Genomic DNA, 72,089 nt, shown 5'->3' with positions numbered 1-72,089 from the left:
TCCTCATGCACCAAAGTCTTCCCTCCACCACCGGTAGAAATTTCCTCTTCCACTCAGAATTCAGTTATGCACTGGGCTATGCTGTTGCTACACTTCCTTGTCCAGACAGTATTAGTGGAAGATATGGTGAGGGTTTTGAGCTTAAATGCCTGTAAAGCTAATTTCAGGAATCGGGATCAAGGTCACAGAGATGCAGGTTACTGTGGCCACGCTCTTCCACATCAGCTTGAAATGTGCTGCTGGACAGATTGTAAGAGAGGGTTCTGTGATAATTTAAATTTGGAAGTCTTATTCATCAATATTTTCAGTGATTTCATAGAATCATAGAATGGTTTGAGTTGGAAGGAACCTCAAAGATCATGTAGCTCCCTGCTGCAGGCAAGAACACCTTCCACAAGACCAGGTTGCTCAGGGCCCCATCCAATCTGACCTTGAACACTTCTAGGGATGAGGCATCCACAACTTCTCTGGGCAACTTGTTCCAGTGCCTCACTACACTCATAGTGAAGAATTTCTTCCTTATATCTAATCTAAATCAACTCTATTTTGGTTGAAAGCTGGGCTAATGCCACCTATTGTAAGTAGACTGTACCATCTCTCTGCAGTCCCAGGAAAAGTACCTGGCTCTCAAATGATAAAAGCACTTAAGACTTGCTTTGACCCATAGTATCCTACTCACTCTGTTAGTGGTGTGAATCCTTTCTTGGGGTATTAGGTAGGTTCATCTGTTAAAAAGATAGACCTCTTCCACTTGGCCAAGTCCAGCCTTCTTAGTCCCCCCAAACTCCCTTTGAAGGTAATCAATGGAGTTTAGGGAGGCTGACCCTATGGCAGACATCTACGACAGGCAGATGACTTGCGAGTGTTAAGAGCCTGGTTTTCCTTTGCTAAGTCTTTTAAGGCAGCCTATGCTGACAGGTTCTGTGTGAGGCTCTGTGCTGTAGTCATGCAGCCATCGTGCTGAGAGCCACAGGTCTCACACCTTCCTGGCAGGTAGGATCCTGATGTAGGAGCCTAAAACCAAGACATGGCAATATTCAGGTTCCTTTTTGTGGAGTGGTGGGGTCTGTTTACAAGTCCTGTAAATCATCAGATTTAAGATCTGTTGAGCAGTCTTCAGTTCCTATAGACAGATGTGATAGTTGTGTGTGAAATACATGCTGTGATTACAAGCGCTGCACGTTTCTGTAAACTTGACTTCATACAGATAAGACATCAGTGTTTCAAGTGGTTAATAAGAAGATACTTGTGATTACACTAAAGAGTAGGTGCCAATTTAAAAATGAACCAATTAATAGCAGATTTTAAAAATAAATATACCGCACTTAGTGAGAAAGGTAATGCTAAGAACAAAAATGAACACAATCTACTGTAACTGTGTAAGAATGGCTTTGAAAGATTCAGTGATGTTTGTTTAGTAGGCTGGAAAGAACCTGAGATAGTTACAGCAACTTTAAATATAGACTAGAGCCTTAAGTTTGAGTATGTGAGGCACGAAGAGGGAGCTTTGGCATGGGTGATATGAAAGCTGAGAACATCCATATCTGTCAGAAAAAGAAGAAAAACTGCCAAAGAGAAAAATATTCAACATGGCATCTAAACCTCTGGATTAGCATTTAAAGTAGAACCACTTTATAATTCTCTTTTTCTTCTTTCTGCTTTCCTAATCTGCACTAAACCACTTGGGTAAATAAACCATCCTTTTAAAGATACAGCCTTTAAGGTCTCTGTGCTTTTTGTTCATAAACAGTAGGAGTATATGGGGTTTTTTTGGAGGGTGAGGAGAGGGGGCAGAAGTTTCAACCATGGGCAACTCTAATCTATGGCTTGTGTAAAACAGATGTTCAGACACTGGTTGGATTGGCACTTAACATCCAGGCACATTCCACTGCTAAGGGGTGTTTATTGCACCCCCTGTTCAGTGCTAAGCCTTTTTGTTTTTTCACAAGTCTCTCTGTGTGTGTATACACATATGTAATATATAGAAACATTCTGTCAAATGACATCAGAAGTAAATGTAACATAATTTGGCTCTTCTAAAGAAGCTATGGGCTAGCTCTGTCAATCAAAGAGTGTTTCTTAGCTAGATGCTCTCAGTTCTAGCAAATGAGCTGCTTTCAAATTGCTGATTGGTTGAGGAAAGTTACTTTCTCTGCTTTAGAGAATATTTTAATTTGCAATATCATTTTTGTAGTGTTGCAAGTATGTAGGATGTTGTTCAGAGAGCTCAACTATGAACAAGTTGCCTGATCTAGAATTGTTCATGGAATGAGCCACCACAGCTGCAGGAACAGATCCTTGTGTTGAGTGGGCACCTTGACAGTATGAGCAAGAGGGAGCCATAAACTCAACCCAGTTTGTAGTCCCAATCTAGCATTCCCATAGACTGAATGCCAGACATTTGAGGATATATATGCAAAGATTGTTACATTTGCTGTGTTTCTATATGCTTTCCCCACATTTCCCCCCATATACCAGTCTGTATGTTGGGTTAGATGAACCTTTGTTCTGGTTCACCAATGAATTCCCGCAATCCTATATGCTCATCCATGGTCTCCTGTAGGATCCACAACAAAAATTGAGAGAAACATCTGTGTCTGTAGAGACAAGTCAGGGCATTTGTTGTGTGTGCTGATTAATGACATTTAATTAATTGTTTCCCTGTTTTTAAAAGGAAAGTTTTCTAGTTGTCATGAAGGACATTCAAAAAGGAGATGAGCTAGGATGGAGTAGGAAGGGGCTCCTGTCAGTATAGTAATGCAAATACAGGCATGGGGACCAGAGCTGAGGGGTTCTAAGTAAGAACATAAATTTTTTGAGTTTTCTGTTGCCAGAGAGTAAAACTAACCCCAAAATTTCCACAGCCCAAGGGGAATATTTGGGCACTGATGTGCAACGTTTCATAATTAGGTTCAATGGCATTCAAATGCTTTACCCTTTTCCTAGTGGATATTTATATGATTTAAGGTGAAGTAGATTAGCCATTGCATGAGAAATCCAGAGATTTCTGCTTCAGAACATGTTAGGGGAGGAAATAGACTAGAGCAAGTTCATGGCAGTCATACATCTTGCTTCTCTCTGGCTGACAGGGAGCATTTTGAATCTGGATTTCCCAAATACCCTATAAGTGTGGGAGGTGATTGCCCAAATTTTCCTTGAGGGGATGGCCCAGCAGAGCATGCATTGTGATAGGGCCCTGTAAACCTACTTAGGTGTATAACTCCTGAATGAGGGGTGGGTTAAGCCTTTGCTGTTTATTTTAGCACAGGACTCCCATGCAGCACGTTGGCTTTTTTGAACGTGCTGTCTGGTTGTGTAGGAGGGCAGGGGCAAGGCAGTCAAACCAATGGAAGGGAAGGTTTCTACTGTTCTGGTCCCTTCCCACCTCCACTGTTTGTGTGGGAAGGCTATTTATGGAGATCATCCAGCAAAACCCAAGCAACACTCCCCTCCACCCCCCTGGTTACCCACAGCTATTTGTTTTGTTGTGTTTTCCATTGGATAGGTTTCCAGCCAGCTGGCCTCCCTCACCGGGGCATCTCACCATGATGTGAGTGCCAGCAGCAGTGCAAAGGGAAAAACCTGGGAGCTGATGGAGGGGGATTGTGAAACAGTCTTGGATACTCTGAGCTACAGTATGTCCCAGCATGCCTGAATATAAATATACAAAAGGCATCAGAATCAATAAATAATCTGCATGCTATATATCACGTGGTGCTTGGCAGTGAGAATAAGGCCAGAATTGTGGATAGCCTTACACACTTGAACCTGATCAGGATTCTCACACTTATCTGGCAGCACTGTGTTGCAGAAGTGACCCCTCTGACTTCAGTGGAAATACCTGTATTTTCCAAGTAAGGGGAAACCCATGGCAGTGCAGGGGTGTGCTTCCTCTTCAGTACAGCTCGGTCTGCTGAGACTCTGGTTCAGCTGTATCGACTTAAAGGAAAGAATTAGCCATTTCTTTTTGTTCGTGTTTATGTCAAGTCCTAGCAGTGCCTTGAGCAAAGATAAGGGGATGTGGCATTTACAGCTCTCCAGGCCAGAGAGCAGTGTGCTTTCCGGGGTGAAATGCTGCAGGGTGGCAAAAATACTTGTCTGTATGCTCAAGCAGGTGGAGCATTCATACCAGCACTGAAAATTGATGAGGGAAGAGCATGCAAGAAGTCAGCAGCTTTTTAAAGTAATGGTTTGTGCTTTTCAGACCTCCTAGTCCCAAACTTTTCTACGTAGCAAATGATTCTGGATTTCTGTAATTTGTAATTTGTAATTTCTTTTAAATGCATATAAACTTTAGAAGCTATGTAAACTATAGGCACATGGAACAGCAACAGCTGTATTATACTTAAGAAGGTAAATATGTAGACAGATCTCCATATCTGGGAAATATCATAAGATTTCTGCACACAGAACTCTTCAAGTGGCTCTTTCTTTCCTTTTACCCACACTGGGGAAGACACCAACAGGCCAAAGGAACACAAGTAGTGACAGAGCAAGGGGCAAAGGCTTCCAATTGAAGAGAGATGGTTTAGAGTTAGGAAGAAATTCTTTACTGTGAGGGTAGTGAGGAACTAGATGATTTTTAAGGTCTCTTTCAACACAAACCATTCTATGATTGTATAAAATTCTCTGTCAAATCCAATTAACTCCCAAGGGCTGCACACAAGCCTTGCTCTTAGCACAGCACCACAACAGAGGAACAAAAATGAGCAAATCAGCCCACAGAGCCCACTGCATAAACAGCCTTGACCAAATTTGCAGCCCAACATAGTCCTTTAAAAATATTTGGGGGGGGAGGTGATGTCAGCACCTGGCTTGCCAACACACTTGTTGGTCTCCACCCTCAGCCTACTTTAGCTCCCACACAAGAACAGAGCATCCACACCGAGTGGGAGATAGGCAGAAGCTTGGAGGGAAATAATATCTGCACTGACCCAAAGTCCAGAGGCAGAAACACTGGGCTGCATTTACCTACTCAAGGTAAAAGGAATGGCTTACTTATTAGGTCAGATTTTCTCTTATGCAAGGACACAGGAGGCTGATAAAACAACTTGAAAATGTAGGAATTTGTTAACTGCATGCACTGAGCTTTTAATATTTAATCTGCAAACTAAAGCAGTTTCAATTTAAACTCTCTGTCTTCATGCTGGGATGGTCCCAGGGCTTCTCATTTGCACCATAGATGTTACAGCCTAATCTGGTTTTGTAGCTGAAATTCTTTGTCTAGAGTTTATGCCTCATTTGTTTAAAGGTTTTTATTTTATTTACATGGCATACAGATGGGATTAGTGCATGATATTCATGATAAAGCATTCTCATTTCTCTGCATGAACTCCAAAAACATATAAAATTCAAAAATTACTGTCATAAAGTAAATAAAAGCAATAACCAACAGAAAAGTTTTTGAGTACAACATGAATGGGATTTTTGAAGTATGATATTTTTAGCATCCTGAAATTGCAGAAAAGGCAGAAGGTTCCTTGGAAAATACTATTTCATCTGTAGGATTAAGTCACAAAATATGTGACTTCTGACTTCAGAAACGAAAATGTCTTACCTTAGGTTCTCCTTGTACTTTTAGTGGTAATATAAATAATTCAGATTTGTTAGTCCTTCTCCATAAAGGAATAGTTTGCACTCAGTTTCTTTAAAAAAAAAAAAGAAAATCTGCAGACGAATATAGGACTTTTAAAACTCTTAATAGTAATATATTTACAATTTATATCTGTTGAAAGTATTAAATGTGGCTTGGACATTATTTATTTGTAAATGTTTGCACAAAGTAGCACTAATTTCCACACTAGCACTGTAGTTTGGGGTGACACTTGGAATGCTTCTTGTCAAGTGCTGTAAATCAAAGAAGGTGATAAGCTGCCAAAGATGGCTTTTACTTCTTAGCACCCCAGTGCTTACTGACATCCTGGCATCCTGGCCACTGAAACATTTATTTAAACCAACATAAATAGCTTTGCTGCCACCTTCATGCATCTGTTCTTCACATATTTTTCTCTTTTCTTAAAAGAGCCCATGCCCTGAAGGTTGAGCTCAAGGACACATCCAGGCAAGTCGCTGAAGTTTTTCCTTTGCTCTGCCTGCTGATCTCTGCTCTCTCCTCATTACTCCCTAAAAATGGAGCGATCCACACGAGAAATTTGCCTCAACTTCATGATTGTCCTGATTACTGTAATCCTCATGTGGCTCCTTGTGAAGTCTTACCAGGACTGAAAGACAATCAGAAACTTTGGGAGATGATTTAAGTGTGTGTCTCCAGAGAAAAGTAACAGCCACAGCATGCTGCGGTGATTAGCTTTCAGCCAATTGAGGATGTCGTGAACCTTTTTTTTACTCTCTCCTGTCTGTTGCCTGTGTTAATGTTTGTAACGGGTCTGTGATTATGTAGTCATTTTATTGTGTAGTGATCCAGCTGTAAAATGTAAAATGTAAGATGCTTAGGCACTGTTCAACATGTCTCTCTCCTCCAGTAGTTACTGTGAGTGCTGTATCCCCTGCCCGCCATGCAGGCTTATTTGACACCAGTGTCAGGTTCTCGAGGGTGTAAAACTGCAGTATGTAGTGAAAGCGCCTGTATTTACCAGTGTAAGAGGCATAAACTCGCTTAGCAGAAAGGAATGTGAAACCTCTGCTTTCACTTGCACATTTTGTTTAAATAAAGTCCATGTAAACCCATTCTTTGGAGCACTCCTTTTCCCTCTCCCAGCCTGACTGCTGTTAACTGGGAGAATTGATAACTGTGGTACAGTGTGATATGCAAGTGTGGTGGTTTTCTTGTTCCTCCCACTTGCATTTTAATTTGCATTTTTAAAAAAATGCAGTAGAATGGACCTGTTTGGGAACTTTTCTGTCCAGAGTGACCTACACAGTTGGTGCCTGTGGTCACAGACTTCAGAGAGAACCTCTGTCCCACTGGGGCATTGTCAATAATTGTGTTTTCTGAAGCTGGATTTCGGACAGGGATTCCCACAGTCCTATTTTTGGCCAAGCCATACTTGGAGCAGTGCCTGGAGGGATGGGCCTGGGCCAGCTGCAGGCATAGATGCCCTGTGGCACGCAATCCTGCAGGAGCCTTGCCCAGGGCAGCATTCCCTCGGGTCCAGCGTGGCACAGCAGGTGCTGTGGCACAGCCATGCCCAGCCCCAGCAGGCTGAGGCGTGACTGTGTCTGGGTTGCTGCGATAGTGTTGTCGCCCGCTAAAAAATCTTGAGCCAGCTTGAAGGGCCCACAATCCCTGGGATGTGAAATCAGTAGTCAAACTCTTCCTAGGCATTCCCCACCTGCTATTTTAATGGCTTCAGAGAACCAGTATCCTCTACAAAATATAGCTTGCTGTAGGAGGGCAGTTAGATGTGTGCCATGTTGCTGATACAGATCTCCTTGTCCTCCGAGAACCTGTAAGGAGCAGGTAACGTTGCAAGACTGTGATGAGTTACTCAGGGCTGATCTGTGGGATGGTTAGGCATTGACAGTGGAGACACAGGCCAGGCTTTAAGGAAAGACCAAAAATATTGTTGTAGCAGCACTTATTAAGGGTGTGTGTTGCTTAAAGGTTGCTAATAAATGTCCCGTTGCCCTGTGCCATTTGTACCGTCCATCCGGGTTTGCAGTCACCCCACTGCAGCTTGTGCTACTCATCTTCCCAGTCAAGAAATCCCCACTCCAATGCAATGATAAAAAATTACCTCCTGTTTACTCTTGGCTGCAAAAGAGCAAACTTGCCTCCAGCATTTCTAGGGATGGTAAATTTTCTGAAAAAAATAAAAAATAAAAGAAAGCCAAGACATTGAAATGAACTTTTGCCATCAATGGATGCAGCCTTTCTCTGCAGCCCAGATGCTGCTATATTATCACTATTTCACATGGTCAGTTTGTGTTCATAAGCTTGACTGAGACATGCAAGCAATGGCTGGAGAAGGACATGGAAAATCTATTTTTAAATACTGTGAATACTTGATAATTCAGTATGAAAAGTTCTCATCTTTCACGCTGCAACTCCCAGAAGAGAGCAATATCATGAGTAAATCAACATGTTTGGGCTCATGTTGGGCTAGCAATGGAAAAACTAGAGGTGTGGGCTTCACTGTCTGAAGTAGAAGTGGTTCATCAACAATTCAGGGTGATCCCAGCAACTTTCAGAGAGGAAGAATCATAGAATGGTTTGGGTTGGAAGGGGTCTTCGAGATCATCTAGCTCCAGCCCCCCTGCTGTGGGTAGGGACACCTTCCACTAGACCAGGTTGCTCAGAGCCCCACCCAACCTGGCCTTAAATGCTTCCAGGGACAGGGCAACAACTTCTCTGGGCAACTTGTTCCAATTCCTCACCATCCACACAATAAAGAATTTCTTCCTAACATCTAATCTAAACCTACGCTCTTTCAGTTGTAAGCCATTGCACCTTGTTCTGTCACTACATGCCCTTGTAAAAAGTTCTTCTTCACCTCACTTGCAGATCCATTTAGGTTCTGGAAGGCTGCTAGAAGGGGTTCCTAGAGCCTTCCCTTCTCCAGGCTGAAGAGTCACAACTGTCTCAGCCTGACTTCACAGGAGAGCTGCTTCAGCCCTCTGATCATCTTTGTAGCCTCCTCTGGACTCACTCCAATAGGTCTGTGTCCTTCTTATGTTGATGGCCCCAGAGCTGGACACAGCACTCCAAGTGAGGTCTCACCAGAGCAGAGTAAAGGGGCAGAATCCCCGCCCTTGACCAGATGACCATGCTGCTTTTGATGTAGCCCAGGATGCAACTGGCTTTCTGGGCTGCAAGTGCACACTGCTGGGCTATGTTGAGTGCTCATTACCCAATGCCCCAAGTCATTCTCCTCAGGGCTGCTGTCAATCCATTCTCCACACAGCCTGTGTTTGTGCTTGAGAGAGATGCTGAGACAATGTTCTGGAGAGTTTGTGTCATCCACAGCTTTTAGCCACCAGTCTTTTTGAGAGTAGACATACATCTAACTTTGACAATACGATTAAGATAAATCACCTCCAAGCAAGTTCTTGAATACCAGCCTAAGTGGTTCTCTTTTCAGGCATTTCTAGTTTTTAAGCAGACTTTGAATGAGATAAATTATTTGCCTAAGTCATTTACCTAAAACTGAGGAAAAAGGCAATTCAACTTTTAGTGCCAGATGCCATGAAGAGTCAGCATCATGTAGGTGCACAGACACATTAATGCCAAAGAACTTCAGCCAAATACAGACATATAAATACAATATTTTCTAGCTTGAGGGACCTTAATGCAGATGTTTGGTTTGACCCTTAACTCTCAGACTCTCTCTATTTTCTTCCTGCTCACCAAAGAAGCCCTGGAGGAGAGGTGGCTCTCTGGTGATGTATATCATCAGCATTTTACAGCCCTTTGCAGTGTAAGGGAGATTGAGAACCCCAAGGGACTTCTGCGCTATCAATGATTTATCTTTAGCTTATCTGTCAAATTATTTTTGGAAAAATTTTTATTAAAACAATACTTCTGTGTAAATAGCTGCTCTAACTCCTCCAGCCTCCCTGGGCAAAGTGTTCCAGTGCTTGACCACCTTCACAGAAAAAAAGGGTTTTTCTTATGTTTAAATGTGTTTCCTGCATTTCAGTTTGTGCCCATTTCCTTTCGTCTTGTCAGTGGGCACCACTGAGAAGATTCTGACTCAGTCTTCTTCATCCTCTCCCATCAGATATTTACATACACTGATAAGATCTCTTCGAATCTTCTCTTCTTCAGGTAGAAGAGTCCAAGCTCCCTCAGCCTTTTCTCATATGTCAGGTGCTTCATTATCTTCATGGCCCTTTGCTGGAGTCTCTCTGTGTCTCTCTTGTACTGCAAAGTCCAACACTGGACCCAGCACTCCAGACGTGTTTCACCAGTGCTGAGCAGAGAAGAAGGATCACCTCCCCTGGTCTGCAGGCAGTGCTCTGCCTGATGCAGCCAGGGGGGCTGTTTGGCCTATTTTTGGCTCATGGTCAGCTTGGTGTCCATGATGAACCTCATGTCCCCTGCAGAGCTGCTTTCCAGCTGTTTGACCCCACATACATATGTGTTTATCAACATTTGACCTTCTGGAAGTTTTGCACATAGTGCACACAGGGCATGAATGCAGCACAGTACCTGCTCATGGAGAGGATTGCCAAGGTGACACTGTACTAACTCCATTTCCTCTGCCATCCCACCTACTTTGTTGAAGGCACTCTGTGTAGCAGGAACTGCCCACGACGAGCAAAAGAGTGGTTGTTCATGACTTTGACCTGACCTGAACAAGTTAATTTTCATTCTGACAGGTAAGTATAGATGAATTAGCCACACCCAGAAATAGAAGTTCATCAGGGGTCTTTCCAAGCATTTTACTGGGCTTTAGATAAGACCGTAGCTACCTAATTTTAGATGTTCAGATTTCAGAAGTTTGGCTATAGGCCTGGTGATTTTGAATTGCTAAACCCTTAACACCTCACTCCACAGAAACTAGACACATAGGGTGTTCAATATGCTTTTGGGAAAAATCAGACCACTAGTTTATGTACCTGGATACCAACCTAAAAAAATTTTAGGCACCAAGATCTGAAACTTTGGTTAACCACTAGAAAGTTATTTTCTGGGGTTTCCGAAAACGTTTTTATTCATCAAGTGTGTTTTCAGTTGAAACCAGTTTCCGTATTTTTTTTCCAAGAAAAGTGTTTTTATCAAGGAAAACTAAAATTTGTCAAAGGCAAATGTCATGCCCAAAAGTCAACTGTGTCCAGTCTGCTTTTGAATGATGTGTCATGGCTGCTGTAGGCTGTGTGATTTGTGCCCTCTTTCTCCTTTGTAGTCCAGGCTCCAGGACAGGCAGCTCTCTATCCCATGTGACCTAACCAACCGCTCTCATGATGTGTTACCTCCAAGTCACAAGGTAGGAAACTGTCATGCAATGAGAGAGAGGCAAGTATGGAGAAAAAAGTGATTGACATCAAAAAACTGCATGTGCTACATTTCTGAATGGATTGATTACAAATATTTTCATGCTGACATTTTTTAGTCTGCAAAGATTCACTCAAAACTCAGTTTTCTGTGGAAAAAAAAGTGCACACTGTGTAAGCTCTGTGTTCAGCAGATGTGAACATGTAATGTGAAATGTATAAACTTCGTGTATGTGTTCAGCAGATGACATACAAAAAGAAGGAGGAAAGACAAAACCCAAGGTTCTCAGTCTTATGAAAACAGCATTTCTATGTATGCATAGAATATTTCTCTGGATCCAAAAAAAAGGTGAAGCATAAATAACTTCCTTACTACGTAGCAAGTCCAGCACAGTTCTATTTATACAACTGCATTTGGAAGTGTGCCAGAGGCGATAGATGCCCTTGCAATTTAAGAAGAACTTGGCACAATCATTATCTATATTTTGCTGGTGCAGTGAGCTAGAAGGGATCAAGAAGTCTGACAGGTGCTGACACCCTGAGTTGCCATTGCTGGGGCTCCTAAATCACTCTTCACATACACAGCTGAGCTGCTTTGCCCCCTGTGCGTATGGCTTACTCACAGACTAGCATCTCACAGGTCTGAGCTGGAAAAGCCTTTGGCACATTTCCCAGTGTCGAATACAGCTGGTGCACAAGCCAATCAACTCTGACCTCTTAGCTTAACAGTTCAGCTGTCAGCTTCTGAAGAGAGATGACAGCATTTTCAAGCAGGCTCCATTATGCGTATCAGTCAATGCTAATCTCTACTCACACTGGGCTGATCTGTGAGGGAGTGTAAAAAAGCATAAATTCATATACAGAATGAATGGAGATGGTCAGCTTGTGCTGGTTGTGTGTTGTATTGCACTTGTGCTTGCCAGTTCTCCTCTGTAGTGGGTGGATGAGGGAAATAATTTGATTTTGGCAGCAGTTGTCAGATAAATGCGGACCCATGCTTCCTTATACTACAGCTTGTATGGCAGGGTCCAGAAAGGTGTGCCTGGATGTGCCTTAATCTTTTGGCTTTGCATATATACCTCTTGGTGTACCCAGAAGAACAGCCAGAGCTGTCTATTTTCCAAATGACTGTTTTCCTTGTGTTTCACCTCTCTCCTCTTTGGAAGCAGCAGTGGCTTTTATCTCTCAGCCTCATGGCCAGAGATGTGCACAGTCTACCACAATAATGTCGTGCCCTGTTCATATCTGCTCTGCACTGCCATCCCTGCTGTGTGTACGAAGGCCTGAAATGAGCATGGCTCAGGGGACTTGAAGATCAAATTGATGGGGCCAGGATATTCACAGTGACTCAGGTACCTAATTTCTTAGAGGGACTTAATCCCTTATGGAGATGTGCCTTGGGAGAAGGGCTCCTAGAGAAGATCCTACCTTGTGCTCATAGAAATCTTTCTGCATGCACTTGGCATATCTTTGGGCTTGCACATGACTGTGACAGCCTGGCCTAGATGAATCCTCCAAAACATCTAGTGGGAGTGACCTAATTCCTTAATCAAAACTATGGGACACGCTGAGCAATAAATAATCCAAAATGGATTTTGCATGTACCTCTTTTCCCTGCAGTATTCAACCCTTTTGCTGTTCAGCTTCTTGTCCACAGACATCTGTTGGCATAACTGAAAGCAGGGACATAATTTTTTAATACCTGCATCACACTGGTGACTGCCAGTTTCAGTAGGATTAACCTGAACTTTGCTACCATGTTAGGAAGGACCTGCTTCTGAATGCTGCAAGTCATCTCCCCAATGGACTTCAGTGGAGCTGGGCCTGGTTATGCCAGACAAGGATCTGCCTCTTTGTGTTTCTCCAGTTCTGATCTTCCCTCCACAAAGTTCTCTTTCAGCATCACCTGGAAGAGGATATGCCAGAAGTAGCTTTAGATTTTTCACTTAAACCCAGTTTTGAATAGAAGAATTTCACTATAAGCAATCTTACATCTTATATGTATTAAGCCGTATTAACCAACACTATAATAAACCTAAGATTTGAAAACATTGAGCCTCACACTTTAAATCTATGCCTGTATTTGAAACTATACTTTTGAATTGCCAAGTTCTAAGAATTGCTGGGCTTGGAACAAAATAATTAATAACAATTCACTGAATCACATATACTTCTTTTGCAACAAATTTATTTTTACAACCCCAGTAGAATTTTAAATCTAGTTCTTTTTTTTTTTTTAATGGTTTAAATCTAAGTGAAGTCAGAAGCTAATAAGTATTGAAAACACTAAGCCTTGGTTGTTTTGGGTTTTTTCTTCAGCCTAGGATATTTCCCTACTCAACGATACCTCTGCATTTTCACTTGTTTATCAAGAAAACAGTTAAACTGAAACTATTGCATGAGACACAATCAATTCCATTCATAATGAGGCTAAATAAAGTCTCCTGTGAGATTAATAAGTGGGAACTTATCCCTGTTGCACCAGAGTCACACTCCCTTTGCAGTCTGGGTTGTGAGTTTTGGCTCTTTTCTCTGCTGAGGCTGTACTCAGCTGAGCACTGAAATTACTGAAAACTCCCAACTCTCTTTCAGGCTTGGGGAAAGCTTGCCTGCATAAACAACCAGTCCCCAAAACTATAGTGCTCAGCTTCTATATGTAAAATCATATCATACTGCATCCTGTGATATGGAACAGGATGGAAATCAATGAAATTCAGATGAGAAACAGAACAAACAGCTGTTTCAACAAATAAAGGCCCATTTAGCCAGAAAAAGACCAAGACCAAAGTTAAATATATTGTAAATTATTTTTCTTTTTGAAATACTACTATACAAAATGAAGTTGGGTAGATTGGAACATCTGGTTGTTAATCAGGACTGGCCCATGAGAAAGGTGTGAAGTGGGAGACAACCACTAGGATGTGGTGATAAAGCAAATATCAGAAAGACAAAGAAGATAGTATCAGTAAGGAAAGTGCAGCATACATTAAAGAAAGCTCTAGACAAATAAACTAACTGTTGCAAAATATAATATAATGCCCCTCTAGCCTGACTTTTCAAAAATAGGAACAGTACAATTAGGACTGAAGTGTTGACTAGAATAATACATGCTACAGGACACCAGCAAGGCTGTAAGGCAGAGAGCAGTGGCCACAGAAAACTTCAGCCTCCATGTAGTGAGAAAATGTCATACTGGGCTCTAATTCATGCTGCATTTTTTAACAGCTTGAATTACTGTTCCCTGGACAGACATCACAGAAGGAGAGTCTGTGCAGCCATTAGCAGAATACAGGATGAGGATCAAATGTTACCTTTGGAAAACGATTGTGTGACAGTAATCACAATGCGCATAAGCAAAACATCCTTATGGGAATGGGAAGGCTAAAAGAAGAATTAGCAAAGACAAATTACAGGGAGTAATTATAAATAAAATACTACTATTCAAAACACAGAAACTGCATCCATATTGGCAAAACTGAAAAGAAGTCAGAAAAGTTAAATAAAAAGTTGTAAGGAGGGCAAGAAAAAATATTGAGTAACACCAGGGCAGATGCATTAAAAACTACTAATAAAACATACTAGAAGCAGGCAATCTGTCAGGAAACTGCGGTGTCTGCACATGATAGATACAGAACAGGACTGCTCAGAGAATATAAGTTTGGTGTAGGAAAGGTATATTAATTACCTGCAGCAGTGCTCACTGTGGAAGGGCTAGAACTTTTATCTGCAGGTGATGAGAAATGGTCTCAACTGAAGGGCCAGAAGCCAATAGCATCAACAGTGATATATCAACAGGACTAGATGCTCATCCAGTGATTTTAAAGGAGCTCTGATATGAAATTGCCTGCCAAGTTACTGTGGAGTGTAACTTATTGCTTACATCAGACTGGTACCAGAGGAACAGGAGGTGGCAGATATAGTATCAGTTTGTAGGAGGACTGCAGAGGACAGCCGGGCAGTTACAGACCAGGAAGTTCCATTTCCATTTCGGAAAAAAAACCAAACCACAGAAAATCAAACAGACTGAATTCAAAGGTGCGTAAGTGCCTTGGGTTGTCAAGCATTGGAACAGGCTGCCCAAGGAAGCAGTGGAATCACCATCCCTGGTGGTATTTAAAAAGATGTGTAGATTTGGCACTCAGTAACATGGTTTAGTGGTGGACTTGGCAGTGCTGGGTTAATGCTTGGAGGTGATGATTTTAAAGGTCTTTTCTAATCTAAACAATTCTACAAATCTATGATTCTAAGTGTTAAAAATCAGCAAGGCTTCCACAAAGGGAAATTCTGCTTTAGGTATCTATTACAATTTGAAAACAGTCAGTAAAAGTGAGCTGATCAATAAATTTTAAAAACCACAAAGTGTCATAGGACAGAAAGAGGAGTTCTCCCTTTAACTCATGAAAGATAAAGAGAGTGGAAGTGAACAGTGAAATTGCATAATATAATAATGTGTCATAATAATAATCAGTGTTGGAAAAACTGCAAAGAGGGGCAATAAAATTATTAACAACATTGTGACAATTTCAACTTGAGAAGAAACTAAGACTAGATCTCTTTAACTTGAAAAAAGGTAACCAAATAAAAGATATGAGTAATAACAAATAAGAGCACAAGAACTGGCTATTTACACTCTCTCAGTCCATCCAGCAACATATAAAATGAAAAAAAGCATTTTACCGAGCAAAACTGAAATGTAAAACTGAAAAGTACAAGATGTTCTAAAAGAATACAGAACAGATGTGTTTAAAAATGTTTAGACAAATCTGCAGAAGGAAAAAAAGACACCGAGTCCTTACAAATATGAGGATAAACTTGGTGTCTCCATAGGAAGCTTAACCCACAAACTGCTAAATCTCAGGAGGTATTCTGTCAGGGCACCACAGTGGACAGGGGCTTCCCAAAGAAGGAAGAACAGACCCATCCCGCCCCCCAGCCATTGTGCAGGGCAGACCAGTGGCAGCCCCAGCAGCACATACCAAGCACCTCACTGGGAATGGGGATGGGCCAAATAAGACAAAAGATTGTTAACAGCCTTCAAATATATACAACCTAGTAGCAAAGAAAGCAATAAACTCTTTTCCATGCACACCAACTAAAGGGTTTGAATGTTAGCAAAGGAGATTTCAGAGCAGTTTTCTTAGTCTAACTAATGGATGGTGTAGTTGATTACTATGCTGCACTGTAGAGAGGTGCAGGGCTGCCAATATCAAGAGATACTGTCAGTGGTTCTTAAGAATGACTTCAAAAATCCATCAGTTTATAACAACTGTCCTACCTTGGAGAGGGATACTATCTCCTGGGGAATTGCCATGAAAGCAAGTACCAAAGAGTTCTTTCAATGCTTAAGAGGCCTCAGCCTCCCCAGCCTGGCTCAGTGGAGGACATTTTACAATGAAGAAAAATGCTGATAGAAAGTTGCTGTAATTTGCTTACGGGAATGAAGAAGGAACATGTGAATAGGCCTATCTGCACTTTCCTTGATGGAATTTAGAAAGTGTTTAAGTGACTTAGACCAGTGTTTCCCAGTATGGAAAATGCTTGCCTCAGGGAAGACAAATGCTACACCGATTTTATTTCCTACAGGCTGATGCCATGTCTTTGGGACCTCTCAGGTCCTGAAGTGCAGGATCCTTGGCAGACTTTCTCCAAGGTGAGGGTATTCACAACAGCCAATTTCTATTCAGGCAACACATGATAGAATAGAATCATAGAATATCTCAAATTTGGAAGGAACCCATAAGGATCATCGAGTCCAACATCTGATTTCTTGCAGCAATATGTAAAACTAAACAATATGCCCAAGAGCATTGTCCAGCTGCTCCTTGAACTCTGACAGGCAAACTGAGCAAAAATCCCCCAGTACAGTTTCAAAACCCTGAAGGGGCATGGCCTCAGCTTGATTCCCAAACTCTGAATTCCACCAGAAACTCAAGTGTAATTAACAGGGCTTCCTCGGAGATTGTTACTAAGCATCCCGACTATTGCTCCAGCACTCACAAGCACCAAAAAATTGTAACACGGGGGTAGATGCACGAATTACAAGGAGCTAGGAGAGAGGGCTGTTTATTTGCCTTAGAGGCCCAGCGGACCCAGCAGCCCTGGGCGCTGTGCTGGCCCTGCGCTGCCCGGCCCTGCCCGTCCCTGTCCAGGGTGCTGAAGCACCGGTTTCACCCTCCGCCGGTGCCGGGGCGGCTCTGCCAGGAGGGGGGCGGTGGCAGCGCCGGGCGCGGGAGGGACCCTGGTACCGGGGGAACGGGGTTGTTCAAAACCTCTGGGTGTTTTTCAGAACAAGATCAGAAATATCTTGATTTTACCCCAGAACGGCTTTGGTTATAACTCCGAGGTGTCAACGGGAAGGCAATTCATCACAGAATCATAGAATATTCTGAGCTGGAAGGGACTTACAAGGATCATCGAAGTCCAACTCCTGTTTCTGCACAGGACAGCCCCAGGAATCACATCATGTGCCTGAGAGCATTGTCCAAACACTTCTTGAACTCTGTCAGGCTTGGCGCTGTGCCTTCCTTGGGGAGCCTTTTCCAGTGCTCAACCATGTTCTGGATGAAGAACCTTTTCCTAACATCCAACCTAAACGTCCCCTGACACAGTCTCATGCCATTCCCTCAGGTCCTGTCTCTGGTGACCACAGAGAAGAGATCAGAACCTGCCTCTCCCCTTCATGCAGAAGCTGTAGACTGCAATGAGATGTCCCCTCAGTCTCCTCTTCTCCAGGCTGAAAGAAGCCAAGTGACCTCATCTACTCCTTATAGGGCTTCCCCTCTAGACCTTTCACTATCGTGATGGCCCTTCACTCACCACAATGTGAGGCTGTGCACAAAAATGTGGTGCTTATGGATTCAAAATTGTCTTTTTCATTTTATTTTCTTTTATGACTTTGAATTAATTGTATAGTCAGACATCAATGGCGCAGGTGCCTTGCGAGAAGGAGTTTTGAAGGGGGAGTTAGACTTTGGTTTTGAGCAGATAAGAATGCAGGTGAAAAAGCAGGCAAGAAAGCAAAACTCAAAGATGTCAATGGTATGATGTCATTACCACCACTGTTTCCAGCACAAATCCAAAACATAGCCCCATAGTAGCTACTATGAAGAAAATTAACTCTATCTCAGCCAAAACCAGCACAGATGTCACTTGAGGGTCAGATTTCAAGTGTTGCAGAATGATGATGTGACAGCTTTAAACAAGATGAGGCAATGTCTTCCATGATCAGTGCATACATATATATTGAATAATAAAAAATTCAGCCATGTCAGAGAAGAGGCTGCTACAGTAGTTGAGTCAAGACAGTGAGATTGTACCCAACATTTTTATTCACCAACTATAAACCAAGATATTTCATTCTCAAAGGGTATCCTACTTGTCTTTTGGAGAAAGCCTTTTGGAGAAAGCTTTCTCATGGTTGAAGTAAGGAGGGACAGCATGGGAATTCAGGTCTCTCTCTTGCATTAGCATAATTAAAACCTAGATTATTTTGCATTTAACCTCATTTTCCCCAAATATGATGTGTTATTTGTCCATGCACATGGATTTTGTGAAACTGAATTCCTTGCAAAGCATTCCTTGTCCTGGCTGGAGCACAGCTGTTGGGACTCAGTCATATTACAGCAGTTTTCTGAGATACATTGATATTAGGTGGGATTGTTAATAAAAAAATACTGCTCTCTCTAAACCAGAGTATTTTTCCCATTCCAGTGTTTGTTACAGGTAATTTAATATGAAGAAAATGAAATTATTACAACTGCTTTGATCCTAAGAGCAGCAGTGAGCTGAGAAATTAACTCCTGGTGCAGTACAAGACTGATGTAGAAGTCCCACTGCTTATTCAGGTAATGCATCACTCCATAGTCCCCAGCTGCCATGGGTATTTCAGAGTTATTTTTTTCCTCGATAGGTACATAGAATCACAGAATATGTCAAGTTGTAAGAGACCCATGACCCAACTTCTGTCTGCACAGGACAGCTCCAAGAATCACACCATGTGCCTGACAGTATCGTCCAAACACTTCTTGAACTCTGTCAGGCTTGGTGCTGTGACCACTTCCCTGGGGAGCCTGTTCCTGTGCCCAACCACCCTCTGGGTGAAGAACCTTTTTCTAATATCCAACCTAAACCTCCCCTGACACAGTTTCATGCCATTGCCTCGGATCCTGTCTCTATCCACCACAGAGAAGAGATCAGTGCCTGGCCCTCCTCTTCCCCTCATGAGGAAGTTGTAGACTGCAATGAGGTCTCCCCTCAGTCTCCTCTTCTCCAGGCTGAACAGACAAAGTGACCTCAGCCACTCTTCATAAAGCTTCCCCTCAAGGCCCTTCACCATCTTCAATATATTTGCTTGTGCTTATCTCCCTTTCTGAAGTTTAGGCACTTGATTAAAGGGTCCTATTATTAATTAAATTTTCAGTAGCATCAGAGTGACCTCTCCCAAATGGCATAAGCTGCATTGCCTCCCACATGCTCTATCCCCAGAGAAAATTGTCTCTTTGGAAAGTAGAAAGTCTCTAATTCCCATCACTCAAATGTCTAGGAGCTGTCATTGCTGTGCCTGAAAAATAATGGAATAGAACTGTGGCATAGAAGTTAATTACTGTTATGTATGAGACTTATAGGAAGTGATTATAGACATCTATAATAAACTTAAGAGGATCACAAAAGATACTTTTGCTAGACATCGATGTTGAATTTGCATTTATAGGTGCAAATTAAGAATATAGAATAAAACATTAAAGTGCCAGCATCTCTCTCTGACTTGCAGTTCTTTGCTGTTCCTGGATTGATTTCTTTTGGCCAGACTTGGAACCAGTATTAATTTGCTCACCTTCACTGCAGACAGGCATGACTTACACTAAGGCCTCTCTCAGGCATGGACCAAAAAAAAAAAAAAGAAGAAAAAAAACAAACAAAAACCCCCTCATTCTACTCTGCAAGACAGAAAAAACTGATTCTCCCCGGAGAGACCCTGGTGGGAGGTTGAGGGTGCTTTAGTTGTAGAACAACCGCATGCACAAAGTTAGCAGCTGAGCTAGGCAAGCCTTGCGTTGTCCATGCAGACACATGCTCATATCCCTTTCCCACAGCCCTTGTGAAAGGCACAAAGAAGTTGAAGCAGTTGGAGACAGTAGCCTTGAGAGGGCCAAGCTTAGAGCAACCATCCTCCCCCTGGTGTCACAGTGGCCCCCTGCAAGCTGGGCCAGGGCAGAGCCAGAGGAGGGGGCTCACCAGGTCAGCTGGTGCCTGCTCAGGCCTCTGCTCCCATCATTCTTTTTGTGCTCTATTTTGGCCATAGGGCTATGGAGAAGTGACACTCATGTTCCCTGCCAAATGGTTTGCTGACAAATGTGTGTGAAGGGTCAGTGGGGACAGAGGCATGGAAACTGGGGGCAAACTGTGTGTCAGCTGACACATTCAAACCAACCAGCCACTGAGGATGGAAACTGGGAGGAAGGATGGAGGCAGATGATGGCTTAGTCATAACAGCTTAAAGGAACATGTGAGACCAGCCAGAGTCAAATCAGCATTACAAATACCCCTGTTAAAGAGAGAGCAAACTGCGTCTGTGGGTCTTCTGCATTGTGCCCTTTGGATTCATCTATCCTGATCCATATTACAGTCCCAGGTTATTCACCATTTCCTAACAACTCTCCCCAGCTTAAGCCTGATGTGCCTACAAGCACTTTCCAGCTCTGGAGAATGCTCTCATCTCGTCTATGGACCATGAACAAGGGCTTGACTTTTGCCCCTGCTCTCTGTTCAAGGCTTTACATCCAGGCAATGTTTACATCTTGTTGATACTTCCTAACTAGCCTCTGCTGAGGATCACAGACTTTCTTCTCAGCCGTGTTGTATCCACCAGGGATCATAAAATCATAGAATGGCCTGGATTGGAAGGGACCTCAAAGATCATCTAGTTCCAATCCCTCATACTGCTTACCTCCCTTGTTTTAGGTTGTAAGCTCTTTGGAGAATACACCACCTATGGTTACATGTTTTTACAGTCCTCCAGTACAGCAGAGCCCAGGCCTTATGAACACAGCAACAGAAGTCACCAGCCCTCTGCCCTTCCCCACAGCTCATTTTGAGCTAAGCTGCTGTACCCAATTCTTGCTTGGAGGTTTTAGAGCTAAATCTCTTTTCTAATTATAGTACTATACAGAGAAGAACAGTTTTCTTTACTAGAATAAGTAATGACCTGATTTCTATGTGCAGTGCTCATAGAGGAAAGCACAAAGCCAGTCCTGCTCTATTCCTATAGGATCTTGTATGAAGAGTCCTGTCTAATCTTTGGCAAGTCTTATAGAAAACCTGCACTGCCGCAAACTAAGGAAAACAATGAATAATTCATTTTCTTATCTGTTTCAGGATTGTTTTCTGCAAAACATCTATTTTAATAATTCATGTGATCTTTAGCTGCACCGTACTGCAGACGCAAGAGTACAGAGGGGAACCCTACTGTTTTTCTCAGTGTAGCCTGGAGGATTCATTAGTGCAAAATTCGAGTTCACATTGGACCAAGTTCCAAGTGAGGAGTGAGGGGTGGTTAACAAGATTCAAAATAGAACAATTCTCTGAAAATCATAATTCCAGAGGATTCTTCCTATGATGCCAAAATGTTCATATGCTGATGATGCCAAGCTTGTCAAGAGCCAGCTGGGGGACAGAGGGAAATATATTCAGAATTCTCATATTTCCCTATGTTGTATACAGAGTTTCTCATTTCCCCAACAGTACTTGTCAAACACATGGACTTAACATTTATAGAATTGCACCCCAGTTACTATTTCAGGCTGTAACTGATTTCTATCTCAGTCAGATTCATCCAAGTGGCAGAGCTGCAGATTGAGATTTCCTCTAGAGCTTAGGCAGGAATGACTACAACCTGCAATACCCCACTAGCGGACAAAGCTGCAATGCTGGTCACCCCTGTGGGAGAGTCAAAAACCTCTGGTCACATTCTGACAAAAATGACACATTAAAAGCTAACCACAGTCTGTGAAGGGAGGGATTTAAGGAGGAAATTATGATCTCACATAACGGAAGCCAATGATTCTTTGGGTCAGTAGTAGCAGATCTGGGTTCATGAACCTGAGCACATACATCCTGCTCTACCTAACAGCACTTATTTCAACTGGAGGCATGCTGAAAATGCCCTGCTTGCAGCAAAGTATTTCAGCCTGCTAAGTCATCATCACTTGGCTGTGCCCCACAGGGCACACAGTGGGTACAAGTGCTTTTAAAGATTGCTCTTCCATTAAAAACGGCCATAAATCAGTCCCCTTTACCCTGTACATGACAGTAAATTTTTCAACCCAGCTTTGGTGCTGCTCCAGGAAACAGTCTGGAGATACCATTCTCCAAGACAAATCACATAGATAAGATGGACCTTGTTTGCTTCTAAAAATAGTACATAGAAATACCACCAGCACCAGAAGTACCTTCAAAAAGAGACAGTTAAAATCACAGCAAAAATATTTCTCCCTCCCTCAAAGGAAAAAAAAAAAGCTACAAGCCAAAAAGTTTAGGAAGCTGGAGTAGCACTTGCTCTCCTCCTGGCTGTAGTCAAACCCCCAGGCATAGATCCTCTTGGCTCTCACAGCTCCAGCTCCACAGATGCTAGTGGAGAACCAAGGTTACTGAAGGCAAGTTGGTATCCACCAACGTTGTTAAAGGAGCCCTGGTATCAATTTAAATACACATTAACTGGGATAAGGAAGTGCTGTGCTATGAGAAGTGGCTGATCTGTAACAGAGAAATACGGGCCACCCTTATATAATTCTGCACACAGAATTAAAGAACTCCAACACTACATGGACCTTTTTTCTGGGTTTAAACAGATCAAGGTAATCATTTCTGCATTTTAGATCACATACAACTTCCCCATATTATGATTTCATCAATCATATTTTCATCTCCCCACCCAAGGCAAGACATTCTGCATATGTTCAGTATGCTGTCTTGTATTTTATAAAGTAAATTAGCAGCTTTGACTTTTTAAAACTACACAGGGCTGCATGGCACTGCCAATGTAAATTTTTTGCCTGACAAAAATTACCTGTTAAAAAAGAAAGGTATAATATTGCTTTACATTCTGGGCAGGCAGCACTTGCTTCCCAAGATGCACATGGCCAGGCATGAACCTGTGGGAGAGGAGATATCTGGTGAAGTACAACAAACATGAGGCTGTGGAAGGCTTTTCAAAAAACCCAATAAAAATCTTTTTTATTCTTAATTAAACCAAATTCTGCACCCTGCAGTGGGTATAAATACTGATTCTACTTTCTTGAAATATACCTTTTTTTCCCCCCTGTTTCTTCATTTTCTTCTCCCTAGGGACAGCAGGACCCAGTATTTGACAGGTCAGTTTGGATTTGTGTCAGTGACAGTGTAAATTCTGATTTCTTAAAGAAAATCTTACGTTTGCATCATGGGGGTCATTCCTGGGGAGGAGGGAAGGCAGTGTAAGACAAACATCCTCCCTCAGCAGCACACAGCCAGTGTTAGGCACTCACCAGGGACATTCTCTGCCGCAGGTTTGGCAAGGATTTTGAGAACAAGCATGTTAGGACAAAGCTGAAGCACAAGAGGGTAGGATGGTAAGATCTGAAGGCACCTGCATGCAAGGGTTCCACAGGAGAAGGAATATCACACTTAGCTTCATTAAATCCATTGCCCTGAAAGACAGGAAAATTTATCACCCAAACCAGTTAGATTATAATGATACAATCTGACATGGAGTCAGATGACATTTTCTGATTTTATTTGAAGTTGACACCTTGAGACAAGGCATAACTGAGAGGATGACACCAGTAAGAAGGTAGCAGGAATATTTGTGCCTCCTTCCCCTTCCCTCAACTCCATGAACTCCAGTGCTGAGTATTAAAAATAAACCAGTGTAACCTAACAAACTGCAGAAGGTATTTCAGTCAGAGTGGGACAAGGAAAGAAAGTGAGAGTCTAAGATTTGAAACTATGAAAACTGTTATTAGAAACTTATTTTAGAGGCTTCAAGAGTGACATAAAAAAGTCCTTGAGACCTAAGGACTATAAATAACAACTTTCCAAAATCAATGGTAGTAAGTTAAACATGCAGAGTTTTATTCCTTGTATTTTCATGCAAAATATGCAAATGATCCCTATTTCCAAATTCACTGAAGAAGACTAATTATTGCAATACCCATAGAATTTTGCTGATTAACTCCACAATGAGTGCAATTTTCCAGCCCTGCAGAGAAGCCCTGAACCCCATCTTACATTTCAGCAAAGAAACGAGAGAGCTTAAATCCAATAAGCAGTTTCTCAAGAAGTTTAAATATTCCTATTGTTTTATTTTTTTTTGCTTATAAAGTCATGGCTCAAGCACTAACTAAAATGATATAAAGCACCTGATCTAGGGAAGCTGAGATCACACTTCAGACTTGGGAATACCACAGAGCTGCTACTTCCCATTTTACCTAATCCATTAAAGTAAAATAGCTTTCATCTGTATTACTGCATATCTCAAAAATAAAACCCACATTGCTTCAGTTTAGAATGATGTATAATTTATTGATATAATTCACAAGTAGTTGGACACTACTCAGTTTAATCTCCATATGCAAGTGATTTACACAAACATATAATACTAAAATTGATTGCTTAGAAGGTAAAAAATACCATGGGTATGAAATGCCATGGTAGATGTTGTTCAATATACTACACAATCTTAGTGTCAAACACTTTTACTCACTTATGGTTTTAGAAAAAAGGCAGCTTGCCATTTTAAATTATTTTTTATAAGTATTCTGGGAAACTCAAGAGGAGAGGTTTTGCTCTAAACCTTCTGATCAATTATTTCTCCCAGATCTTAGGAACTGAATTGACAACAAAAGCAACATTTTCAGTAGTTCAAACAGAAGATTTAGATTTTTGACCCCCTGAATTCACCAAGCACCACGTGACCAAATCACGTTGCCTTCCAGCATGTGATACAAAATACTAACTTCTGTATATCCAAAGGAATGTGCAGGAATTTAGACCATGCCTCAGCATGGTGGTGTTGGTGAGAACAGCCTCATGTTATAATTTTTGGCCCCTGCCAGTATCTGGTAGTTGTGAATGTGTTTGCAGTTCACTGTGAATGTATTAGCATCACCAGACCATTTGGTATTCATGCAGCTGATTGTAATTCTGCACAAACTCTTCTCACTGAAACTTGTGCCTCATAAGCCTCATTAATTTTGCATTAAGCATATAGTGGCTGCATGGAGAAAACTGGACTTTAATGTGTTTGCCTGCATCAGATTAAATTACACATATTATCTTCTAGATGAGAACCAAACATATATTTTGCTTGAAATGCCAGTAGTTATGCCAGCCTTAAAACATATCGAGAAGCTAAAAAGCTTTCACAATACGAGATCCAGCTACTTATTCCACATATACAAAAACACAGCTAGAGAAATACAATTCAATTGTCAATGCTGAATTATGAGGAAAGTCTAAAAAAATAGAAAAACTCTGATATCTGGACATCAATTCAGAAGGTAACACTGCATAATGAGGCAATATGAGCACCCATTTAAAATGAAAAATCCCCAACCAGAGAAGTATAAGGGGATCATGTTACAAAAATAGATGAATACTGCGCCAAAAACATGCACACAATTGCCATGGTCATTCAGTATGCTAGCGATGGTCTAACAGTGGTCTAACACAAGAGTGAGACAGTGTTTCCAAAGAAAATCAAGTGAGTAACTACATATTGATTAAACTTTCTGATGCAGCAAAATGAGGGCACAGAGCCATCTCTGGGTTCTGGAGCTGTTTCAAGATTCGCTTGTAAAATTTCTCTCTGACACGATTGAACTCCATTATGTCCAGTGGATCCTCATCAATCCAGAATTTGTGGAATTCATGCATTAAGTAGCCTACAAAATAATAAAAAGGGAGAAGAGATGAATACAGTATGTAAAGATGATATAAAAAATTAGAAAGAAGCCTGCAATTAATAATTATGATCTGCACAGGGAATCCTGGTCACTGAAGTCTGACACTTCAGGACACTGGGCAGGGACAAGACTAAACGTATTTTGGACAAAAAATTGGATGAATATTACACACTGTCAGAACTTCTCACCATAAACACAAGAAGTCACTAGTTGTCTTGACATATGGATTCACTAATTGAAACATTAAACTAGTGAGTATAAAAGCAGAGAAAGATGCTGCTGATGCTGCCCCACCAGCCTTTTGTTTATATTCAAGTTCTGCCTCACAGATATTACCTCATAGGAACATTGCTTACTCTCCACTAAAAAAAGAGCGTACTCTTAGGTAAAGTAACAGTTGCCATCATGTTTTTTTGTGTTAACACTTCCTCCTCGTGCACGTTTTTACCTTGTGTGTGCATGACCTTGCTGAAAATGTTGTTTAACACTTATGCCTATGGTTGTGAAAAGATGGATGATAAGGTGATACACAGAACCACTAGTTTTGGAAAGACATCCCTGTTACAGGAAGAAAGGTGATTCCAAAGGAGGTTTAATATATGGGCTTCGATTAAGGCCTTTATCCTCTCAGTTCTCTGCTGTCCTTGCCCTCAAAGTCTTTCACTGACAGGAAAAGCTTTACATCCAGCATTAGAGCTTCAATGAACTAGACCCAGTTTCTTGATCCCAACTTCCACAGCAAATGCACCACTGAAGGAGCGTAATTGTTCACCCCAACACAGCAAAATGTGCAAGTCAGTTTTCTGTACTGCAGAAAGTGAGGACATTTGCTGTAAAAAAATCTTAATTGCTTTTATCCATGTTTTTTTCTGTTGTATGACAATTAAAACACATGCTTCTAACTTCAATTTCAATATATATTTGGATAGACATGTTGTTTACTCCATCATCAATTTGAGAAACTTCATTCAAAAGGTACTCTAGGTACATCTTCAAATCTCTTCCATAGATTCTGGCAGCCACGGGCAGTTTGATTCTCAGAGATGTTACTTTCCAAGAAAAGCCCAGTAAAACCCCTTTTAAAAAACACCCCACTACATAAAATGAAGAATATTGTTAGATCTTCCCCCTCCAAAATTTAGGGGATTTCCAAGAGGCACCTCCTGTACTTCAGCAGTGACGATGCCAAGCATGCCATGGAGCAATGCAGTTTCATGCACTGCTTGTACAGTCAGAGAAGGAAACAGAGGCCAAGACCAGTGAGCCAAGAGCAGTTCTTCTAACGTGTGTCCCCACAGCCTGAGGGAGCAGAAGGGTGCAGATGAGGTGACATGTGGATTCAGCATTTAGGAAGTCCATGCAGTACAACCACTGTGTCCCCCTAGGTTGCTGCCTGGTCGATGTAATTTTGACTTTCCAGTTCAGTCAGGCAGCCTGTAGACATTTAATGAAGCCTAATGTTATCTGGGATTGAAGGAAATTTGAAGGAAACATAGGATGACTGCAGTAGGGAGAGGAGAGAAACTTTAGGAGCATAAGAATAGGGGTTTATCAGACACAAACAGACAAACTCTGGACAAATTGTCCTTGCTCCAGGAAAGTTTATATGTTGGTGTTTCTCTACAATAAAATCCATTTGATAACCTCAAGTTTTTCATGGGATAACCTGTAGTCTTTCCTAGGATGGCAGATGGGGTGTATATGAACATCCACCACCTTCACTGGCCCATTATACCAAAACCACAGAAGTTTAATCCAGTTTCATAATTCATAGATTCATGTGCTTTATGGATAAGAACTGTCAAAACCAGCACTCCCTCCACTGTCATCCAAGTGGACTGGGTATGCTGGTCAGCAGACACGCTGGTTGTGGGGCAAAGTCCCAGGCTTGACCAAGAGAACAGTCCATCCTGCAGCCAAATTTTTATAGGTGGTAACATGACACTGCAAAGGCACTAAAACACATCTCTTCTTCCCCCAGATTTAGTGGTGGGAGATTTAGACATGGTAAGAAATACAAATCAAGAATAGGATACAGAATCATAGCATTGTTTGGATGGGAAAAGACCTTTAAGACCAATTCCAACTGCTACTCCAGCACTTCCAAGTTCATCACTAAGCCATGTGATGCCACATCTACATGTCTTTTAAAAACCTTCAGCGATGACAACTCCAGTACTTCCCTGGGAAGCCTGTTTCAGAGCTTGATAACCCTTTTGGTGAAGAAATTTTTCCTAATATTCAATCCAAACATCTCCTGGGGCAGCTTGAGGCCATTTCCTCTTGTTCTGTTACTTGTTACTTGGGAGAAGAGACTGACCCCGACCTACAACCTCCTTTCAGGTAGTTGCAGAGAGTGATGAGGTCCATCCTGAGCCTCCTTTTCTCCAGGCTAAACAACTTCAGCTCCCTCAGCTGTTCCTCATAAGATTTGTGCTCCAGGCCCTTCCTCAGCTCCACTGCCCTTCCCCAGACACACTCTAGCACCTCACTATCCTTCTCGTAGTGAGGGAACCAGGACTTCACCTTGCTGAACTTCTGGCCTCAACACATCGATCCATCCTGTCCCAGATCCCTCTTCAGAATCTTCCTGCCCTCCAGCAGATCAACACTCCCACCCAACTTGGTGCTGTCTGAGACCTTGCTGAGAGGGCACTTGATCCCCTCATCCATATCATCAATGAAGTTATTAAACAGGACTGGCCCCAGTACTGAGCCCTGAGGAATACCACTGGTGACCAGCCCCCAGCTATCTGGGTCTGGCCATCCAGCCAGTTTTATAGCCAGCAAAGAGAACACCTGTCCAAGCCATGAACAGCCAGTTTCTCCAAGAAAATGCTGTGGGAAACAGTGCCAAATACTTTAAGTTTAGATAGTGTTACACCCACTGTGCAAAGTGCACAGCAGGCCTCTGCTGTAGAAGGGATGATCAAATACAGGGGAAAGAGCTGGGAAAGCATTATTTTAGCAGGGGAGCAACTCTGCTGAAGTGTGGAGAGTAACACCTGAATGTAGATGGAAGTATCGTAAGACAGTTGGATTTATGGGGAAGCAAATTCCAGAAAGTCCTTAAAGTCCCTTTACTTTCTTCTTATTATTTAAAAAACCAGTAAGGTCACATGTTCAGGCACTTAATGCGGTTTTTTGATTTGTGGTTTTTTTGTTTGGTCTGGGATTTTGTTTTTTTGTTTTATTTTACCCCTTGGTTTGGTAGTGGAATCTATCACAACTAAGAACTGAATCCAAGCATCCTAAAGACAGGAGAGCAAGACTAGCACTACAGTCTCTGTGTTGTGTCAGCAGATTATTTATTTTTTTTAAAACTATGTCTAGTACAAAAAGGGTTAGCAGAGTACAAATTTTGTATTTCCTGACCCCCCATCCCTTCACCCCCCCCACTTACAGAATGTCTGCTGAAAGTGAGTGAGTGTTGGTGCTTCTGGAGCAACGTTGTAGAAATGGGTCTTCAGAGCTCCACTCACAAGCAGGTTGTATGCCAGGTCTGTTATGTTAATGCCCACAATAGCAAAAGAGTAGCTGTAAGAAAAAGCAGCAACATTTGTAGAGAGTTTACCTTCTTTCAGCACACTGTAAGAAACACTGATGACCCTGACATTGCAGATTTCGTGTGTTACTGAGGTATATTAATTTTCTCCTTTGTGAGTTTCCAAGGTGTGTACGGGGTGGAAAGCAAGAAAAACATTTATCCTGGATGCCTTGTACATTCTACCAGCAGGTTTCCCTTGGGAAATACATGAACACGGTGAAAACAGGAGATTCATCACTGTGCAAGCCTTTTCAGTGGAACAGCACTGATTAGTTCCTACGAAATAAAAACAAGCACAGATGTCCCTGTGCTCCTGTGCTCACCTCTGCAACAGGGCAAGGACTCCACACAGTGGCTATGGCTGCAGGGTGACCCACCATTTGCTACTTTAAACTATCTGCTCCACAGGAATTCATTACCCACAGTTAGGAATATCAGGTTTTAACAATCCATCCTATAAAGACATTCATACGGCTAAAAAGCCTGGAAAAAGATCCATCTGAGTCACCTCACACTTCTTCCTAGAAGTGAACTAGATACACAGGCCAGAAAACAGGCAAAAACCTAAGTCAAAGCATACTGGATACGAACCCAAGAAAAATCAAACTCATGAAGCAAACTCCTGTCCTGCTAAGAGATATCAAGTGAAGTATATTTAGGCACAACAGAACCCAGAATCTGAAAGTTAATTTGTGAGACTCGTGCATAAAGAATTTGACATTTCTGGCAGTGATTATTTCCCAAGAAAACACATTAAGTCTCACACTGACATTTAGTGATAAAAGAAAACATATTTGGATATTCAGTGACAGTTTTTTTCTTCTCATCTAAACACAGCTGTCTTCTGTAGACTCTTTCGGGTATTTTTTCAACTGCCTCTATCAAGTAAACTAAAATACTTTCCTTTTCTTCAACCTTTGTTATATTTCAAGAGGAAAAAATAATAAACACTAGTCTAGAAGTCAACTGCAGCATGAGACCTAGAGGTGTGTTTCACAGAAAAGTGAAATATGGACAGTAGGATATATTACAGATCTTCAGATACACACAGGAGGAACATCCAGTTCCATAGTCATATATAATGCAGCTGCACCAAACCCATTTCTTAAGAAGAAAAAAAGTCATTACAATTTTTTCCCTATTGTATTTTCCTAAAAGCAGTTCAGAACCTGGTTTTGACAGTAAGAAGTGACATTTGATTACATTATGCGTTAAGAAGAATTAAACAGATATTCATCGCTGCACTACACGTATAGCATACAGAGAAAGGTTCTCCTTGCTACAGAATTTTTGGTTTTTTTTTCTAAATGTAACAAACTGTTTCTCCTGTAATCTTTGATCAAAACCAAGGTGTGGTTAAGACAATAGATGCTCCCAGAAATTTCCTTGAAAATGTAACCAGGGAACACCTTTTTCTGCTCAAATATACAGCATTATTGTTACCTGCTGTGTCTGTTGCAACTTTAAAAAGATCATTAAACTTACCCAATTGCCTTATCAAACTTTTTCTTCTCCCATTCAGCTTTGCTGAGTTGGCTGAGGAAAAAAAAGTAATTAAAACTCAGATATTGCCATGAATTACAAACTGACAAATATTTTCTTTCAATTTCTTTGATATTATAACATTTGAACATGGTATTTTACTTCCATTGACATGGCTAAGCATGTTTAACTCTGCTTTTGACCGCATGGATTGATATAAACAGACTTGAAATGGGTAACTGGCTTTGTATCATTGCCCATAAACTTGTCTCACCATTATAAAATAGGTACCTATGTCAATACTCACAGTAAAAGCCAGTTCTTTTCTATATTGACCACAAAGATGATCCACTTAAGTTTCAGCTATACAAAAAGTTGAAATTACATTTAACTAATCAAAGATGGTTTTAGCTTTTTTGTGTTTTCAGAAATACACAACACTCATCACTGGAGGCATGATTCACCTGAAGCAGCAAGCCTGAAAAATACTCCTCTGACTGTCAGTTTTTATGACTATCCAAATTAGAAACCACTCAACGGCCAAAAATAAGGAACAGCATTTTCTATTATTTGGCATAATAATGTGGAGATTTTCAAGGACACAGAAGAAACCTCCATTAAAATAAAATTAGCTAGGGAACAGATTGATTTTAGACTAAATTTCAGCTGTTCGATGATTTTTAAAAGCCGTGTGATCCAACCAGTCAGCCAATATTGCACTAGCCAGGTCTGAGTCTATTCAAAAGAGGAAGTTTAGCAGAAATCATTGCCTGCATTTATAACCAGCTAAAAGCAGGCATGGAACTGACCCTAACCAGTGGGCTACAACCTTGACATGGTTGTGGCAGTTTTGCCTTGGTTAAGTAAATCACAGTTTGCAAGCTTTAGATCCCATATTATCGACAACCATGTGTGAAAGCATAGTTCTTGGACTATACCTTAACTACAATAAGTATATATTACACTAAAAACAATTCCCTGAGCTTCATGTAAATATAGTATATAAAAATTGTTGTCATTAAGTATTTAAGATACTAATAGGTTCATATCCATCCTCACCTGAGTGTTATCAGGTGGCTTGCACAAGGACAAAACTTCACCTCCTAAATGGCTTAGCATACCTTATTCTTCACTCATTCTCTAAAATCTTAACCATCTTTGCAGGATGTGGCATAACAACACTTAGAAAACCCTAGGTAAAGATGAATAATAAGGGTGGCACACACAGGATGTGGGTAAGCAATACAGTTCAACTAAGACAGAAAATTCATTGATCATGATCCTATCAGAAAACAGCACAGCTGCTAAGCAACTGCATCAGGAACATCACCATGGGCACCCCCAGCAGCATCTATCCTTCTGCTGACGCTCTGTCAAGGCATAGAAATTGCACATACTCACACAGCACTCCAAGACTGCCCTTGGTAATCAAACATGCAAATGAAGAATACTAATATGTTCCATGGGCTTTCTGTCATAGAATTACCTTGGAAACTCAATCCCAAAAAAAACCCCTAAGGAGATCAAAAGCTTCACAGGATTCAGATGTGGACCAGCTGTATGGATATCTAACATTCCTGGCAGAAGAAAAATGTCTTTTAAGGCAACTGATTTCTATGTAACTGGATAAGAGGTATCGGACCCCTCCAATAATTATGGAGTAAATCTCATATTCCCAAATTGCCCATAATAACACAGCTTTTGACATCTGAAAGTACCTGATCTCTCAACAATCAAGACAATGGACTCACCAGATTGGGATCATCATTAGTCAAGGTAGACAGAGTATATGACTATAAATAAAGGGCCCTTTCAGCTCTGCTAACAAATTTTTGGCCTAGACTACTTATGATTATCAAGTCAGTCACTTCAGCTACATCAAGCAAGGTGAATTTCATTTCTGATATATAAACATGCTCATATGTACCCAGTGTTGCACCACCAGCTATGTTTGAGTCAAGTTTGAAGAAAAGAATATGGATCTCCTGGTGTTGCAACAAAGATTTTCAGTTTATAACATGCCAAATTGTAGTATGGTTTGATGTTTATTTACATGTAGTGTCTCAGAAAACTTGGAGAAAAGAAAAAAAAATACCTTAGTTCCTTCTTAGTGACTTCTCTTTAATTATGAAAAAAACACAAACAAATTAAAAGAAAGGTAAATAAAAATACAAAAATCACTCGAAATTAGAAGTGAAAACATTTAACACTAAATTTAACTATTTCCAAGATTCAATATACAAGTTCGCCTCTTGTACTTGATCAGTTTACAGGATCAGTACTTGAAAACAGACAGCCTGTGGCAATACCCAAGCATACACACAACAAAGAGAAGAAAACCCAGCCCCCTTCCCCAGACAGAGCCAGAACAGTGCTCTCTCAAGTTATTATTTCAAGCATTACCTGTATTTAGGGTGAAGAGAATCAGAGAGAACTTGCTGAGCTACCTCAGTGTCCCATTCGGCGAAATACCTGCAGACATACATAGGATATTTAGGGTGAGTTGTTAAAGAAACACAACAAAAAAAAGCATCTTGAGATATACTGAGCTGTTCGTACACACTCTTTTAAAGGTCACTGCATGTGTTACACAGTATGAGGAGCCTGTGACATGTTAAACTCATTAAGCTACCACTCAGACCCCCAAAATAAAAGATTAAAGCAGCCTCAAAATACAAGTGCAATCCTGTAAGTGCTTAGTGAATGTGCATTACCAGAGTCCCCTCTCTACCCATCCTACAGAAAATCAGTTGCTTATTGCTAGAGCATGTCAGGTGCTGAGCTCAAGAGAAAGCAGTTCAGGCTTCTTGATCTGGCAGATTCATTATGCAAGATAAGAGTCATCACGGAAGATTAAGAAGTTAAAAACACAGTAGGGATTAATTTCCCATGGAAGTTCAAAGCTGGAGTCAAGAGTACAGATCCTTGAGTGAGTTTTGCTAGAAAAGAACATACGGACAGCGGATGATTTATGTCCTTCAATCTGTAAAAGCAGAAAATATTTCTTTTTCCCATCATAGGGAAAGGTTATTTTATCAAATGTTGCTGAATTACATAACTACCTGCAGTAAATACGGCTGGAGAAAATAACAGACATTAGTCGATTCCCAAATTACCAAGCAAAGCTATGGTACTAACACCTGGTGTTCCTGAGTTGGAAGGAAGAAGTGATGTAAGCTCAATGCTTCATTTTGAGTATCAACAGAAATTGAAGTAGTAGTCAAACCACAGAAGTCTGCCATCAGTGGTTGCATTTTAAGTGTTTTGCTTAAGGATTCAACACGAAATTCCCAAAGAAGGTGGTTGAGCAGTAACATAACCCTCCCACCCACATACTTCCAGGGCATTTTGTTGAAGGAGATCTAGATACTGGTGAAAATATGCTTTACAGTTTCCTTCTTGTGGGAAGAGAGTGCTAACTCACTGTGTCACAGAGAAACTAAAAAAAGGGTTTAGCAAGTGGTATTACCAGGTTGAATGAGGAATACTGAAAGAGAGGAGAATTCTTTGAAGAGAGAAACCCTCCAAAAATTAGGCAAGCAAATAAATTCTTTCATTTGTTTAATATGAAGTCCCTGCCACTTTTATAAGTTATTCCCACAGACTTGCTAAAATCTGCAAGTAATGCTGCTTTTCATGACTTCAGACACACACAAACCCATATACAGAGGAACATACTTACACCAAGTTATATAAGCCCAGGAGACCCATCCCTCTAAAGTCTGTTTTAGGATCGTCACCTTGGAAACCAATTTCACACCATTGCTTTGAAATCCGAGCTTTCAGTGGTGAATTGGGCTTCAAGCATTTCCACAACTAGGAAGATTACAAGTAAAACATAATTAAACTTCCACACATTAGTATGGCTTTTTTTTTCTTTCTTTTTAAACTAAGTTCTGACGTAATGTCACTGCATTGCTATCCCAGAAACTGGAACACAAAATCAAATTAAATTCTTCTGTATGTGCATGTGTGTGGGGAAATCCCAAACAGTTCTGAAGTACTGCAGATGTTTCAGCCCTACAAGGCCCTTCCAACCTTATCGACAGCTGCTGTAACATCTCACACAAAGACTTGTTTTGCTCAGGCTTTGTTCATCAGTGTGGTGTGTGCCTCCCTAAGCATAGAGACAGGAATGGGCTGGATTTGGTTGTAAATCACTGACAGAGCAGCAGGCAATCAGCCCTCAAGTCCCTGAGGCTCTACAGCAATCTCTTCTCTGGCATCTTTTGCAAGTCTCTGGAAAGGTTACAAATCAAGAGTGCTGACTTAGCTACAACGGTGCTGAAAAGCAAATCAGAGAACACACAAAAAAAAAATAAAATCCATACAAGAATAGCATGTGCCACCATCATATTTAACTAAGGGAAGAATCATTCATTGATCTCACATTAAAAAAAAGGCGAAAGTGATTTAAGAAGCCAGATTGCCAGCTGGAATAAATCCACTTAGCTGCACTGGTCCAGCGACTTTAGTGTCTAAATACTATGTTGCTGGGCACCTAAAAGCAGCCTAAATTGACGTCTGACAAATACAAACCTCATGTGCCATATCTCAAACTCACTCTTTCCAAAGTATATTAAGAAATCAGTATTCAGAATTAAGAAAGTGAACTAATAACCAATCATGAGTTGGTGAGTAGGGCCTCAAGAAATGCACTTAGACAAAGCCTACCCAAGGGAAAGAGCTGTATGCACATTTCCCCAGTAAAAAACAGAAATTGTTTTAATTTTAGCAATCCTAGCTGAATTTAAAATTAAGTGCCCTAGGAATGTTAAAATTTTAATGATTTCACTTTGCAATGACTGTGTAAAGCACCATTGCTTAAACCATATTTGCTATCTTTCATCCATTAACAGTAAATACAGTATTAATCATTAGTTCAATCACATTAAGTTAATCTCTCTCTCATTCATAAAGTGCCCTCCTGGTAAACATGAATAAATGATAGTCATTAGGAACTTGAATTACCCATTGCAGAGATCACTTGGCAGAGTGCATAGAAGGAATGAAAAGCAACTGGCCTATTCTTCCACAGTGTGGTTTGGAAAATGAATTAAACCCTTGGACATATTTCCATTTGACATTAGCAAAAGCAAAACACCTGCTGTAAACAAGTGCTAATACTCAGGTGAAACTGATATTTTTTTCAACAGTATGAGTTTGCATAATGTTGCATAAGCTGCACTGTTTAATCTTTCCTCAGACAAATAGTGTTTCCATTCTGCTTTTATGCTCATGCAGTTATGTTTTTAAAGCATTTACATGACTACACATCACTGCTGTCATGATTCTCAGGACCTTGCCCTCACAGGCTGAGTGGCTTGGAAAGAGACCACAGCCAGCTCCTTGGTCTTTCTCACCTATGATCCCATCCTCAGACTCCACTTCTTGCTCTCTGGGCAGTGTAGACACCCAGTGTATTTAGGAATGCTTTCTTGGAGCCAAAGGCACTCATTAACTGGCAGTGTTATTTTCAGGGACCAACAATATAGGCTCATCTCCAAGGCACAGGCTTCCTCAATGGGTAAATCTGTGTGTCCTTTTAGTTAAAACTCACTCTACCCCCAGAAATTCATGCATTAGGCTGCGCTGGGGCTGGACTTGAACAGGAGGAGTCCATCTGCCTAAGCCTACTTGATGGTTAGAGCCCTCCTTCAGGGCAGCTCCGGATTTTAACAACTCCTTGGTGAGACTCCCACCTCTCAGGAGGGTCAACCTTAAAGACAGCAGCTTTCCAGACACCTACACGAACTCTGACCATGTGAGGCATTTTTTAGAAACAGTTATTTGCATCCGACAGTGGCTATGTAATATGCCTACTGGGATTTTTGGAAGTATCTGGAAGGCTGAGTAACTACGGTAAAATTTCCAAAAGCCCTCACTGTAATTTGTGTAAAGCACTGCACTGCAAGATAGAGCATGGTTTGGATGCAGTGGTATTTAAGTTTTCAATATTTTTGTTTCAAATACGTGAAAAAAAAACAAACAACAACCAAACAGGTGGTATGTTTTTATAAGAATTCTGAAAATTCTCTAAGAAGGCATTTTGCTTTCAGATAATAAGCTCACTATCACTTATTCTGTGTTTCTTATCATTTCTCTGAAGTGTGGAATAGGGTCAGGAAAAGGATTGGAAGAAATACCAGGGCTTGCTATTAGACTATTTTCCAGACCCTTTATTCTTTCCTCAATTCCTTTCTAATACAGGAACTCACTAGCTCTTCCTCTGCTTATGGCGTCAAGACAAAAAAAAAATGCTTTTATCGTTTGCTCCAGTGTGAGGCTTTCCTGAAAGCATGAAGGAAGTAAAACCCAATTGGTATGGTTTTCATAACTCTACCTGTATTTTCCAAAGAACAGTTTCACTTTGTTTTCATTTCAAAACATATTTGGTAACTGTATTTTATTCCACACAATAAAAATCTAGATGTTTGCCATTGGGATACATAGCTATTGTCTTCAAAGACAAAAGGAACTGAAGAAAAAATTTTGACTGTGGTTAATAAAGAAAAATACCCTTCTTACATTGAAGAGAGCTGTACTGAAGTAGGATGTAGGGCTATTTTTCCAGAGCTCACTGCACATAACAGCTCTGCACTATAAGAACTACGTATCCAATGCCCACATATAGTCCAGCCAAGGAAAATCCATTCATCAATCAGGGTGTGAGCTGCTTGCTTGGCAGGTGTTATACCCAGACTTGATTATAATGCTGTATAGTTTTGTCTTAAAACAAGTACATGATGGAGGAAGGTGACGATACCTCTCAATGTTTTAAAGAGGTTTATAAACCAGGCTGTTTGGAGCTAACATGAACAAAGGATGCCCTCTAAGTATCTCTTAAGCACTCACCTTCAGAAGCATTTCTTCATGTTGCGGATTCTCTGAATCATACGGCTCTCTGCGCAGCTTTTCGACCTCTGCAATAAGATTTCTGTACCCCACAATCTGCAGCAGGCATGCCTGAAGAGATACTCCCAATCTGAGGGGGGGGGGAGCAACATAATCCAACTCAATCATGTGTAGCTATGAAACAGTTACCATGTACATACCCATTTAATTAATGAGTAGCATTACATCCATGACTTGATAGTCTAACACTTTAACTGCAATGGGAAAATTTCCAAGAAATCAATATTACATTAAACAAGGCCTTGTGAAATGTATAGTCATATTTAGTGCCTTTCTTAGATGATAAAATTTGGGATTTTTTAAAAAACTGAACGTTGATTTTCACATTGAGATCCCATTACAACTATACACAGCAGCAGCATTGAATGTCTACAACAAGCACATTACTTAATCTTTCTCCTCATTCAAGCGACAGCTTCTCAAACAATGCCCTGAGATCAGAGATGTGAATTTGAAAGAGGAAAGTCAGCAAAAAGCTAAAAATATTCATTTTGCTTCCATGCCACAAAAGCTAGCATAAAGAAGCAAGCCAAAACCCCGAAGTAATAGTTTCAGAGATCTGCCGCCAGGCAGGGTTTTTTTGGTCTCATGTTGAGAATTGTCACAATGGTTCTTTTCATTATAATGCAGATTTTGTGTTTCCTTTTACATTTCCTGATGCATCATCAAAAAACCCAAAACCAAAACACATGAAAAAACATCCCCCCAAAAAAAACCCAAATCCCAACAAAAAACTGCACCAAGCAGCAGCTTATTCAGTTTACGTTAAGATTTTATAATATGAAATGCAAGTTATGCAGTACACAACTGCCATGCTCATAGAAAGTTTTACTTCTATACGGGAATAAATTCTTTAATATCTAATAAAGTCTGAAATTATCAGAACATCTACTATGAATTTGGAGGGTATAGCTAAGTCTGCACCCTCATTCCTCTGCGGCACGCAGGTTGCACTGACACTAAGCTGTACATGTTCCTCATCTGTCTTGTCTGATACACTGAAACATATTGTTTATTCCATAATACTGTTAAATTTTCTGAGCAGAAGGATTTTCACTGCTTATCTTTCGAGGCAGGCCCTGCTTATCTAAACTGATCTTCTTCTATGGCAAGGTGAACTGCTCAGTGGATGAGGGAAAGGCTGTGGATATTGTCTGCCTGGACTTTAGCAAGGTCTTTAACATGGCTTTACACAGAATTTTTCATGGCTTGGGCGGGTGCACTGTTTGCTGGGTAAAAAATTGACTGGATGGCCCAGAGAGTGGTGGTGATTGCCGTTACATCTATCTGGGGGCTGGGCACTAGTGATGTTCCCCATGGCTCAGTTTTAAGGTCAGTTCTGTTTAATAACTTTCTTTACCAATGATCTGGACAAGGAGATCAAGTGTATCCTCAGTCAGCTTGCAGATGACACCAAGCTGGGTGGGAGTGTTGATTTGCTGCAGAGTAGGAAGGCTCTGCAGAGGGATCTGGACAGGCTGGATTGATGGACCAAGGCCAATTGTATGAGGTTTAACAAGGTAAAGCACTGGGCCCCTCATACAAGAAAGACACTGAGGTGTTGGAGCATGCCCAGGGAAGGGCAACAAAGCTGGGGAAGGGGCTGGAGCACAAGTCTAACGAGGAGCAGTTGAGGGAGCTGGAGGTGTTCAGCCCACAGAAAAGGAGGCTCAGGGGAGACTTCATTGCTCTCTACAATTACCTGAAAGGAGGTTGCAGCCGGGTGGGTATCAGTCTCTTCTCCCAAGTGACAAGTAACAGAACAAGATAAAATGGCCTCAAGTTGCCCCAGGAGAGGATTAGATTGGATATTAGGAAAAATTTCTTCACCAAAAGGGTTATTAAGCCCTGGAGCAGGCTTCCCAAGGAAGTGGTGGAGTCACCATTCCTGGAGGTATTTAAAAGACATGTAGATGTGGCACTTAGGGGCATGGATTAGTGGTGCACTTGGCAGTGCTCGGTTAAGGATTTTAAAGGTCTTTTCCAATCTAAATGATTCCATGGTTAATCTACAGAAAGAGAGATGTCAGCATTAGGCCATTTCTATTGCTGCAATTGTATGCTATTTGAGGCTATAACCCTTTAAGAAAAACTTTTGCAGCATTTTCCCTCCTTTGCTGTTTATCTGTTTATTTTCGGGGGCTTTGTCCTTTTTTTTTTTTTTTAATATGCTTCACTTGCTCTAGCCTTCAGTTTTACAGAAAGACTGCACTTCAAAAAAAGCTGAAAGGCAGACAGACTGCATGTGAAATCCTGTAGTGTATCACTAAACCACAGCCATAATGTTTTTAGCTACTCTATAGCCTCAGAATAGTTTAAAGAAGCAAACCACAGGATGTGGCAAAGCAGAGCAATTTTATATATATATATATATATATATATATACACAAACAATTTCATATTTTTTATATATATATATATATTTAAGATACACATTGCAGATCATATTCAAACTAAGCCATGTTTCCACTTTATCTAAAGACAGTCAAAAGCTCCATGCAATGTTATTTGGGTGCAGGTTTGGGGGTGGAATTAATTTCCCCACTCTCCTTCTCATTAAGGTTTTGTCCTCCTGCTTGCCAAGCACAGGAATACTGGTGAGTTGCTGATGTCCCACGCCTCCTCGCTGTCATCCTTGTACCGGCTGTGGCAGTTCTTAGAGCAAAGTACCTGGGCATGCATCCCCACTGTACTCATCTTCAGGTGCTCCACCAGATGGAGGCAAGTCCAAAAGTGGAACAGGGGAATGGGAACTAGATGATATGCTCCCTTCCAACCCAAGACTTTCTATGATTCTATGTCTACTTCCATAGTTAGTGTAGACCGCACATGTCACCACCTGGTTATTCAACCTACTTGCTCCTACCACTAAACATAAGCGCTTATCTCAGAGGCATTGACAAAGGAAAATTACTGTGTCCTGCCTCCTCCTCTTCAGGTCATGGCAGCCCACAGCCTTCAAGAAAAGCTCAGTGCAAGCACCCCTGGGGAGCTACTTCAGCTCTGCAAAGATGCTACATTAACAAAAATGACTGCATACAGATTTGCAGAAACACATACAGTATGACACATGCCCCCTTGTCCTTACCCTGGGAGATTTCAAGTCTACTATGCAAGGCAAGGTGAGAGTTTCTGAACAAGACAGTTTGGATGCAGGTTTTAATTGTTTAAGAGAAGACAAGGCATTGGATTTTCCTTAATCATGTCTAGAGAAACAGCTGACCTGCTTTTGATGAAATTTTTCCAGAAAACTTCAGTATAAAATAGATGGCTCACACGTAAAACTTCAGTGCAGATGTCCAAAGTTTAGCAGAACTATGATTACTTTAATATAAGGAGCAATTTAGTGGCAGGGCATGTTTCTATGTAGGTGGCATCACCTTGCACTTTTCAGACCCCCATTCCTCACTGTTTTAAGGAGATATTTTACCAACTTATCTTTTGGGTTTTGTTGTTGCAGCAAGACCTTGTTTATGCTGCTGATCACTTCAAGAAAGGTAGCTATCAATGTATGGATGCTCATTTTGTATTATGTATATCTACTTCAAGCTTGGGAAGAGGAGTGAACCTCAGACTGATTGCCTGAATAATACAGCTTTCAACACTTCTCCTGCTGATTCCTGACCTAGACACCTTGTGCCTTAAGTTGGGGCTGTGAAGTAAGGCAGCCACAAAAGTGTTATTGCTTACTCTTGAAATACACACTTGTAAATGTAATGGTTGGTTGTTAATCTCTTCTTACCAATATCAGTTATGTTGTATCATTAAAACTTGTGTTTGGAAAATTAAAGGCAGTTTTAAAATGTTAACCAGTATACTGTTTGTATCAGTTACAACAGGATGATTTCTTCCCTGTTCAAAAGGCCACATATAGCCTTGCTGAGAAGCTATCACTGTCCTTGCCAGGACTCTCTGCTTTGGTGGAATTGTATCCCTGGAGAAGTGACCCCTATAAGTCCATGCATCAACAATATACTAAGACAGTGTGATTCAGGAAGCAGCTAGATAGAACTTGCTTATTACAGTCACCATAAAAGATCATTCATTTTTCCATAATTTTTTTGACAGCAGAACTGAAGCTGGAATTGTATGCTGAGAGACAGAATTCATCTTCAAATCATGTGCCACAATAACTATGGAAAACCAGCTCTCCACGGACCTAGGCACTGAAGATATCAATATTTCCCATTTATTTTGTAAGGAAACTTACTGTGGATTTATATCTGGATTAATCCTTTTCAGCTCCATGATGTCATCTATCGTTTTTTCAATAGCATCAGGGTGAACATTTACTGATGTTTGCAGTCGCTAAAAAGAGGTTTTATACACATATTAATTCTTATAAAAGCTATTACTCAATAGAATTTAACAATGGCAAACGTGATACATAAAAGCTTCCAGATTAAGAATCCAGAAGACCCAACTCAATATATATGCACATCTTTCCAGTCTATTCAACCCTACTGACTAGTTTCAAAACACTCCCCCTGTAAAAACTTGAGTTGCTTTGCCATGCCCTTGTAGTGTATCGCATTTCTGTGGCAGCTGTCAGTGAAGGTGATCAAAGGCCTCAGTGCAGATCAAGAAGGAGCTTCAGACCATCCACCTAATTCCACCAGAATTGCTAGCCTTCATTTGACATTCCGTCTCCCAACATGTTACAGTAAGAACATTTTTCATTTCACTTGTCATTGTACTTTGTAGAGATGCTCTTGGAAGTTCAGTATTCAAAAACCAACATGTCATCTGAATTTTCTGATGCTTCGTTTGTAAACTACACAGTTGCTTAAATGCAAGCTTTTAAATAGGATTCTGCCTTTCTGTTTGTACTAGAAATATATTTGGAAGCACTATGCTGAACTAAGAGCTACATGACTTCATTTTTATTAATGCTGAGGTAAACTTTTCAACATCACTCATTTTCATGACAGAGAATTTAAAGCCTGAATGATGCTATTTAACATATACACAAATGCCTTAGAGAAGAACTTAGGTTAGCACAACCAGTGGCACAGTGAAAGGATGAAGTGACAGAGGTTTTTCTCCATTAATGTATTTAAAATAAAATAAAAGAATAAAGTTGGTAAAGTTGCTCTTCCGGCTGTGAAAGTTGCTTTTCAGATAAAAAACTCCATCCCGATCTTTTTTGTAAGTGTGTAAGTGACTGACTGCGGATTACAGATGTTCTAAGACAGGATGAGGAATCAAGCCAAGAAACCCCGAATTACAAAACATCATTCTCATCATCTCCACCATGGCCTGTTTTCCCCTTGATTCCATCATTGCTACAGTGTGCCTGTCCCTGAAGCATAGGACACTCTACCCGACTTAGCAAGATCACCTGCTATTGCAGCCACAAGTCCGTCTTCAGTTGAAAACTGTTTTAATGTAAAATCATATAAAATCTTAAAGTGATTTTTTGGGGAGAGCAAACAGCGAACTGAACAATCCAACAACACAATAGAAAAGGTGAATGATGAGATCTTTCACTTACCTTACTTTTTGAACCTTTCAGTGATGCCTCTGTAAGAGAACAGTATTTGAAAGCACCATGTCAGACAAGCTAAATTTACATTGGACCCATTTAACAGTTTATTTATGATAATGTCATACTATTTTTAGCACGTGCAGAAAGCTACAAAGGCATGCAGAACTAAATATTTGCAGTTACCTATTTTCATAGTTCTGGCAGCTCCAGGTTTGGTATTGTAACAGATCCTTTGCAATTCACATTGACCTGTTAGTTTCCTGACCACGAATTTCAGGCAGCGCCACAAGCATTTGCAGTAGAAGTACAGGCATACCTGGACAAACATCCTGGCAAAAGAAGAAGTCTGAAAATAAGAGTCTGGAGCAAAGTTTGTTTCAATGCTGTCACCACCCAAACAGAATGTACTTCCTCATCCTAAATTCCCATTGCCTAAGGAAACCTTTAAAGCAAAAGCAGCAATCACACTACAAACATTTATCCTGGCAAATGTTAAATTGTGCTTTTTAGTCTAAGCCAACAAAACAATTCACGCACAAAGCACCAGAACTGGAACCACAGAATAAGTCAACTACAGAGTTCTCAGAAGAATACTTATAAAAAACTCTTTGTCCCCTTATAAAAAAAAGCCGTATAGTTCCTACAAATGCTTTGGGGAAACATGAGAAGGGAGTACAGCTCACCCTGATATAATGGATGCTGAGGATCCAGGGAGTCATTACACCCTGGCTTAGTTTTGCCTCTGCAACCAGCTGCTCCAAACAGATTGGCTGGTTATCCTGACAAACTTGACATCCTGACAGCATTCATGTCAGGTCCCTAAGAACTATAATTAAGGAAATCAAAGCTTCCACTTCAGCAGAAAGGGTGTTTAAGAACCTACCCTGAGGTTCACCACCTCTTCCAAGATCAACTGTTACACAGCACTGATGCTGCACAAAGTACAGAACTGACAGTAAGCCAAGAAATCCCTTATTTAGCTATTGCATCTAGTTTTGAGCCGCAGCAACAGAAGGCACACTTTGACAAACAGGATGTATTTCAGTGGAGATGGTAGGACTGGACAACAAACCCTGTGAGAAGAGGCTGGGAGAGCTGGGCTTGTTCCACTTGATGTAGAGATACCTCCAGGGGGAACCAACCGCAGCCCCCAGTGCCTGTGGGAAGATCATGAAGGAAACAGAGCTGGGCTCTTCACGGTGCTGCAGGGCAGGTAGACAAGGGACAGCAAGTATGATCACAAGATGATCAGTCTTGTGAGGAGAAGTTTTTTCACCATGGGGACAGTCAGGTAGTAGCATAGGTTTCCCAGAGAGGCTGTGCAGTTTACTTCTTCAGAGTTTTAAGCCTTGACTGGAAGAAGCCCTGAGCAGGCCAGTCTGGTGTCAGGAGGTTGGACCAGAGACCTGCTTAGGTCCCTCCCAGGCTCAACTATCTTGTGATCCTATGAAAGCCTGAAAAAGGCTGCATACATGAGAAATGCTCTATTTTAAACCTTATTAGCACTGCAGCTGCTACTGAAGCCCACATACTGCCACAATTACATAACACACCCCAAACCCAGATTTAAGGGGAAAAAACTTATTTGGAAACAATTTAGCTTTCTTGTTTCTATGGTTATGAAGGCACAGATTCACAGGGTGCGCCAGGTGGGGGAGGATCCACCCGTGGTCCCCGGGTTCAGAGGCACATCTCATAAAAGACAAGTTGCAAAGATACGACAGTGGGAACATTGCCATCTGGGCATGGTCCTGGGTAACTGGCTCTAGATGGTTCTGCTAGAACAGTGGGGATGGACCATATGACCTCCATGGGTCTCTTCTAATCTCAACCTCTCTGTGATTATATTCCATTATTATATTATGGGAAAACATCAATACTGCTTTGACATGACAGCTTGCCAATAAATAGTCAAAAATAATTTGGGCCATTATGTTCTAAGCCTGTGTGTATGCATATTCATCATTAGCCCATTGTTTTCTGCTGTTGATGTTTTCGAAGGACAGTTATTTGTTTGCAAACTCTATTAACCTTTTCAATGAAGTGCGGTAGTTATTTCGAACTACTGAATTTCAGATACTCAAATCAGTTATAGATTTAATAAAGCTTGAAGAGCTCGATCACTTCCTAAAATCATTCTGAAGGGCATGCTGTAGAAGGACATTCAAGGAAGGGAAGATGAATTAATGCATGTTAATGTCTACACAGGAGTTTAATCTGCTTTATATTAACTTTAGTTTAATCATCTTTGAAGAGGGATTAAGCTAAGGGAACTAAAGACATTTTATGTCTAAATGGAAAGCATCAACACAAGTACTTAACATGCTTTAAAAGCATCCACTTTATCTTCACACTTTTAGTTAATTCACTTAGCACTCCCAAATGCCTGCATGCAGGCAAACCCCCTTGGTTTTATGCAATGGGAAGCCACTATTTTAGATACAAAGCGAATGAGAAATCAGTCCCATGGTTTATTCAAGTTTTAGACAAAAAAAAGTTTCAGGTGCTGACACCAAAACATCCCCTCATCCCTGCCGCACGATGTGCCAGAACACAGTACTGTGAGGAGTTAATTTGTGTTTTACAGCAGGTTATCGCCTTCAGTATTAAGAACAAGACTGGTTACCAGGAGACAAAGCCATCATCAACCAACAGCCATTCTTTAAGTTTTCAATAGTTAGAAGTAGAATCACAGAATCATCACAGAATGGTTTGGGTTGGAAAGGGCCTTAAAGATATCTCGTTCCAACAGCCATGGCATAGGCAGGAACACCTTCCACTAGACCAAGCTGCTCAAAGCCCCATCCAACCTGTTCTTAGGATATATGTCTGTTAAAGAGTCAATTTCACATTAAGTCAATTGTAACCTTTAACAGTGGCTCAGAAAACCCTATAGGTTAACACTGAAAATTTTGGTTTTCCAACAGATGTTTGATATCAACCTTTATAGATTTGACTAGTCTACCATCCCTGAAAAATTCGAAGAATAGCCATCCCTTGGCTTCCTCAACACAACTCAGCTCTGTAGTCAGGCTGAAGGCACAGAAAAACAAACACAAGAGAAAAATGCCAAGCTGAAAGGTGGAGTATGGTAAAACAAAGTTCTGAGTTTTCATCATATATTTGTAATAGAAATTAGAGTTATTTTCTTTAGGCCTGCTTTCTTTTCAAAGGTTAGGTCTCTATTAGAGCAACCACAGAGAGAGTTCATTTATAAGAAAAAATGAGAGGAAAGACTCAGAGTCACCTAACTTCATGTCAACAGTCCATGTAATAAGATTTCCTTCTAATGAGCTAGGTAGCTCCCATAAAATCCATGTCCTTTAAGAAAGTTCATGCCTATACTTAGTTGCCTCCAGGACTGAACCCATTTATTTAAAAACAGGGTTTTGAGTACCGTATTGTGTGATGTGCATAAGTTTTGGGGGGGGAGTGAGCGGGGAAGGTATTAAGTGCATTTGAATTATGTGTTTCTGCCTTAGGCTCAATGACAGATTTGCAAATCAAAGGAAAAACTCCAGATGGGATAGTGTTGTGAGCATATAGTTGCAACCACTTTCTCCACTAAAGTTCTGCTTTGGCTGTGGTTTGCATAAAGGTTAATAAAAATGCATCTACTAAAAGCATGACACTACAGCACACAAACACTACATCTGTGATTCACTAAAATATACTTATCAGCTATTACTAATCAAACAAATACACACTAGTTTTGACTAGAAGAAAGTTAGCCTTTGTGGGTACCTTCAGTTTTCTACTACTCATCCATCTCAGGCTTACACTAGTTGAAATCTTCCATTTGCAACATGAAAGGCATAAAAAGTAACACAAGCTCTTTATAAAAGGCACCTCTTGCTTGCAGAAGTCCTGTAATAAAAGTACACTAGTGATTAGGTAAGACAAGTTTTCTGCTAGCCACTATGCACTTCAGTGCATGCAAAATTGAGACACTGGCAGCTATAAAACAAAACATAGTGTATCATGAAAAAGAACTCCCATGAAAGTACAGCATGAGCCATGTGTTTGACTACAGCACAGTGGCATTAACTTCTGGTTTGTTTTAGTGTTCAATTCCAAAACTCCTCTCCAGTCAATCTCTTCTGTTGTTCTTGTTTGTTGTTTTTATTGTTGGTTGGTTGGTTGGTTTGTGGTTTTTTCCCCCCTCTTGCCCTTCCAGCACAGAAAACAGTTTGTGTGGTCATGTACGGTATGATTTCAGATCCTGAGGTGAAGTTTAGAAACAGAAATATTATAGAAATTAAGGCATTCCTCAGAGACTCACACTCTGCTCTTTCCCATTTCAATACAAGCTCCTTCTTCCTCTGTATTACAAGCTGTTGTATAGACCCACATATATTCATAGTTGCATTTCAACAGTATATGAACATTTATTCAAGTAAAACAAAGAACTGCACAATAAGATGCTGATGTGCACAGGCCAAATGAACAGCCAGTTCCCTTGCCAAGGATGCTGTATGAAAAAAACAATTAAGCAACCCATCTCTATCAGCAATAATGGGGCTCAGCAGAGGTTCTGGAGAGCTCTCTTCCGTGAGGAAGGGGATGAAGAAAGGGGTTTCTACAATTGTTAGGATCCTTGCAAGACATGGAGAAATTTAGAGTCAAAAAGTAAGAGTACTGATGCTACATTCACAGTGCTTCTATTCTCCACAGCATGTGCTGATCTGTCTGGGGAAAGAAAGCATGAGGCAGCAAGAAGCAGAGAACACTGAGCTTGTTGTTTCCCACCCTAAAGGTGTGAAGGGAAGTACACAAGTGGTTCTCAACAAGGGGTTCTCAATGTTTGCCCTTGACTAGCCATCTGATGTTTTCATTGTGACAGGAACAGCACATGCGATGGCTATTAGAATTTACACCTCTCTCCAGTGACATTATGACGTCACATTTTCATGAAGTCTGTCTTTTTATTTCAGGGTGACTGGCTCTAGACAGCCTTCTCCATATAAACTGGCAGAAGCAAAATTGAGCAAAGGTTTCCAAAGTTACCTAGTTTTTCTGTGAAGCTCTTTCCTGTGCTACCTGTTCGACTAAATAACAAGATGTATGTATAATGCAACATGAAATACCTCTTGAAGGAAAGTAGAGATCAATGACTGTGCAGCAGTTTTGAAACTAATCAAATAGAAGGTGCTTATTCCCTCCCCCAGTAATTTCAGAACCTTAGTATTTTCAGAGTCAGTAACAAACACAAATACTTTGGGTAAAATGAAAACTTCAGCTAGATACTCAGTGCTACTTACTGGACTTAAAATTGGGAGGGAAGCAAGTAAACTCCCAAAACCAACCAAAAATACCCCAACATCAAATCCAGTAGTTTAAAAGAATGAAAAAATGTCACTGAATCTACTTACACATCATTTTCTTTCCTGTGTGTCCTGTTTCAGGTCATACGGATAGTAAAGATTCTTACACAACTATTTTTCCTGAAGGACATACTCAGTTCAGAAAAGAGTGGATTACAGGAGTATTTCCTTTCTGAGAATTCTGATTACAGTTTGAGAAATCAAACTAGTTATGGCTGATAAGGTGTCCAAATAGGTGAGTAAGCAAGTGAGGAGCTTATTTACCTTGACTGTCTTTGGTTTATGTGCGTAACTTACAGTGTATATACAAGGTCAACCAAGAAGTAATGTACCAATCACCATTTCTGCCATAGGCAGACCTGCTATCACCTCCTTTAAAACACAAGAAATTGTTTTCATTCTGTGCCTTTGCAGACTTGACAACTGAAATCCACCTTATCTCCTCATTTAGACATGAAAGCAAGTCACCGTGGCAACTAAGGAAGACATAAGAATAGTTTTTAACAGCAGTTTTCCTCACTTTGCTTCTCTTGCTGTTTGCTGATTTGATTTTCATTTTATCTGATATGACTCCAGTAACAGACCTTATGCTTAAATTCTGCTAGTGCTTTGAGATTCTTTTGCAGTAGATCAAGAGAGGGTGTCAAGTTTCTAGGGTTTACTGAAGAAAATCTGCCTGCTACAGTTGGCTCTCCAAGTTGTTATTATTTCAGTTGCTAAAGATAAATTAAAGTCAAAGTGGAATTGTCACTGACAGACTCCACAAAACCCCTTTACAAAAAAAAGCACTGAAAGATTAAGTATTTAACTGAGAAACAGTTTTATTATTTCATAAGTAATATTTTAGATTTCAGGAATCATTAATATCAGAGCAAGCTGAGAAGGAAAAGAAACCTAAACCAGCTCTTTTCATTTGGACATCACCTTGAATTAGAGCTATGAGCACAAGAGTCTAAATTCAAGGATTTAGAGTTATTCCAACTACTAGACTGTCTGTTTAATAAAAGCTTCTCCTTTTCCAATCAAGTTGGGTGGGAATGTTGATCTTCTAGAGGGTAGGAAGGTTCTGCAGAGGTATCTAGACAGGCTGGATCAATGAGCTGATGCCAACTGTATAACGTTCAACAAGACCAAGTACTGGGTCCTGTGCTTGGGTCACAACAATTCCAGGCAGTGCTACAGGCTGCAGGAAGAATGGTTGGAAAGCTGCCTGATGGAAAAGGATCTGGGGGTTTTGGTCAACAGTGGCTGAACCTGAGTTTGCAGTGTGCCCAGGTGGCCAAGAAGGCCAACGGCATCCTGGCCTGTATCAGCAATAGTGTGACCAGCAGGACCAGGGCAGTGATTGTCCCTCTGTACTTGGCACTGGTGAGGCCACACCTTGAATCCTGTGTTCAGTTTTGGGCACCTCACTACAAGAAGGACATTGAGGCACTGGAGCATGTTCAAAGGAGGGTAACAAAGCTGGTGAAGGGTCTGGAGCACCAGTCCTGTGAGGAGTGTCTGAGGGAGCTGGGGTTGTTTAGCCTGGAGAAAAAGAGGCTCTGGAGAGACCTCATCACTCTCTACAGCTGTGTGAAAGGAGGTTGTAGCCGGGTGGAAGTCGTTCTCTTCTCCCAAGTAACAAGTGACAGGACGATAGGAAACAGCTTCATGTTGCAACAGGTAATGTTTGGATGGAAAATTATGAAAAATTTCTTCACCAAAAGAATTGTCAAGCATTGGAACAGGCTGCCCAGGGCCATAATGGACTCAACTGCACTGATGTAACATTAGGCAGCTCTAACATCTTAGAAGGTGTCAAAAACTCAGAAAACATCCAGTGATCCAGTATTATATCATCCAGTGAAAAACTCCCTGTCCTAGTGGAGGTACCAGGGATGTTCCTACCTATCCTAAGTATAATAAATACATGAGACTTCCCTTACAACCAGAGGCTTCCTCCCTAACCACACTTGGGTTTCTTCCATCACCACATGGGGCTTTTTCCCTCACCAACATGGGCTTCCCTTGAGAGATCCAGACTGCAATCATCACTTCGACAAAACTGTGACTCTCACCCCTGAGAAGACCATAAGAAGAGGATCAATGGGATGCTGTCAGAATCCATGGAGTGGTCATATTTTTTTTTTACTTAATCTGTCTCTCTGTCACTCTCTTTCTCTACCATGCCTCTCTCTTTTTCCTATTTCTTTCTATCTCTACCTCGCATTTAATGTTAAATAAAAATCCATACTATTGACTTTGGCATACGGTCTCGTTTGCACCTTAATTTGGGCAGAGGCATTTCTAATAATTTTGAAGAACCTGATCATAACACACCTAGGATTCTAAACAAAAGGAACAGGTTGTTCAGAGAGGCTCCAGAATCTCCATTCTTGGAGATGCTGAAAATGTGACTGGATGCAGCCTCAAGTAACTTGATATAGCTGACCTTGCTTTGAGCAATGCGATAGGATTTGATTTCCAGAGGTATCTTTCAACCTCACCAAACACAGAATGGTAGAACACTAAACAAGTCTTCTTAAACTGAAAGGTTGGGGGGGGGAGGAAGAAAAAGACAATTCACTAATATTAAACACAAAACAGACTGTCAAAAGAGAAAGAGGAGATGTCAAGCTGATTCTAAAAAGTCATATCAAAGGTCCAACAGATGAGTAGTAGGCACAGCAAAAGTAGCATGCAAATTACACTAATGAGTAATTACATTATTCACAACAACATACATTACATGAGTAATTACTGCATTCACAACTGCAGTGTTTTATTTAGAAGACCAGCTCCAGTAAAAACCAGAGACTACAGTGTGTCTCCAGTTGACAAACTTAACTCACAGCAGAGTGGTAAGTCTGCCTATAGGTAAGAGCTTTCTCTTACATCAAGCTGGATTTGAAAGCCACTGTTCAAAGTCCTCCTTGGGTGCCCAGGCAAATACATGCTACATGAAGTTGCTTCAGGGAAAGTACTGCCACTACTTAGAAAGCAAAGTTGAGGTTATTTTAACTTCACAGATAAAAGCCCTGTTCCTCTCTCCGTCCGTTTTATGGCATTTTCCATGTTGCAATTAACAAGATGACTTGCAGTTTGAGCAGACTTAACTAAGAAGCTCACTGGTTTCAAATGTAGAGATAATCTCTGCCATCAGCATCAACTAGTCCAGTGTCTGCTCCATGTTGTGCAACAAGGAAAACACTGTGCCACTGAGCAGCCTTTGCCATCAGCACACAACACCCAGCCCTGCACTTGATCTTCACAAACAGTTAAGAACACTTTAAGCTCTCAGGTGGCTGCTACTAGCAGTAATGGACAAACATCAGGGGACACAATATATATTAACTTGTTTATTTTCCAGCTGATTTCCAAGCTGGGAGAGTTAATATCCTTGCCTCACATGTATATGTCCCTGCAGCTCCGCCCTTCACTGCCTTATTCTTCATCACACAAACCTGCAACCACAGGCTGCAACACATATAACAGAAATCACTACCCCCAGTAGGACCCCAGCTTACTTTTTAATCTCTGTTTTTCTTCTATATTGACAAATTATGAGGAGAGTACTCTTATCAGTTCATGTCAAAGGATTAACATAAAATAAGAAAATCAGATGCTTGTAAGTAAACAGAAATAGGTTCCCTATTTCAACAGTATTTTCCTATTTTAGGTGCTTTGTATTCTCCCTCTTCCCCATTCCTTAATCCAACTTCCTGTTCAGCATTTGGAATACTGGACTTTCCACAACAAAGTCCAGGACTGTGCTATTTAGATAAGCAATTTTTTTCAGAATATCTACTTTTACCACTTAAGAGAATCCAACACCACCAAGACTTCTCAAATCTTTTAGGATTCACTGACTTCAGAAATACCATAAAGAGAAGCAGGAGGCAGTTTCTTCAAGACAGCCTCCAAAACAGCACACTTTCTCCAACATGGAAAAATCACCAAGGGGCCAGGACAGACAAAGGTGAGCAGAACAGGTAGTTTAACAGGAGGAGAGATAGCAGCTTAGAAGTTGGCAGCAGCTCAGCATCTCCATCAGGAGGGATCAAAATTATTTTATGCTCAGGAAATCCCAGATCACTATGGGAGCAAGCTGTAACACCCTCTGCAACCCCAGCCAGAGGCTCTCACCCCACTCACAGGATGGTAGAGTCTACTTTATGCAGGACTCATGACCCAAATCCCTCACGGCACCAATTTGTGACCTTGGGTAAGGTTGGTGAATAAGTCTGTACAGAGAAAAAAAGGTAAAAATTATAGAGGCAGGACTGCTGAGATGGAAATAATTAGCAGGATCCCAGAAGGAAGGTTCCAGAATGAGACAATATAAAATTATAAAGGGAAAAAGCACCACAGGGATGTTATCCAGGTTAGTTGTGAACTGTCAGCTCACTGGACCTATATCAATGGAGCTGATGGAAGACTTGGGACCACCCAAGGCATGAGCCACTTGCAAGGCCAATTCTTTCCCTCCTGGCTGGTGCCTATCAGGGTGGTAAGCACACTAATGTTTAGCTCATTCAATCTTATCTGTCTTTTGTGGATGTTAGCAAACAAATATTTGCTTTATACTTTTGGCCTGTATATGTCCTGCTTACAGCGTCCTTTTGCAGCTGGTTCAGGATACCTGAGGAAGCTGACCCAAACACTCCACAGAAATGCTTAAGCCAAGTCTGGCTTGGCAGCAAAGTCATTATAGATGATTAGCCTAGAAGTAATGATGCTAATATCCATAGTGTATAAGACTCTCTGCTGTAAACAGTCTAAAAAGGGAGAAAAATATAGTGACAGATGCTCTATACAGAAGCATATGTTTTAGCTCTCTTGAAAAGGTTTCTCTCATCCAGACAGATTAGGATTTCTTTGGTTTATACACAAATTAGGCTCTTGATCTGTATTAATTTTGAGAAGTGCTCAGCTCTCTCCATTGACTGCAGAACAAAGACAACATGGGCTTTCTGCACCTATAGCTGTTGTCTCTCAAGTCCTTCACTCTAACTCTGGTTTATGGAGAAACAACTGCAAGTCATATGTAGGAGCAAGTAATTGACATTTCTCCCCCAAACTGAGCATGATCAGCTTCAAAAACACTTGCACCTCTTCACCAAGCATCTCCCCTTCTCTGCTTTCACAAATAACACTCCAAAAATCCAGACAGTAGACAAAAATGGGAAAGCAAAAGCCCATAATTTTTCAAGTACTGTTCTACATTACTATTTCCCCTATTTTCCCCTGACATATTTGATACATCACTGCTCCAATCCCACAAGACAGTTGACACATTCTTTTCTTCTATAAAAAACTGGAAAGGAAAATTTAAATTAAAATAGCTTTAATTAAATAGCTAGATCTAGGTGAACAGAAAGCAATCTTGTATGATCTAGTTTACACCTTCTGTAATACTTGTAACAGTAAAAACACTTAACTCACTGCAGCATTAAAGTAATCAGAATAATTTAACACTTCTGAAAAAATACAGAACAGTTACCTCAGGAAGTGCTTCATAGTGACGGTTTGGTTTGTGTTGCTAGAGCTGTAATCTGTTGATCACTGATGACCTCTTCTTTGAAGGGGATATTGGTGCTGTAGAAATAGAATTGAGACTTATTTACTAATAGAAAAAAAATGATATTTCAGTTGTCTAAATGGCTCTTGAAGCAAACATCTATGGAAATACATGGGAAAGATGTTAAAAAACTCTCATGTCAATAAAAACAAAATGAAAAATCATAATTTGTTCACACTTCAGCCTGTGCACATACTTTGGCCAGACTATACTATCCATGTCTCTTTTCAGAGAAGTAAAAAACTTGAATGAGAATACAGAAAAAGGTGAGAAAGCTTGAAGAAACATCCAGACAATTTCAAACGCTTCTTCTGTTCTTCAAATACCTGTTTGGTTCACAGCAGTTTCCAAGTGGCAGTTTCAAGAGACACTCGGTTCACTCTGCTGTTAAAAGTCCTCTGTTTGCCCGAATTTCCAACAGCACTTGGAGACCTTGGGTAAAAGTAGAATGTAAGTAAAGAGATAATACTGATCCTGATTTAATTCACTACAAGAGATAGTGAGTAATCAATTTTCCTGGTGACCAACTATATTAAATGATACATATGAGATCTTAAAATAGAGTTGATCAGGTTGCCCATCGGTTCTGAGATCAGGTGTCCTACAGGTAATATATATTATGATTACTAGTTAGTCCCAGTAGAGGAGAACTGGAAGAAATAATGAAGAAACATTAAAAATATAACCCTGCCTGTGTACTGCAGACTCTCCCTGGTCACCACTTCTTTACTTCATGTTTCTGAAATGAAGTATTCACTTACAAGTGATATTTGACTAAAAGATGCAGACTTCTCAGATTACTGTACTTGATATCCTGTAAAAGGTAATAAAACATTTTTAATTTCTTTACTTGCCAGAAAACAGGTACTGCTACATGTGTCTGCTGTTGGGACAGCTTAATCCAAGACTTAAAGGGAACAAGACCACACTTTCAAGCTCTGTACTAGTACAAGCCACACATAAAGACCTGAGTAAAAGCTGTGAAGAAATCATTTAAGAGCTTGTTTTCCATTAGCACTGCATGCAGCATGCTGAAAAGTACTGAAAGCCTTAAGAAATTTGACCTCTTTTGTCACAAAGTTATAAATCTAGAGAACCTCAAATCTATTTTCTTCTCCAGGACCTATCAGCACTGATGGGATAAAAATCTTCTTGCCCTACCTTGTTCTCATACACTTTCCCCTTTGTAACTTGTAAGTTTCACACTCCGTTATTGCTTGTTGACAGGAACAGAACAAGCATTTAAGTTCAGAAAAATGCAGCTATCTTGTTGGATTACATCACATACAGCTTGCTAAAAATATATAATCCCTGAACTGTGAAAGCTTCATTCATTTATATTGGTTTTGACTGGCTGAATCATGTTGCTGTCCCCTGAATGCAGCTGTAATTGGTGCTGGCTGCAGTGACACCTGCTTGCAAGGGTAGAGAGATGCTAACATCAAACTCTGGGAGTTCATTAATGAACACAGTAGGCAGGCTCCTAACACTTCCTTATAGAGCTTTTGATAGGTCTTCTATCGTAGAAAGCACAGGGAGCACAGGAGATAGGCAAAAAGCGGAGAGGATGTAACCTGCTCCCCTTCCGCAGTCTAACAATTTACTGTTTAAAAGATACAGTTTGTGAAAAATTCTCACAGCTGAGTCTCAGCGTTTTAGCATCAACTTGAACAAAGGAAGCTCCAACACAAAATTTGACCCATAAGGGCATCAGTATAAAGGACACACCAGAATTGCCATGAGCTGTCAGATAAACCCCATCTAAAAGTGTGAGCTGGCCTCAGCCTCCAAGGTCAGCTCCCTCTTGATTCTGATCAAGGTACTAGCTGAAAATTATGCTGCTTTACTACTGCTTTAAAGGGAAAAGAAGTTCAACTTGCTTGAACTCCAGAACCAGTTCATCCAAGTGTGGCATGGAGCCTCCAGATACTCTCCCTGCAACAACAGTTACCAGCTACAGGCAATAATAAATTCATTTTGAATGCTCATTAAAAATTAGACTGTTTCAAAAACTGTATTTTAAGTCAATGTAGCTGTTTAATTACCTGGGTAGTCTCATCTCCTTGGATGGTAAGATTGACAGAGAGATAGACAACAGGTTAGCAAAGGCATACAGTGCTTTCGGAAGACTCCATAAAAGAGTCTGGCGAAATAAACACTTGAAGAAAAGTACAAATATCAGTGTTTACAGAGCCATAGTACTGTCTACTCTTTTATATGGTTCTGAATCATGGGTCATCTACCGCCACCACCTGCATCTCCTAGAGCGCTTCCATCAACGCTGCCTCCGTACAATCCTAAACATCCACTGGTCAGATTATGTGACCAATACATCTGTTGTAGAATAAGCAGCAGTCACAAGTATTGAGGCCATGTTGCTGAGAACAGGTACGTTGGGCAGGGTACGTCTCAAGGATGAAGGACCACCGCCTCCCTAAGATCCTGCTTTATGGTGAACTTGCCTCTGGCTGCTGCATGAGAGGAGTCCCGAAGAGAAGATACAAGGACTCCCTGAAACAACATCTCAGCCTTGGCCATATTGATCAACATAACTGGTCTACTCTGGCCTCCAATAGAGAGGTCTGGAGACAGATATCTATAACGCTGCTGATGCTTTTGAGAACACGCGCAGGATCACCCTTGAGGAGAAAAGACAACGCAAAAAGAATCGTGTCTTGCAGAATATACCACCTAAGGAGTCTTTCTGCTGTGCCTTTTGCAATCGAATATGTCTATCTCGCATTGGCCTTTTTAGCCACCAACGCGCTTGTAACAAACGTGGGTAGAGCCCTTCCCAAATCTTCGTTCGCGAAGCCTGGCCATGAGTGAATGAAAAGCTGTTCATACACCCTTGTCTTCTTCCCAGAAAGCTAAACTCAAAGGAAGGTCACTGGTTGCAAAGAAAGAGCAAAAAACTAAGTGACAAAACAAGCATGACAAATGGTTAAAAGTGCCAATTTTGGATCTCTTTAAAAGCACACCCTTGGAATTACAAGAATAATTTTTGTTGTTCTCTCCCTTTTAATTAAAATGTGTGTGGGAAAGTAACGAGAAAGAAACTTTACAGCTGAAGTCCTGATGCCACAGAAATCAATACCAAAGCCTTTCAATTTGGAGAGGAACAGTTCACTCTGCATGTTCAACAGCCAGTTCCCTATAGCACAGGCCCAGATAATAACCAGGTCCATAGGAAGGCCATGGCCTCAAAAGTAGTTTCCACTGGGGCTCAACGCAATCAAATTCCACCTGACTCTGTTAACAAGAAGGCTTCAAGACCTAGAGGCAAGACTTCCAGCTCAAGCAGATGCACAGAGAATCTATGCTGCTGTCTTGGTTCATAAGGTAAAAAGTTTACTTTTTATGTGTGGTAGACAGGCTTTCTAAATGCTGTAATCTGCTAAGGAGAGATAAAAAATCAGTGCTGTGCTCTGCAATTCTTGCAACAATTCACTTTTGTGGACACACACACACGTGGCACTAAGCTATTTGCATCCAGGCTAGACTGGGAAGCCAAATCAGAAGTTGAGAATTTACAGTCATCTTCAAAAAAGTAGGACTGGAGGGCAGGATTCCCTATTTCCATATATCTCCATAAGGGAATCTCTAGGGGAATTTAGCAAAGATTTTCTGTGAAGAAGAGATTTCCACCAGTCTCTTTATCTCAACATATAACAGATTTCTCGTAAGTGAAACTTTACTTCCAGCATCTCAGTAAACAGGAAGAGTAGCTATAGCTCAGGACAACATGTTCTATCAACACTTCAGAGTTTACCCAAAAAGTCAATTGTATTAGATGTGTTTAGAAAAAAGACAACAGAAAACAAACAAACTGTCTCCTCCTCCCTCCCTCACCCCTCCATTTTTGGTCAGGGAGAAGAACTTGACTTCCAGCCTCCTTCATGCACTTCTCAAATATCACTTTTGTCAAAAAGTGCCAGACTCTCAGTGGGACACCTAGAGCCAGCAGGTGCCCCGTAGGGAGCAACCTATTGGAAGCAGCATCCACTCACCACCCAGAGCCCAAATTTGCACTTTTATATGGTTTTACTTGTCTGAACTTTAGCTGTGTTTTTCTAGAGCTTAATAAAATGTTCCAGCTTCATGCTATGCACACATTTTCTCACTAAGGTACCTACAAGATACTTTTCTTATCCTTTTGCAGTCAGATTTTCAGCCTTTTCTGATTTTAAGTCATGCAGCTGAAGTAAGTCTAAAGACAAGTAGGTCTGACTTTGTCAGCTATCTTCCACTAACTCTCTATGCACCAACAATACAGATCCACTACAGAAAACCTCTTGACTCAATGTTTGAAGTCTGCTCTTCGGCATGAAGAGAGTGATCCATGTTGTAAGGCTCTAGATTGAGAATGATGGAGCAAGGACACAGTTTGGATGTCCCACATTCTCAAGTTCTCGGCTTGCAGGATTTTATCCTGTACCACACCACTTCTACAAAGCAGTTTCCTTCTCCCTCCAACACCACACCCACATACCAATTCATTGCCAATTGTTTCATCCATTTATTTTAAACAAGACAGCAGTTTTCCCTCCTAAAACTAACCACAGCTTTTCTTGGAAGAGAAGCAGTACTACCGTAATCACACAGAACTGCAAAACTATTGCAAACTCTGCCTCAAAATATAACTGAAGCTGTCCTTAAATAAACATCTACTATTGGAATTTCTTGTGACTCTATGATCTTTTTGGTAGTACACTAAAACGTGCATCAATCTGAAAGGTTAAAAGTTGCTGGAAGCTCAGAGAAATGAACAGTAAGCCTTAAAAGTCACCTCTTTATTTGAAGCTCAGAGTTTGCTTTGTTTGTCTTCTAGAAAGCTGAAGATACAGCTGAAGAGAAAAGTTGTGTTATTTAATATAAATCACCGTATTTTCAGAGTAAAATATAAACCCAAGGTAGTTTCCTTCACAATATTTGTTTTGCAAGTTGGCATACTGCAAACACTTAGAAGGGTTATATTCCAGTTATAAAGAAAGAGTATCTGTGCTGAAGAGAAAAATTGTTGGAACCATTAATATGAGTAGGCTGAATATAGAACTTTGTTTATGTGGATCCTTAGATTACCAAAAAACCCCAAAGCCCAGTAATTTATTTTTAAGTTTAGTTGTTACAGTTTCAAAGTATGGTTTTCTGAATGCCACCATCATGATGTTGATTTCAGGCTGCAGCTTTTCTTTCCAGCAGTATCCTGGGTCACCACCTATCCCTCATTTACCTCAAAAACCTGCATGTATTAATCTGGGAGGGACAATAGGCTTGAGCCTTACATCAGCAAAAGAGTTTTGCCTCTGTATATTCCTCTTTTTTTTTTTTTCTGAAGGGAATGTTAGTGCTTCTGTATCTCAAAACCAACCTGCGATAACTAGAATTAGAAAGGGGAAGAATAGCTGACACACATTATGAAATGTCCCTTGAGGTCCTGCAGGATAGCAAGCTGGCAGCAAGCCAGCAGTATGCAAAGACAGACAACAGCACTCTGGGCTGCATGAACACAAACACAGCCAGTAAGTAGATTGAAGGAAGAGATTATCTTCCTCTGCTCAGCACTCTGGGCCATATTTAGACACTGTCTAGTTTGAGGCTCCAGCAATACACAAAAGACACCAATAAATTGAAGAGAGTTAAGCAGAGGTCACTGAGATGGCAGGGGAGGGGGGGGAGAGGGGCTTGTTCAGCCCCAGGCAGAGACAGCTTTGGAGGGACGTAACAGCACCTCCAGTGCTACAGGGACATCATTGAGAAGTCTTAGATGGATTCTTCATAGCAGTGCAGGGCAGGAAGACGAAAAACAACAGGCAGAAACCTAAACAGGAGAGGTTCAGCCTGGATACAAGGCAAAAATTTTTCCTGAATAGGACAGTCAGGTAGCGGCACAGTTTCCCAGTGAGACTGTGCAGTCTCTATTCTTTGAGGTTTCAAGTCCCAGCTGAATGAAGGCCTGAGAAGCCTGACTGCAGAGCTGACCCTGATGTGGGCAGGAGGTTGGACTGGAGATACTCTAATGTCTCTCTCAGCCTTTGATTCTCTGTTTCTCCCATGGTCACTTTTACAGGAAGATCTCAGATAACCTGAGTTATACCCAAGTACTCATAGTACTGTAGTGCTATAGAGATACAACAGATATGGTGCCCAAGTCCCTGATCTTTTATCAGTTTAAGACCTACCAACTTCTCACTAAATTCCTATATACTTTTTAGTGTTTCCCAAGAAACAAGTTTAGCTTTAGGATGGAACAAAATCATTCGCTCTATCTTATCTCTCCCCTCCACTCCCACTCAGAAGCCTCCACCATACAATTTGACCATAAACAAATCATTATAAGGGTTGTACAACTCAAAAATGAGAGTCTCCAAGAGTCCTGCCAGATCAAAAACCCCCAGATACAAATAAATCCCCAACAACTCTAGGACTCCAGTTTGGTAAGCCATTCTAATTCTCAGCAAGTATTGTTTATCAGGCTATCCATGGAATAGATATATACCTATCTGCATCTTCCAGCTTGCATTCATGCCCAAAGGTGGCATAAAAGTCCATTCAAGTGTATTAAAAAACCTAGTAAAACCAGAGGAACTTCAACCATCTCAGCTGCAGCATAGTCATTTATAGGCCTTTGAATGCTATAGCAAGAACACTGCTCAGACTTCTCCAACTCAGAATGCATCCTGGGAAATGGCTCTATTGCTGAAAAAGCTCCCAAGAACAGATTGCCTCGAATGGCAGTTCCATGGAGTGCAAAAGCACTTTGTTTTGGCTCAGAAGCTGCTTTGCCTGACACCAGTGGATGCAGCCACTGCTAGGACTCACCTTAAAGATCAACAGTGGATGCCTGTTTTGTTTGAGCTTAGTTTCTCATCTCAGTACAGAAGGATATTTTCATTTCCATGTGCCCATGATGAGGCTGTATTCAACGTAAAACACTCTTTAGAAGAAAGTCTTGGAACAAAATGTCACACTTGATTGATGATGTTAATAAGCAAGACTTGACTTCAGTCACACTGTCACAGGTAATAAAATCTTTTCCCCTCCTTATCTCCATCACTGGTTGACATTTTCCATTTCAGTATTTCACTAGGAGAGTGAAGGAAAGGCTAGATGTGAAGTAAAACTTAACTGAATTTTAGTCCTGTGAGCATGAGCACATACAACACAATTAAGCAGTAAAAAGAGCCCTGAATAAAAGCTTAAAAGCAGAGTTGGAGGGTGGGAGAGCACAAAACCCCCACTTTCTCTCAAGCTACAGAACAATGCTTTGAAAGTCTCTAATTTTGTAGTTCTATCTTAGCACCATTACTGTCTCTTTAAAATGGTAAACAGCATCCCTGATACACAACAACGAAGGATCAAGAGGGTCTTGCAATACCTGTAAGAGGCAGTTACGTAGGATTGTACCTGGCTTCAAGAAAATTCACTTATCAAGTCTCACATGGCAAGTTACCTCTAACACCACCCAATTCAGTCTACACAATGCAATTCCTCCACAGATTTTTGTTCAGTGATAACCTACAGTTTAATGAAGATAACATCAAACCAGAATTCAGAGTTGTAGAAGCATCTCCACCTTTTATGATTGATCTCTGCCCCTTAAAAGAGAAGGCTATGGCTCTCTACCTGACTGTTCAAAGCAAACTATATCCCAGAAATTCAACAAAGGAGATGTTCATGCATACAGACATGCTTTGCATGCAGAACTGTGGTAATACTTTTACCAATTTCTATTAGCTCTGCTCTACTACAATGTTGAAAGATGTGGAGGACAAAACTACATGAAGTCACTTCAGGTTACCAGTGAAGACTTTGCTGGGTACATTCTATTTCTAATAATAAATGCGAAGTTAAAAAACACAGGAAGCTTTCCACACCCCAGAGAACTGTAAACTTCTAGAAATGTTGTCAGATGCCTAAATTCAACAGAATTAAAGTATCCAAGTGTTGTCTCCATCTATAGTATTTCCACTCTTAACAAGCTCACCTTACATATTGAGGAAAGTGTATTTTACATGGAAGAGAACAGAGTAGATGACACATCAGCTAAAAATGAAGTGTCATACTTGAAAACAGCCTTCAACCCACAGCAACTTCCTCCGCCCCCCTCCTTCATATATTATAAAATGGTATAATTTTTAGCCACCTCTCATGAGCTTTCATTTGGCCGCTGAGTTCACCTAGGAGAACAGTAGCATCATCTGGGTGGCTCATACATGTCTACATGGTTTGCAGTGCAAAGTTTCTGGCCCACTTGCTCTGCTTCCAGACACACTCTACAACAGTTTGAATTGTAAGGAAGTCTGTTCTAAATAAAACATCAAACTTCATAGCAACATTCCATCAAGTTTAGAATAAATCCTACAAGGCTAGATGCATAAAATCCAAGTATGCTGCCTGGTTAGCTCCCAGACTAATTACTGCAGAAGCTTCATGGAAAAAAACCCAAAATTACTATTTTCAAAAGTGAATGACTGATGCGCATTTGCCTTCCCTTCTTGGTTTCCACCTTGTTGCCTGAAGATGAGTGGAGAGTACAAGTTAAAAGGCAAAGAGGATGTATTCCCTTGCCACCAAAATTAACTGAAGTCTAGATTTGCTTTAGAGCTCTACCAATTCCTAACAAACAGTAGTTTGTGGGGAAGGAACATCTTTCTATCAATGGGTCACATGCAGATCTGCAATGCCAATGGAATTACACCACAGATGCTTGGTCTATCCTTTTCCCTATCTTTCCATCTACCATTATATTTGTTTGGACCAAGCAGAGTGAACTCAGCCATCAGATTAATACAAACTCAAACCAAGCATCAGCCTGAAAGCATGTAAAACTAAGGACTTTGAGATTTAGTTTGCTAACTGACACTCCTCCCCACCCAAAAAAAAAAAAAAAGAAGTTAAGACAAGGACACCAGAGGTGTCAGGTCTAGGGCCAAACTCAGCTTTCAGGCTAAAGGAGCATAAAGCAATTTATTTATCCAGGAGCCTGGTGAAGATCAGACACAATTCATACTGATCTAACAAAAAATTACTCCATGTGGTGCCATTTTCTCAACATTGCGCCAAATTACTTCGGCATGGGAATAACAGCTTTTCCACAGAGCTCTGAGACACAGTCATGCAAGAGTAGGGCAAGTAAGGTACATGAGAGTTTCTGCATTTCCTTCTCCGGTTTTACAGACAAACTTTTCCCTAACACAGAATTCAAGAATGATGATCTCCCATGCAGTAAGCCAGTTAGATGATGTCACAAAGTATCACATTTGTGAAACCAAGGGCATCCTACAGCAAGTGTTATGCACCAGCTGTTAGCTGCCTGGAGTCCTGCAGTCTGCAGAGGGACCACAATAAATGAGCAACATACTTAATCAGTGGACAGAAGGACCTAAAATCCCACTGCAGTTTTTTTTGCAAACTTCATGGCCTACTATTTCATCTCCTGTTTGCTGCTCAGTGAGATGTTCTGTATCCCAGGAGGAAGGAAATCAGGACAACTCCAGGTATATGACCTTGCTAGAATCTCTGGTTATGCATTTTCTGCCCAGAAGGACATATGCAAGGCAGATTGTTCTGGTTTTTTCAATGCCTGGGGTGAGGAGAAGGGGAAGAAATAATCTATTTTATCATGAAAAACAGAAAATGTTTCTTAAGTTTCTCCAATATATACTGCAAACTCCTTGGTTGAAACAGATTTAAGCCCTTCTTTAAGGAAAAGTTTTGAATGGCAACATGGTAAAAAAAAACCCACATCACTTTAGAGTATCTTCTCAAATCTGTTATCCAGACAGGCCTATGTACCAGCAGCTACCAGTTGACTCTTCAACTTGGAAGACTCACAAGTATCTTACGAAATTTTAGTTTCTATTAACAAGGGTTGTGAACAACTGTAAAAGTGCATTAAGACTCACTTCACCCTACTGTAGCTTAAGATAACTCCAAGTAGCATCAAAATCAAGTGCTGTTTCTATAGGCAGTGGAGAAAGAAAGCTATGATAGAGTTTGGTGACAGGGAGATTCATAGAAAGGAGGGATACAGCAATACAACCACCACTCTAACATGACTAAGTAAGAAAAAAAGCCGATGAAGATCTGGAAAAGGTAAAGGTGGAAAGAATGGTCTGAAGGTCAATGAAGTTATACCAGCTAGTGAGCAAGACCTATGAAGCACACTTTGAAGCATGGTACAGGAACCATTTTTATGTGGTAATTGCACAAAATGTACTTTCTCAACCAAGTAGGGAAAAGGTGAGTGACAAAGGAAGTACAAGGTGCTCTGGTGCTCTCCTTCCCTCTCCCACTTCCTGCTTGGTCCTACCAAATGTCTACTTTCTTTTAGGTGCCCAGTCTCAAACAGAAAAGGATACTGGCAAAGATTTGATAGCAGCAAACTAGAAAGGCGGGAGAAGACAACGTGGAAAGAAAAAAGAGATATGAAGACCATTGGAAACTCTTCCTGTAACAACATCACCCAGGGGAAGAACAACAAAGCAGAGCCAGGAGAAATACAAACTAGGACAGGATGATTGACAGGACTGCCATAACGGGTTTATTCTTAACAAAATGCAACACCAAGTCTTCTTCCTTCAGTGTCTCTACTTAGAAAAGTGAGCATACTTTTTTTTTTATAGTCCTACCATTTACCCCATAAGTGTAAAGTGATAGAAAAACTTCTAAAAGAAAATAAATAAAACAAGTTTCCAAAATACTTGCAGCAGACATAATAGTTTGTTAATGTGAATTGATCTTATCCTTGGGGCAGTAACTTGTATGATATAGCACATGTTGGTCAGGACAAATGAGGTTCAAAGAAGAACGTGACTGTCTCAGATTCTTGGAAATAATGTTATAGCCTGCATGAAAGAGCTGGGAGTAGATTGCATGGCCTTGTCTTAATTTGTGCTCTGGTATGTCCTGTTTTCCATATCGTCTTCTGGGAGCACCACCATTCCTTTCCTTTTCCCACTCCTCTTCCCTTCTTCACATGGTTCAGGAAGAACTCCTCTTTTCCTCCTTCAGCCAATCTGTTCTCCTCAGGCTGCTTTAACACTGACAGCATGAAGGCCTAGCAAGCCCAAAATTAACAAACTCCGCATTGATCTTAGTGTTTCAGAGGTACAACCTGTTTGATGGCACACATCCAAGTCAATGTTGATATGGATATGGCTTTGTGAAATCAGAGTGGGAGAGGGAATAAGAGACTTGCTCTTATAACTGCCTACCAGAGCTATGGAGGAGGACTACCGTTTCCATGACCACAGGACAGTGTTGTACTAAGGGGCCCAATTCATATCACCTGCACGCCCACATGATTGTGCAAGTATTATGGGTGTAGTAACAAATGGTGTTGCTACACCATGGACAAATCTCAATACCAAAGTCATCCCGGAAGACAATGAAAGGTAGGGATTTATCTTTATTTTTCAAATATATAAGATGAGTAAAAAGAGAAAGAAGAATATAAAAACAGCAGAAAACTTCTGTTCATTATCAGTGCAATCTGTAATTGGCCACAGAAGCACTTGCTCAATATGCTGACCCCAACAGTGTTATGATTTTGGAGTCCTAGGAAACTTATTGGTTCACTTGTGACAGACATAGACATAGAATATGGGCACACATGGCAGATGGCATACATATGCTAAGGAATAACTCTTGTGTTTGTGAAACTGATAGCTGATTGCACACAGTCCTAAACAAGCCTTCTTTACAGAAGCTGCCTTTCCTTCTTATGCACGATCAGAAGACATCAATGACCGAGTTAGCAGGATGACACAGAATGCTGTGGAGACAGGACTTGGTATAAATAATATTTTTGGGTTTGGTCCTGCCCTTTAATCTCTCTATCTCAGTATCTTTCCCCAGAAAAGCAAAATACAGAACTACTGCTGAAGGTACAGCTACATCAGTGCAGAGCACAGACCAACAGAAGTGCCTCTGCCAAGGAAAAAAGTCCTGCCAAGCACTTGAAATTGAAACCATATAGGTTGGGGAAAGGCTGCTTGTTTTTAAACAAAACACCCTATACAGATGCTGGAGCAGCTCCAATCTGGTCCCTGGGACTAAATGCTGGGTTGCAGTTGATGTGCTCCCAAAATAGTTCCTCCTATTTATTCTCAGGTGCTCCAAGAAGCCAACGAAGTGAGGTGAAGAACAAAAAGGCAGGGACAACTGGACTAAAAATGCCTGTGAAGTAATTCTAGGTACAATATCACCAGAGAGGGGAGATCTCACAGGTACACAGTTTCCTATAGGTATAGTCATGAGGACCACAGTATATTGCACCTCCTAAATCTGCTCTAACAATTTGCAATTTCACATGCTTACACTGTCAATTGTTTTCAATTCCAATCTTTGCACCTCCTGTATTTCTCCTATTCCCCAGGCTCCTTTTTATGTTTGTGACTGTATCTGTCTGAAGCAAGATGGAGTGCTCAGCCTGAGGATCTGCAGACAGATTAGGACATGTAAAAAACACCATGCCCAATGGATTAGTTTCACTCATATATATTCACTCCTATGTAGTAAGTACTATACCTACTGTAATGCTAGAAACTATCTTTCTGAAGGGCCTCTCAGCTGTAACAGAAAGCTGAGAAGTGTTTGCTCACATTTTTCAGAGAAATAGGACACAGCACCCAGGAACAAACTGCCAGAAATGTTTCAAGCTAAAAAAACTGGTGTGGGGGTCTTCACCAGTTTTATGCTAAAGTGGATGAGAACTGCTCACTCGATTACAGCTGAGAGGTACTTTAAAGAAACCAATGTCTTTCACACAAGACTCAGTAATTGAATAGGAATGCTCCCAAAGTGGAAGTCCTGGTTTACTTTCAATGAGAGAGTTCGGGTCTCTTGTAGAGAGACTGCCCTGAGACCTTAACCACCACAAGGCAACTGGAGAAGGTTTTCAGGGAATGTGTCAGATACTCAAGCTGGATGTGAGCCAAATCACTAGTGTAAACATATTCATAGTTTGTCTCAAGGCAAAGTCAAACAGGTCAGTTTGCCACCAAAATGCTTGCTTTGCCTTGAAAAGGAGTGCTCATGCAGTCCCACATACCATAAGAAGTGATTTGGGAAGCTGCTCCCGCAGCCTCTGCTGTCAGACTTCTCTTTCCACTGCCTGGCAGGAACAAGCAGCGTTTCCACCTCCGGCTCAGGCTTGGCAAATCCCACAGTATACCACTGCTCAATACTTGAGCTCATATCATGTTAGACGGATGCTGAGGATGTTAAGCCTGAACCACAGCCACAGTCCTGCACTAACATAAACATTATCCACATCTCTTTACATCAGGCTCATTTTTCATTTTATTTTTCTCTACTTTATCCTTCTTTCCTGCTTGGATTCTCACCACCTGGCTTCCTTCTCAGTATTCCAGTAAACCTTATTCTGGAGTTTACTCTTCACACCTCCTTCCCAAAGCTTGCATTGTATGAGAGTAACATATTTCACACAGTCCTTTGCCCTGCATTACCAGCAAAGGATTTTAAATAAAAGAAGTTTTCCAATCAAGAAGGCTGAGCAGATGTTCATTAAAAAAAAAAAAAGTAGTTTCATGAGCCAGAGGGCATTAAATCCAACAAGATTTGATCTCCAGGCAACCCAAGCTTGTTCTTCTTGCAATTTTTCTGCTAAGACTTCAAATGACCCCTTGGCAAAAATAAAGCTCACCTGACTCTGTATAGTTCTTATGCCCTAACTGTATAATTGAACAGATTTTTTTTTTAATTGGTTAATAGCTGATCACAGATTAACTGCAAGTACAAGTTCTCTGCTTAGCCGAAGGGGCTGTAATTCCTCGTCAAGAGCAATAGAAAGATGTTTGATCAAAGGAAATTCTTGGGTTCACACGCGTCAGTGCAGCTAATATGATGCTGTCCCATGGTTAATAAAGCCCTGTCTCAAGAGCTGAGCCGGCAAAGGATTCGTAGGCACTTTGTTATGTGCTCAGCTCTAGCAGGTTTTTACACTAGCAGAACATGTTTTACTGTATTATCAGTGAACCAGCAGGAAAGTTAACAAATTCATTCTGTTGCACAGTTTTTCCATTGTTCGGTGCTTTCCCAGGATTATTTTCTGTCCATTTTTTGTTTAGAGTGACACATACAGCATCTGATGCTGTCACATGATTTCACTCCTGAAAATCATAGGCTTCCTGTCTCTGAGCTTCTATTAGCCTTGATAAGTCAATTGTTAGAGCAATGTAGTTTTGCATTTGTTTTAGTTGAAATGATTGCTTAAAATGACATGCAAATTATGAGAATTGAACAAGACAAAAGATATTTCTCTTCTCCACTGGTTTGGTTTGGCAGTGTGGTAGCCCACATTTTTTAAGACAGACAGAGAAAAGCAGGGTCTCCTAAGAATCAGCAAGTCTTATCTGAACTTGCACTTTGCTAAACAGACATAAGTATGCAACACCTACCAAATTATAATACATAAGGAGTCTTTTGCTGTTCTGTTCTTAGGGAGACAAGATGTTTTTATCACAAGCACACTCAACTGATTCAACTATTCATTGATCTACCAGTACAAAACAACATTCTTTAAAAACACGCAATGAAATGTTTGAAACAGAAGGCAATGCGTAAGCTGCTGTAGTGCATAGGGATGATGCAGGATTTTAAAGATGCTATTTCTTCTATGTCATTTTAGGATACATTACAATAGTGGAGGGATGGGATGGTGGGGCATGGGGATGCAGAAAAGAAAAGAATGAAAACCTGGATTTATTAAAGCATGCAAGCCACAAAATAAATTTCTTCCAGTTTCAAAAATGGCTCCTTTGTTTCAAATGCCTTTGTCACAAAAAACCCAGCTTGTTGTGATCTGACTGTTGAGTTGACTGAATTGGGACAAAGGTGTTGTTCTTCCCTCCCAGGCGGTCGCCCCCCCCTTTTCCCCCCCCCCCCGCCACGCCGCCCCCATTCTGACATAGACTTTCGCTACTCTCTTTTAGCATTTTAAAAGAAATTATAAGAAAACCAGAAACGGCAAGGACAAAGGGAAACATCAAAGACTACAGACATCAATCCTGGACTAAACTCGGGAGCAAGCGTAACTTCAATACACAATGACCGTGCGGGGGATGAAGGGGAGGCAGGGAAGAAGAGAATGCCACGCAAAAAAGAAGTCATCATTATCATGTGCACATGTTGGTGTCACTGAGGTGCACAGACTCCAGGGCAGTGCGGCGTGGGCAAAAGCCACGCCGGCGGGGATACCCGCGCAGGGTGGGCTGCGGGCAGGGCAGCTGGCTGCGGGGCAAGGCAGGGCAGGGCGCGGAGGGCCCACTGGCGGAGCCGCAGAGCCGCGCGCGCTTCGGCCGCCCAGCGCCGCCCTCCTCCTGCCCATTCCCAAATAGGATGGGGCAGAAAAAAAAAAAAATTATTAAATTATAAAAAAATTTAAAATCAGCTATATATACCGGCAAATGCGCCAACCAACTGCAGCGGTGCCAAATTTCATTACGCCCAAGGTCTTCAGGAAGCGTCCCCGCATTCCAATAGGGCCAAAACTTCGCCTCCACCCCGAGGCGGAGTGGAAGATGAAGGGGGGGGAAGCGGCGCAGGGTGCTGCGATGCGGAATGCCCTGAATCTAGGGCACGGAGCGCTCGCCGTCGGTAAGCGACGCGGGGGTGACCGCCGCCGGGCTCCACTTGCCTGCCGCGCACGTCACCGCTCCGCGCCGCTACATCCCGCGCGGCGCAGCGCAGCGCCTCCGCGCAGCCGTCCGAGCCGTCCTTGCCTCGGCGGGAGTGGACACGGAGCTGCACGCCGCCGCGATCTGGGTCACCCGGCCGCGGCTGCCCAGGCGAAGGTGAGGAGGAGGAGGAGGCGTGATGGAAGGCGGGTGGCGGTCCGCCTACCGGCGTAATGCGCGGGGGAGGCTGCGGCGGGGCCCGAGCCGCCCCGCAGGGAAGGGAAGGGGCCGGGGGCCGATAGCTGGCGGTGCGCGGGGAGCGTCCGCGGGCGCGGTGGGTCCCTGCGCGCCGCCTGCCATCGTGGTACCTGGCCCCCGGCGCAGGATGCACCTCTCATCTCTGGACTTCGAGACCTTCCCCCCTCGCCCCCCCCACGCTTGCCGAGGAAAGGCGATACCTGTCTGAGATTCAGGGGAATCCAGCACAGTAGTACAGTTAAGGTCCTATAAGAAAGCGGGGAACGTCTCCAAGGAGTTAAGGTCCCGGCTAGCTAGGGTATTATCCAGCGAGTCAGCATTCTGCCTCCATATGCCATCCCACCGATCTGTCAAGGAGATCAGCGTCCTTTCTTCCCCAGCAGTATATCCTGAAGGCTTTTGATCTTCAAAGTTTAAAGTCTGCTAACCAGGATCACAGGCATGTCAGTATATTTATATGGCTCTCCCTCCCAAGAGAATAATGACTGTTGTCTGGAGCATCCACAGAATCATTTAAAGTTGTCCAATACTGTAACTGCTGCCCGTAGGCAAATAGTCTCTGTTTTGTTCATCCTTACTGCTGCATGCATCTGTCCAGATGTTCTTTTGAAGATGTAAGCAGGCTGTCAGGCCACATTGGCATCCCAACATTGTCCAATAGTCTCAGGTTTTCAGAAGTCCTTTGAAAATGCTAATTAACCTACTTTTCAAAGTATTTTCTATGCCTAACTTGAAAATAGCTTTCTGCATGCCTGTTACAGGAACATGGTTTAATTTCTTCTGAATCTCCTTTTTCAGTCATTTTGATCCCATAACCAACTGTCACATTCAAGAAGTATGGTGAAAACCTTAGTGTCATTGAGTTAAACATTTAATGACTAGGAAATGCTCTTCATGTCTTAAGACAAAGCAGAATGGTAGTGAATTCTTCTTCTTGCTAGAGCTATGTAGTCCCTCTTCCACTTGTCATGAGCATGCCTGATGCACCTGGCTGGCAGATGCTGTGATCTGCAGAGCTGATCAAATGGCAGGAACAGAGGAGGTCCCAGCAGCCTCCACTACAGCTGTGTGGTCATGAGCAAACAAGGTCTGATGCTCAAAGGAACAACTAAAATAGTCGGTATTAGACTTCAGCTTTACTGCCTCAGCTCTTATTTGCATCATGTTTTGCATGTTGAAGTAATCTTACAAGTTTAATTCCATGCATCAATGCAAGTAGAAAAGTAGTTCTTTCTCCTGTTGCCTGCATTGCAGCAGTTTTTCTAATTACTATATCAATTGATTTCCACCCCCAACACATTCTTGCTCTCAGGTCCTCTGCCTGTCAGAAACTTCTCTAGCACTAGGCCAGAGGAGCCACTATAGGCTAGGAGTCCCTAGCTCTCTGAAGAGAGCAAATCCAGTGTTGGGGAACTTTTCAGGGGCTTCAGGAGCAGAGTTCAGCTGCACTTCCCAAAATAAGTTTAGGAACACAGATTTGTAAGACATTTCATTCATAATTATGCAAGATGAATCACGAGCATGAAAAGCCAGATCCTTGCTACAGAAGTAACCTTACTTTCTCAGACAACATGCTCTTGTTCACAAATAGCAAGGAATTCAAAATGTAAGCTGGAAAGACTTATTGACTTATTTCCTTACTGTTATGGCAAATTTAGGGGATCTGAACAAGAGGTTTGGAGTTTCCAGATGGCATTCTGCCCATTCTCTGGAATCACATAGTGGCAGGTGGCTATCCTGTAGTCATGAAGTGCCATTTCAGACTTGATGGGATTTTTTAAAAACATTTGTTACCGAATTTCAGTTTGATGTACCCATTCACTCAGTATCTTGGGATGGAAGCTACCCAGGTTATTATGACTCCTATGTTCAGCATCATTGTTCTCATGGAAAGTTGAGGCAAACCAGCATTTTATAAAATATCCCCAGGTCTTTTGATTATAAGCAGTTACAGAACATTTTACTATGCTTTACTTTCCTTCCAACAGCATAATTATTTTTAATTTATGGCAAATGAGAGAAACTGTGCATGA

At 41.2% G+C, this 72,089-nt stretch overlaps 2 protein-coding genes across 2 annotated transcripts; one reads left to right on the top strand and one right to left on the bottom strand.

The window, feature by feature from the left end:
* Nucleotides 1-6,025: 6,025 nt before the first annotated feature.
* Nucleotides 6,026-6,687, top strand: SLN (sarcolipin). Its single transcript, XM_018071023.1, has one exon. The coding sequence runs from the start codon at nt 6,130-6,132 to the stop codon at nt 6,223-6,225; it is 96 nt and encodes a 31-aa protein (XP_017926512.1). The 5' UTR covers nt 6,026-6,129; the 3' UTR covers nt 6,226-6,687.
* Nucleotides 6,688-24,427: 17,740 nt separating this feature from the next.
* On the bottom strand, nt 24,428-69,872 carry ELMOD1 (ELMO domain containing 1). Its single transcript, XM_018071512.2, has 12 exons — nt 69,835-69,872; nt 54,481-54,586; nt 54,077-54,171; nt 43,451-43,596; nt 43,274-43,302; nt 41,990-42,087; nt 37,720-37,849; nt 34,547-34,680; nt 33,268-33,336; nt 30,868-30,918; nt 29,239-29,372; nt 24,428-25,814 (listed from the first exon to the last, which is right to left on the bottom strand). The coding sequence occupies exons 3-12, from the start codon at nt 54,091-54,093 to the stop codon at nt 25,642-25,644; spliced, it is 981 nt and encodes a 326-aa protein (XP_017927001.1). The 5' UTR covers nt 54,094-54,171; nt 54,481-54,586; nt 69,835-69,872; the 3' UTR covers nt 24,428-25,641.
* Between the last annotated feature and the right edge of the window lie 2,217 nt (nt 69,873-72,089).

Source organism: Manacus vitellinus, unplaced genomic scaffold, assembly GCF_001715985.3.
Source record: "Manacus vitellinus isolate BGI_N305 unplaced genomic scaffold, ASM171598v3 scaffold_2_pilon, whole genome shotgun sequence".
NCBI classification, from domain to species: Eukaryota; Metazoa; Chordata; class Aves; order Passeriformes; family Pipridae; genus Manacus; species Manacus vitellinus.
The sequence above is the reverse complement of the archived record's forward strand: the minus strand, read 5'-3'. Positions and strand labels throughout refer to the sequence as shown.

What these genes read in the sequence shown, in the direction of transcription:
- SLN (XM_018071023.1), top strand. Translation starts at nt 6,130, where the DNA reads ATGGAGCGATCCACACGAGAAATTTGCCTCAACTTCATGATTGTCCTG.
- ELMOD1 (XM_018071512.2), bottom strand. An exon ending in TGCCAGAACTATGAAAATAG is followed by an intron (nt 43,303 to 43,450) that starts GTAACTGCAAAT and finishes GTTCTCTTACAG; the next exon opens with AGGCATCACTGAAAGGTTCA. An exon ending in TCTCTTCACCCTAAATACAG is followed by an intron (nt 30,919 to 33,267) that starts GTAATGCTTGAA and finishes TTTTTTCCTCAG; the next exon opens with CCAACTCAGCAAAGCTGAAT.